The sequence below is a fragment of the Lepidochelys olivacea genome (assembly GCF_965140295.1).
Source record: "Lepidochelys olivacea isolate rLepOli2 genome assembly, chromosome: 6".
NCBI classification, from domain to species: Eukaryota; Metazoa; Chordata; order Testudines; family Cheloniidae; genus Lepidochelys; species Lepidochelys olivacea.
The window spans coordinates 116,792,432-116,862,565 of NC_140416.1; the positions used below are offsets into that span (position 1 = coordinate 116,792,432).

At 44.3% G+C, this 70,134-nt stretch overlaps 2 protein-coding genes across 5 annotated transcripts; one reads left to right on the forward strand and one right to left on the reverse strand.

The window, feature by feature from the left end:
- Positions 1 to 3,183: 3,183 nt before the first annotated feature.
- Positions 3,184 to 38,437, forward strand: DHRS7 (dehydrogenase/reductase 7). 2 transcript variants are annotated; one of them, XM_084630191.1, is made up of 7 exons: positions 3,184 to 3,438; positions 19,711 to 19,863; positions 25,646 to 25,752; positions 26,907 to 27,146; positions 34,442 to 34,564; positions 37,327 to 37,542; positions 38,202 to 38,437. In XM_084630191.1, the coding sequence occupies exons 1-7, from the start codon at positions 3,300 to 3,302 to the stop codon at positions 38,238 to 38,240; spliced, it is 1,017 nt and encodes a 338-aa protein (XP_084486317.1). In that variant the 5' UTR covers positions 3,184 to 3,299; the 3' UTR covers positions 38,241 to 38,437. The 2 variants fall into 2 exon arrangements, with proteins under 2 accessions (XP_084486317.1, XP_084486318.1); XM_084630192.1 differs by lacking the exon at positions 3,184 to 3,438 and adding an exon at positions 17,661 to 17,706.
- A 1,029-nt stretch (positions 38,438 to 39,466) lies between these two features.
- Positions 39,467 to 56,698, reverse strand: PCNX4 (pecanex 4). 3 transcript variants are annotated; one of them, XM_084630189.1, is made up of 12 exons: positions 56,578 to 56,698; positions 55,448 to 55,567; positions 49,606 to 50,332; positions 48,723 to 48,902; positions 48,110 to 48,627; positions 47,138 to 47,238; positions 46,869 to 46,991; positions 46,257 to 46,620; positions 42,884 to 42,987; positions 41,226 to 42,277; positions 40,701 to 40,887; positions 39,467 to 40,159 (listed from the first exon to the last, which is right to left on the reverse strand). In XM_084630189.1, exons 3-12 carry the CDS (start codon positions 50,292 to 50,294, stop codon positions 39,908 to 39,910), a joined length of 3,570 nt encoding a protein of 1,189 aa, XP_084486315.1. In that variant the 5' UTR covers positions 50,295 to 50,332; positions 55,448 to 55,567; positions 56,578 to 56,698; the 3' UTR covers positions 39,467 to 39,907. The 3 variants fall into 3 exon arrangements, with proteins under 3 accessions (XP_084486315.1, XP_084486314.1, XP_084486316.1); XM_084630188.1 differs by lacking the exon at positions 56,578 to 56,698 and adding an exon at positions 56,214 to 56,470; XM_084630190.1 differs by lacking the exons at positions 55,448 to 55,567; positions 56,578 to 56,698 and adding an exon at positions 56,214 to 56,471.
- Positions 56,699 to 70,134: the final 13,436 nt, after the last annotated feature.

The following is a 70,134-nucleotide window of genomic DNA, read 5'->3' on the forward strand; positions in this document are numbered from 1 at the left end:
TGCTCACCTGAGACAACTGCTGAGACTGGCTAGACACCTCTGGAGTGGAGAACAGCTCCTGGCTGCCTGCCGCACCGGGTGACCCCACAGGGAGCTGCACATTGTCATCTAATGCCACCTCTTCCTCAATAACTTTGTCCTCCGGATTAGGTCCTCTTTCCACTACCTCCTGGTCCGCTGAAGTATCCACTGGGCTCTTGGCAGTGGAGGTGGGGTCGCCACTGAGGATAGTGTCCAACTCCTTATAGAACTGGCAGGTTTTAGGTGAAGCATCAGATTTACGGTTTGCTTCCCTCGCCTTATGGTACGCCTACCTCAGCTCCTTTATCTTCGCTCTGCACTGCAGCATGTCCCGATCATAGCCCTTTTCACACAAGCTTTGAGAAATGTGCCCATAGGTATCCCTATTCTTTTGGCTCAAATGCAGCTGTGACTACACAGCCTCTTCTCCCCATATACTGATCAGATCCAACAGCTCAACAATGGTCCAAGCGGGAGAGCACTTGGTGTGATAACCCGCCATGGTTACCTGGGAAGATGCGATAAGACCTCTCCATGCAGAGCCAGAAGGAAATGGAATTTCAAAAATTTCCAGGACTTCTAAGGGGGAGGGGTGGATGGTTGTTTACCTGGCTGCAGAACAGTGGAGTTCAAACTGCTGACTAGAGCGGTCAGCATGGGCCTTGTGGAACACGTACTGGAGGCCAATTAAAGTGATGAACTCAAGCATGGTGTCTACACTGGCACATTGTTGAGAAAAATTTAGAGGAAAAAGACGTATGTCTCTCGTTGGGGTGGTTGTATTTTGTCACCAAAACCGGACATTTTCCCCAACAAAAGTCACATTGCAGTGTGCACGCATTCACTGTTTGGTTGACGAAAGGCAGTTTTTGTTGACAAAGTTTGGTAGTGTAGACAAGGCATAAATATAAGATGAGAGAGAACAGGTGGCTACAACAAAAGTTGTGGGAAGGTAAGAATGAGATGATTATGATATGAAAAGTGTGGTAATCTTCCTTCAAATCCATTCCAAGACCCACTTATACTGTGATGTCCACAAGAAATTAGCCCACTAATAATGATTAGCTCAATGGCCAAGTGAGGATAGTGGCTATTTACACAAAGAGTAAAAAATATTGACGTATATTCCTCTGTTTTCCCCTTTTGACCCAAGTGGTTAGCCAATTTTTGGAGCCCAGTGGGTTGTTTTGATTAGGAGTAGAAATTGATGTTGGAATCAGATATTTCTTTGGCCAGGTGCAATCCTATTTATTTATGAAGAGTGTACAAAGTCCTGTTTCCCTGAGCACCACAGGAATCAAACAGGAAATAATTTATTTGCTCACAATTCTAAACTTCTTTCAACCAGTACTCAGTGCAAAAAGCTCTCTAACCTTATTCTCAGGGCCATGATCCCAGTGGATGTTCTGATTCCTTGGCTTTCTGCTCCTGGTCTTTCTACTTCTTTGGTGTTTTTCCTGATTCTTTCTTTCCCACAGACACAGGTACCTCCACCAAACAATATCCAGTGACACCCCTCCTCCCCTATGTGCCTTGCATGTACTTCTGTTTTGGGTGATGACCTGCATCTGTGTTTTGACAGGAGGCTGCTATTGTTTCAGCTTTCTGGTTCCACCCTGCAGTTTAATTTTGTCCTACATTTACTCCAAACGAAGGGTGGCTGTTACACTCACCAGATCTGGAAATGGAGGCACAGAAAGATTAAAGCTAGAATTTTCAAATTTGTGCATATAAGATAAGGCATCTAAATCCATATTCAGGCATCTATATAAAAGTGATTTGATTTCTAGAAGTTCTGGAGTCAATTGAATCTGTGGTGCTCAGCACTCCTGGACTTGGGAGCTTAACATTAGGCATCTGAGTCTGAAAATTTTGATCTATGTGACTTGTTGAAGGTAGGGACTCAGTGTCATTGATGAAATTAGTCCCTTGCTTAGTCCACACTGTCTCTCATTCTGTTGAGGTGCCCCTCATCATCATATGTCACAATGGCTGCTCAGCAGAAAAGCTGGCCCAGGGAGCTTGTGATGGCAGTGCTGTTATCAGTGGTAGTCCAGAAGGAACTGCTCCTTATCGCTGCCAACCAAGCTGGGTTCTTCCCCAGCATCAAGGGACACATGGTTGTGTTTTTCCTAGATCCTTTAAAGGCCAGCCTCAGGTGTCTGTAATAGGACTGTGAATAACCTGTGATCTTCAGGAAAACATATTGCCAACTTGCTAACCCTAGTGATCAGTGTGCAGTTGCAAGGCTATTTTACTTTTTAAAAGACAAAAAAATGGAAGCTGGTATGCTCCTTTACACTTCCAGGTGTAAAACAGAAGCAGGGGCAAGGAGGAGAGGGAAGGCAGCCCCATGCTTTGTGGGCTTACAAAGGCTGTTTCTGTTTATGGAACAAGTAAACAATATCAATCAATTCCCCCTTCTCCCACAATAGAAATGACCCATTCCACTTACCACTATGGCAAGCCTTCAAGGCAGAGGAAAGTTAACACCAGGGACAGGGCTAGCGTTTACTGATCCTAGTTCTAATCCTGTAGCATGCGACTGACCTCTCACCCACTATTTATCAGCCGGCTCAGCCTCCAGGTGGTTGGCAGGACAACTTGCTGGCCAGAAGCTGAGCCCGGCAGCAGCGTGTGAGAATTCCGAGGCTGGGGTTACTGTGGAAAGGCCTCAGAGGAGAGTTACGGGGGGGGGGGGGGTGCAGATACTGAAATTAAAATAAGGTGAGGGACTAGGTCGTGAGCAAGGGAAGGGAGGAGGGGAGAGGAGGAGTCAAGGGGGAGGTGGGGAAGCTTCGGAGTGGGGGAGGGGAGTCAGTGGGGAGCAGGGGTCGGGGGGGGCAGAGGGGAGCTGCCCCCCTCCCTACAGACTCCCCCCACGGCAGCTCCCGCGGGGCGGGGAGAGGGGGTCAGTGGGGAGCTCCCGCGGGGGGAAGGAGGGGAGTGGGGGCAGCTCCCGCGGGGAGAGTGGAGGACACAACCAGGGCTCCGGGTCTCTGGGACCCTTCAGAGGCGCTGCCCCAGCTCCCCGCCTCTTGAGGCTGGGGTGGGGCCTACCCCGCCGCGACGTGCGCGGACAGCGGGCCCCGTCCCAGCGCCTGTCCCCGGCTGCCCCCGCAGGCCAGCAGCGGCCACTCCCCGGCGGGGGGCGGGCTCTGCGCCGCGGCGGGCCTGGAGCAGGGCGGGGAGAATGGGGGCGCTCGCCCAGGCTGCGGCTGCCCTTGGCCCTTCATAAATCCCCAGGGCTGAGCGGGCCCCGCCAGTGCGCTCCGGCCATGGAGTGGGCCGCGCTCCTCCTCCTCCTGCTGCCGCCAGTGGCGCTCTGCGCGCTGCTCTGCTTGCTGGGCCGCTGGCTGCTGGGCCTGGACGGCGACCTCACCCTGCTGTGGGCGGAGTGGCGGGGCAAGAGGCCAGGTAACCCCCCGGTAGCGCCGTGCCCCGGGCCGCGCCAGGGGGCCGAGCCCTGGCCCATCCAGAGCTGGGTGCAAGAGCCTGGCGGGGGTAGCGCCAGCCTGTGCCTCAGTGGGGCTTTTGTGCCCCGGGGACGCTCATTTAATCCGATTTAGCTAAAAAGGGGTGGATTCATTAAACGACGTTAAACCCCCTTGGTGGACCCCAGTATTCACCATTCACGTGGCTGGATTCAACGAAACGGAGTCGCTGCCTCTTTGATGGTGAAGAGAGTGTTCACACCGGAGTTTAATGCAGTTTAACTAATCCACTTTGGATACACACGTTATAGTTAATTTGGCTTGTTTTCCTAAGTGCCCCAGTGTAGACAAGCTCTGGGGTAGACTCAAGGGAGTGTGGGGGGATGGGGGGTAAGGCTATGGGAAGAATGCTGGGATCGTTGCAGGGCTGTGGTCATGGTGTAGAAGCCAGAGGAGGAGGAGGGGGTCCTGGTGTAATGGTGGTGAGGAAAAGCTGTGGAGTAAGAGTGGGATAGTCACAGGAAAGTGTAGGTAGGGGTGGGATATTTAGGAGTCTCTCCCACATCCCTATTTATACTACCTTTTGAAAGAAACTGAAGGCTGGCGATAACCTGCCTCTGACCAGATAATGCTGATGTTTGTGCCCTGCACAGCTGTGGAAAAAACGGGGAAGAGGTCTTTTGAAAACATTTCTATATTCCTTATTAGTGCCGACCAACTGCTAGATGCTTCACAAATGTGCAGGGAATTAAAAAAGTCACACTCCTACCTTTTGAAAAAGGCCAGCTATTTAAACATTTTGACATTAGGGCAGAAAAGTTAATCAGCAAGACTTGTCCATCTCCCTAGTGTCTGAGTTCTCATCGGTGGACACGTGAAGATCTAATGGAGATAGTTATGGAAACTTCTGTAAGAGGTTTCAGTCTAGTTTTCAGTCTGTTTTAAATACATGCCCACCAATACAGGGCTAATAATTCTCTTTCTAGATTTATTCTAGTATGATGTCTAATTTGTTCATGTTGTTACTTTTATAGCATCACAAGCTTGCTAGGTATTCTACAGAACAAATAAGAGACTGCACTATTTAGAAAGAACAGAATGAATAAGGGTAACAAATAAAATGAGGGGATGGGGGTGAGATAGGACAAGGATTGCAACAGTTTACAAGAAAGTGTTACTGTTCCTCTGTCTCCTCCTGCTCCTGAATTTGCAAGCTGCTTAGGCCTTCTGTAAGTTTTCTTCTCTGTGTATCAGGCTAGCTTCCCCTCTTCAAATCCCTCTTCAGAGCTGACTGTCTTACTTTATCAATTAAATTCAGCCCAGGCGCTCAGTTTCCACTCTCATAAAAACTGTTAATTAAAAAGCCAATAAGGAAATTAAGCACACAACATGAACAGATTGTGTGTTTTCAAGCTCTCTGTATAATGTCCTCCCAAGAGTTTTCCCTTTCCCTTTCTTTATTGCCTTTCAGCACATCCTGATATCAGAAGGATTTCACAACCTGTGCCTTTTGATTTTAAGTTCAATAGGGTAGATAACAAGTATCTTACACTGTACAGATGCCATGTGCATCAATGTTAAAAAGTTCAATGTTAAATAACAGTTATAACTATTTGATGGATCTTTCTAACATAGTTCTCTTGGTTTTACATTTTGTTTTAGTGCTGTCAGGTTGTTTTATAGCTGTTCATCAGTCCCTCTCCCACTTATATATATTTTGGTCCTGTTTTGGTTCCCATATTTTATAGTAGCTACATGTAACCTGTTTTCAGGTGCAGATGCAGCCAACATATTCTCAGGTCTTTGATTGGACATAGGCCAGCAAAACTGGCCTTGTAGAAAGCAATGTTGAGTCTACAAAAATGGATGCCTTGTGGCTTGTTTATTATTGGTAAGGCTCACAAGATATTGGGCATTGTATAAACATAAAGGAGGCATGGTCCCTGACTCAAAGAGCTGACAACCTATGGCTTGATACTGCAGGCTGCTTTGTGTGGTCAAACCCTATGCCTATGGGCAGTGATGAGCTGCCAAAATCTTAACAACAGGTTCCCTCCTCACCCTATGAGGGGGTTGTTGCCCACCCCCACCCCCCGGGACTCATGCCCCATGCAATCCCCCTGCATTCCTTGATGCCCCCCCCAGGACCCCTGCGCCATCCACCCCCCTCCCCAGTCCCCTGACTGCCCCCAGAACCGGGCAGGAGGGTCTCGTGGGCCACTGTAGTGGGTGCCCACCCCACCCCTAAGAGCTAGAGGCACCTGCCGGGGGGTGAGGTGGGGAGTCCCGGTGGTGCTTACCTGGGGCAGCTCCCAGGAAGCATCTGGCAGGTCTCTCTGGCTCCTAGGGGCGGCGGAGCAGCCGCTCCCCTACTGATCACATCAAAAGTGGCGCCTCAGGCACCGACTCCCTGGGTGCTCGGGGGCTGGAGCACCCACGGGGAAAATTTGGTGGGTGCAGAGCACCCACCGGCAGCTCCCCGTCCCGCCCCAGCTCACCTCCGCTCCGCCCCCTCCCCTGAACCCACCACCCCGCTCTGCTTCTCCGTGCTGCCCCCCTGCCCACCCTCCCGGCTTCCCGCGAATCAGCTGTTAGGCGGGAAGTCTGGGAGGACTGAGAAGCAGGCCACAGCTTCCCACTCAGGCCGAGGGTGGCAGAGGTGAGCTGGGGCGGGGAGTGGTTCCCCTGCGCGCCCCTCCCCCCCCCCGGGTTACCTGCTGCGGCGTGGGCAGCCCTCCTCATGCACCCCCCCACCCCAGCTCACCTCCACCTCCCTGGGCCTGAGCGGGAAGCCGCTGCCTGCTTCTCAGCCTGCCCTGGCTTCCCACGCGAACAGCTGATTCGGGGTGGCGCATTCAGGGGAGGAGGCGGAGGTGAGCTGGGGGTGGGGCGGGGAGCTGCTGGTGGGTGCTCTGCACAGGGCTGGAGCACCCGTGGAGTCGGCGCCTAAGGTGCCACTTTTGGCTGGTTAAATTTAGGAGCCCTCTTAGAACCGGTTGTCCCTCGTGGAACAATCGGTTCTAAAAGGGCTTCTAAATTTAACAACTGGTTCTAGTGAACCGGTGAGAACCGGCTCCAGCTCACCACTGCCTATGGGGCTCCACATGGACAGAGGGTCCAGCTGCTCCAAGTGGTTTGTAGGATTGGGGCCAAAGAATAAGGGTACAAGATGCAAATAGAAAGGTCAAAATGATGATCTGGCCATAGACATACAGGCAGCTTTGTGGAATCTGCTCATGACTTCAGTTTCACTGAGACTACTATTAAAATCCTGCTTTGAGGCTAAAGGGAGGCTCTATTTAAGCACTGCCAAGAAATCTATTTATGACTTCTTGAGGTCCCTTCCTCCTATTCTACTCAGTGCAGCATTCTGAAAGTTGATTATAACATCTTAACTAGAACACTGGCCAAAAGATTAGCACCTGTAATATAAAGAGGAAGGTGGTCTTATGGTTAAGACCCTGGACTGGAAATTATAAGACCAGGGCATTTCTTCCCAGTTCTGCAACAGACTGAGTGATTACTTTGGGTGTTCTAGTAAGAATGAGTTCTTAACTGTGAGCCTTTGAAAATCAGGTTTTGCTCAAGTGCAGTATATTATGTGTAACTCTTTCACTAAGGCGATAATGGTTTTCAGCCTGGGGTCTGCAGACCCCTAGTGGTCCACAGACTATGCCTAAGATTGCCAAAGGGATCTGCATATCCATTTGAATTTTTTTTTTTTTCATTTGCAAACCCCTAAAAAGGTTGAAAACCACTGGTGTATAGCTAAGGAAGGCTGTGCTTAAGCTGTAGACTGAAACATTAAGGGTATGTTTACGCTGCATTTAAACATGCTGCAATAGTTTAAAAGAAAACAAAAACAGTGACATTGAATGTCAGAGCCAGGGTCAGCTGACTTAGGCTTGGGCTCTGGAGCTAAAAATAGCGGTGTAGACACTGGGGTGGAAGCCCAGATCCCACATTTGGGGAAGATCTCAGAGCCTGGGCTTCAGCCTAAGTGTCTACCCTTCAATTTTGTAGCCCTGCAGCTTCATTCCCTTGAGCCCAAGTCTTCTGCGGGCTAACTGTGGTTATGCTGCAGGTCTCTTGTTGCAGTTTAGACATACCTAGTATGTGCAGTTCGGCAGAGGCAAGATCTCCATAGGATTCCTTGGCTTGATTCCTTCGCTCAAACCTCTTGTGGTGCCAGAGGATTAAAGGAGGACTCCAGCATGCCTTTTAAGATGTGTGTGGGAGCCGTTCTCTGAAGCATGTTAGGAAGTGCATCGCTCCTTAAAAGTTTGAAAGGAGGCCTGCCTCCTGTGGAATTCCCTACTGTGTATAGGACAGGCTGTTCCAAAGGTGTTGAGCCAAATAGCTGCAAGTTGTGAAATGTAAACATGCTTTTGCTCAGCAATCAGAGCTTCAGATTGTCTCTCCCTGCATAGGTTTTTATGGTGATGGTTGGCTGATAGTCTCTGGATGCCTTGCAAAAAGGACCAAGGCAAGCCCGGGTCCAACCAGCTGACGTTCTTCCGCCTCCCTAAGTGGTTGCTAGGTAGTGTGTATGTGTGTGTACATATGCACACATGTGCCTCTCTTTACCCACTTCAGTCTCTTTAGTGGTTGGTTGCAGATATTGGGGGAAGGCTAGGCTAAAGAGATAAGTCTTGCACACCTTTTAGAAGACAGTGAGGTTTGTGGTCATTCATACCTCTTCCAGAAGTGTGTTCCATAGACTTGTGCCAGGTGATGGGAAAGTGTTATCCCTGCTTTCAGGAGTTTGACCCTTGAGAGTGACTGTTTCACTCCTGGGAAGTGTAACTCGGAGGATTGAGACACCTCCCTCAGTGAGAGATGGTCATTTGAGGTCCTTCAAGTTACCTACAATGATAATCTCTATTTTCAGAGTAGCAGCTGTGTTAGTCTGTATCCGTAACAAGAAAAGGAGGACTTGTGGCACCTTAGAGACTAACAAATTTATTAGAGCATAAGCTTTCGTGAGGCATGCATCCGATGAAGTGAGCTGTAGCTCACGAAAGCTTATGTTCTAATAAATTTGTTAGTCTTTACGGTGCCACAAGTACTCGTTTTCTTTTTGCGAATACAGACTAACACAGCTGCTACTCTGAAAGCTATTGACAGATCTTTTTCAAACATGAGAATAACAATGGTGTCTTTAGACCATAAATAAGATCAACGTTCCATGCTAAAGGTTTTCTGAACTGCTAAACTCTCACATTTCGGACAAATTATTTCCATTCCACTTGCATATTGCGGGTCAAATTGTCAGCTGTTGTTAATGAAGTAAACACTAGTTGAGTATTTGTCTCGGTGTTAGAAAAACAAAAGGAAAACTTTAGCATATGCTAGATTGATAGAGCCCAAAAATCTGTCAGTGAATGAAAGCAGAGTGATATAAAGTTGCACATTCTTATCTTTTTAATATTCACTATATGAAGCTACAAATAGGTAGGACCCTACCAGATTCACAGTTGGTTATGGTCAATTTCACAGCTAGGGGATTTGAAAATTGGTAAATTTCATGTTTTCAGATGTTTAAATCTGAAACTTCAGGGTGTTGTAACTGTGGGGGTCCCACCGAATCCAAAAGGGGATTGTGTGTGGGGGGAAGAGGGGTTGAAAACTTGTTGGGGTTGGGGGGTGTGCGTTTATTGGAATTGCCACCCTCACTTCTGTGCTGTCTTCAGAGGTGGACTCCAAAGGCAGCAACTGTGGAGCTTCCTGCAGCCTCAGAAGGTTCATTGGGGGGGTCTGATCTCCCCTGTGCTGCTGGGAGTTCCCCAGCCCGGGTCCCCTAGCTGCTAGCCCTTGCCAGTTGGGGAGGGACAAGACTTGCTCCTCCTCTGCATGGCTGCTCTTGGGTACCTCTCCCAGCTGCGGATAGCTCCGCATGCCCCCCACCTCACTTCTTGAACTCATCGCTCTGCAGCCGCAGGGGAAGGGGTCACTGTACAGCGTGTGTCCCCCCCCCCCTTCCAGATGCAATCATTAACTTGTATCAATAAAATAAAGGTCATGTGAACTTGACAGGATTTATTGATTGACACTTTACAGCAGCATGTCACACCAAGACCTCAACTCATTGATTGTTAGATATGGTCATTGGGGAGGTTTTGTAGTGTAGTGATCTCAATTGATTGCCTACCCGAAGTCACCTGGATTACTGTAAAATGAGTGTCCAAAGTAAATCAAAAATAATTACTATAGCAGATCGTGTGAAAGAATTTGGAAGCCAAATTCTACATGCCGATGGTGACAAACTATTTTGTACAAGCTGCAATGTTTCATTGGATCACACGTTGGGCAACAGTTCAGCACCTCTTAAACTCGGAAACCCATAAAAGACTGCTGCAGATAGTGCACTGCTGGTAAACGAAAAGTTTAAAAAAAAAATCAAACAATTTCTTCTTTTTTAGAAGATGGCAGAGTGCTCTGATACCCGTCAAAAAGGCTCAAAAGTTTCAACAACCTGAAGCAGGGTTCCTAAAAGCAGTGCGTATTTCTGACCCTGCAAAAATGCACCTGTAGAAGGTGGATTTAACTTTGCTTACTGTAATTCTTGACTTTGATAAGAATTGTAGGCTGGAGATGCCTGCTTACAAAAATACTGCAAAAGAAGTGGACTGTAGTTTTCCTGTGCTACAGTTTTGGAACTTAGTGGAAGGCTGAATCCCCCATCTTGGAAGGCTAGTTCAGCGCTGTCTGACAAATCCAACAAACTCTGTGGATGCAGAGACAGCCTTGTCTAACCACGGAAAGGTGTTTTCAGCACAGAGACAGAGAATGAGGGAAAGACAATTGCTGGATGCTCCATGTTGACATTCAATTAATGATGAGCTTTGAAACCAGAACAGCCTGTGGCCCCCCCCCCCACAGTTGTTTTTGTTAACTTAAGACTGTGGTTCTGAAGTTTGAGGTTACCAATTGAGATCACTACCCTACAAAACCATTTCAGATGCCTTATCTACCAATCGGAGAGTTGAGCCCTGAGTGTGATTTGCTGCTGTAAAGTGTCAATCAAAAAATTCTGTGAAGTGACTCATCTATCTGTCTTTTTTTTTAAATAAGCTAATAATTGCATCTGGAATCAGGGGCAGTTCCCTGTACAATGTTCTCTCTCCAGGCAGCTGCAAAGGGAGGGGGACAGGAAGTGAGTGGGGAGGAGGGGTGTGGAGAGATACCTAAGAACAGCCCTGCAGGGAAAGAGCAAGTCCTGTTCTGCCTGGACTACCAGCACTCCCAGCAGCACAGGGAAGATCAGACCCAACTCCACAAGCCGCCTTCAGCTGCAAGAACCTCTGGGGCTGCTGCCCAGTCCCAGAGCATCCTACAGCAGAGGGAGGCACCCAGAGGTGGGACTCAGCAGCTGTGTGGGGTATGGACAAGTCCTGTCCCTCCCCAGTCCAACTGGAACTAGGAGCCCCCTGGCTGGGGCACTCCTAGCACCAGGGGAAGATGGGATTTCACAGGGAAGGGGTTATTTCACGGTCCGTGACACATTTTTCACTGCAGTGAAATTGGTAGGGCCATACAAATACAGGTGGAAGTCAGCTATAACAGGGTTTAAAAGAACTGGATAAATTCATGGAGGCTAACTCCATTAATGGCTATTAGCCAGGATGGGTAAGGAATGGTGTCCCTAGCCTCTGTTTGTCAGAGGGTGGAGATGAATGACAGGAGAGAGATCACTGATCATTACCTGTTAGATTCACTCCCTTTGGGGCACCTGGCATTGGCCACTGTCAGTAGACAGGATACTGGGCTGGATGGACCTTTGGTCTGAACCAGTATGGCCGTTCTTATGTTCAGTTCCAAAGTGTCTTTCCATGTGTGTGTTCCATCTATGTGATGGAAGCATGCCTATCATCACCATCATAAACATCTGTTAGTTATCTGCTGCCTGTGTTACCCAGGATTTTCAGAACCCAAAGCAGTGGTAATTTAACTGTTTTACTTCAGGCGGTGTCAGGAATAAATCAGTGGAAACACAGTGCTTCTGGCTGATTGAAATATTGATACAAGTAAGTGTGCTCTTTACTCCTGAGGGTATTCTATGCCTAAAAATTCTGTGCACAATATATTAAAATTCTGCAAGTTTTATTTGTCAATAAATAAATGCAGAGGCTCCAGCATGACGGTGGGGAGCACAGGCCACTGGCTGCACAAAGGTGGGAGATCACTCTGCAGCCCTCCCAGCCCCGGGACACAGACTTAGCGGTGAGGCTGCATCTGATCCTGATGCAGCACAAGGCCTGGGCCTGCCCCAGAAACACCATGGAGCCCTGCCTCTCTGCGTCAGGCACACCAGGTTTGGGGCAGGCAGGCTCAACCAGGTAGGATCCAAGTGTGGAGGGGCTCAGTGTGGAGGGATTCAGGTGTGGGGTGAGAGGATTCTGTGTGGGACAATCTGGGTGCAGGCAGCTCAGTGGGGAGGTCTAGGTGAGGGGATCTGGATGCACAGAGGCTTGTTTTGTGGGGGGGGGTATTCAAAGTGCAGGGGAAATTGGACTGTGCAGGGGAAATTGGACTATGCAGGGGCTTCCAGGTGAAGGTGGTTGGGGCTCTGCAGAGGGGTCTTGGTGGTGGGGAAGTGGGGTTTGGTGAGGTAGGGGTCTGGGTATAGCTGGTTGGGGGTGTGGATGTGGGGGCTCAGGGTGGTGGTCTGGGTGCAGGGGTGGGGGTCGGGAGGCAGGGGTTCTGGGTGCAGGGGGGCTCCAGATGCAGGGGTTGAGGTTCAGTGGAGTGGGGTTTGGGTATGGAGGGGTAGGGGGGTTCTGGATGTACTGGGTGAGGCTTGGCAGGGGTGTCTGGGTATGGGTGGTCCAGATGTACAGGGGTTGGGATGGGTGAGCAGATCCCTGTACAGTGACCCCTCCCCCCACAGCTGAGGAGCAATGTGGGGAGGAAGCAGGGGAGGATGTAGTGCTTCCTGCAGCTGGGGGAGGTTTCTGGGCGTGGGTCTGAGTCTGACACAGCCCCAGTCACTTCTTGCAGGGGAAGAGGAAGTCCCATCCTCTCCTGCCTCCAGCCCAGCTGGGACTAGCAGCTGATCCTGGCTCAGGGTAGGAGCCACAGGCTGGGGTGTCCCCAGCCCCACGGTGACACCCCAGCTGGCTGCTCCGGGTACCTGAAACAATGTACCTGCACAGCTAGGGAGTGGTGCATGACTGCTCTTGCAGCTTCCCTTTGCTTCCCTGTCAGTAATCTTTTTCTGTGGGAAAGCGAAGAAGTCTGCAGGGGACATGAATTTTGTACATGCACAGTGGTGCAAAATTCTCCCAGGAGTAGCCCTTATCTGAAACTACTATGTATTCGATTTAAGCACACACAGACAGAAACAATAGGTTTAGAACACCCCAAATTACATAGAATCTGTGAGATGTTATCGAATAATTAGCAGCAGGTCAGCGATAGCCGGTCACTTTCCTGCCACGGAGTATGGTGTCAAAAAGTCTCTCAGGATAGCTTCAGAGAACTACTCCAAAGCACACTCTATTATCTAGTCTTTTTATAACTAGCTTTTACAAAATACAGAGCTCATACTGGGTCATCACCACTCCAAACTCCACTAAACTACTTACCAACAAAACAGCCTAAGATTGTTAGGAGTATGTCTACACTGCACTTACATCCGTAAAACTTTCGTTGGTCAAGTGCATAAAAAACCCTCCTCCCTGACTGACAAAAGTTTTACTGATGAAGAGTGCTGGTGTGGATGGTGCTTTGTCAGTGGGAGACGCTCTCTTGCCGACAAAGCTACCGCCCCCTTGTTGGGGGTGGTTTTATTTTGTTGGCACAAAGAGCAGCTAAACTGTGGTCCTTACAACAGCTCTGCTGTAAGGGCACAGCTCTGCCACTGTAAGGAGTGCAGTGTAGACATAGCCTTAGTCATAAGCTGCTATATCAAAGGTGCCCAAACTCAAGATCTTCAACCACTTACTTTTTTTTGTCTCAATTTGTTGACTCTCTTCTCCGCTCCTCTCTTTCTGATTAGAAGAAACTGCAAGCCTGCAGCCAACATTTGACCTTGCCTCCAGAAGCCCTGCTTATTCAAATGAACCCTTACCTATATGGTGTTCTGTTTTATTAATTCATGGTGGCTGAATGCACACAGTATGATTGCAATTAGCTTGATCAAATTCTGGGGTAACTTTACCCCCAATTACAGGGCAACACCTGTGTCATGCTGCCCTATCAGTTATGTTCTTACGGCAAGAAAATGAAATTGTTTAGATGTATTTGCTATTTGTAGAATGACCTTTTTCGGACACGTGTCTAAAAATACTGAACATCACGACTTTATCAATTAAGCAAACATTTATCAAGTTATGTTTAAAAACAAACAAACGCAACCAAAACCAAACCTGGACCAAAGATCAGAGGATACAAGTGATAGAAAAACACAAGATAAGCCTGCCAACTCAAACATGGTTAAAACTGTGCTCATAGATTTCCACCTCCTGTCCCAGGACAAAATGTATTGAACTTTGTCCATAACATGTGTGTGCTATACAACACAAATATAATGGAGATCATCTATGTAAGGGAGGAATAAGAAGAGGTCTCAGACTTTCTTAATATCTCTTTGAGTGTAGTCCTCAGTTTCACTAAAGCTTACTTAAAAGGATCTCCAATTTCTCAGAATTAGACCATACTTTAGCGGATATAGCAATATTCTGAGGATGCAATCGAAGCCAAGCAGTTAGGGTCAAACAACTTTCTGTGCTATAAATGTGACAAGGAGAGCAAGAGCAGTATATCCTTTGGGTGCGTCTCGTCTATTGAAACAAACTAGGAGAGTTTTCCCCAAACCTGAGGAAAAGATAATTATAACTGAGTAGAACTTCTTATAATGCATCAAAGGTATCCTCTTTGACTTAAGCAGAATGCAAATGTGGGAAAGGAGCATTGATGACTACTGCCTTAGCTAAGGATCTCTCAAAGTAAAGTGGAATCACTGAGCCTTGTTGTAAGTCTTCATGGGAATATTATCCCAGTGGATTAGAAACTGACAGCCTTCTAAGTGGAAGCTATGGTCAATTGTCTTAGCACAGCAGTTCGGTGCTTTTGTAGCAATAAGTGCTTTCTAAACTAAATTTTGATCACATTTGAAATCTATAACTGAAACTTATTTAAAATCACCTTCTGGTGGTCACTGTGCTTCTAAAAAGATATGACCGTGGCGTGTAGGGACTCTCAGAGGAATCACAAGTCCGTGTCAATTCTGCTTTATTACCAACTAAACAGACACTTTTTAAACAGCTCATGCTCTGTGGTGTTTTTGGGAGGAGGGATGTGTACTGTACGAAGGGGCTAACATCTGGGCTTAATGTAAAAAGGTCTCTAGATTCTGCCACCCATTCTCATGCTGAGTAATCGCTTCTCTCACTTAATAGCATGGATTGCAATAGTTGCAGATGAAGGTACTACTCAGTCTGGGTACATCTACATAGCCACTGGGAAGTATGATTTCCATCTTAAATAGATAGACGCATGCTAATTCTGCTTGAGCTAGTGCCTAAAAACGGCAGTTTGCCCACCGTTTCTCAGGCTAGCTGCCGAAGCAAAGTCCTGCCCGATCCCCTAGGTCTGCACTTGCTCAGTCTCAGCTGCAGCAGCATAGGCAACGGGTACAGTGCTATTTTTAGGCACTAGCTCCATCAGAACTAGGGCATATACTTCTACTTGAGCTGGGAATCCTGCTTCCCCACGGCTATGTAGATATACCCTCTGAGTAAGGGTTGCAGAATCTGGCCCAAGTGGTGCTGCTGCTTGTAATAAACACAGATTGCAATCTGAGGGGTATACACAATGCATGTAAGATTTAACTGGGAATTGGTTCTGCTTCGAGCAGGGGGTTGGACTAGATGACCTTCTGGGGTCCCTTCCAACCCTGATATTCTATGATTCTATGGGGAAGGCAGGTTAATAGCTGTAAAACAGTTAATATAAAGTTCCAGGGTATACATTACATCTGGAGTCAGGCTGTAAGTTCTATCATTGGCAGATGAGGGGAGTTTGTCTCAGACTGTAGACCGGGGATCGGCAACCTTTGGTACGCGGCCCATCAGAGAAATCCACTGATGGGCCGAGACGGTTTGTTTACCTGCAGCGTCTGCAGGTTTGGCTGATTGTGGCTCCCACTGGCTGCGGTTTGCTGTTCTCGGCCAATGGGAGCTGTGGGAAGCAGCGTGGGCCAAGGGATGTGCTGGCCACCACTTCCCACATCCCCCATTGGCCTGGAACAGCAAACCGCGCGGCCAGTGGGAGCTGCAATCAGCTGAACCTGTGGACGCTGCAGGTAAACAAACTGTCCCAGCCCACCAGCGGATTTCCCTGACAGTCCGTGTGCCAAAGGTTGCCAGTCCCTGTTGTAGGCATTTGTTTGTCACCCACGTATGTAGCTGAATGCTTGATAGCTCTGGTTCTAGAGCAGGGGTGGGCAAACTTTTTGGCCCGAGGGCCAAATCAGGGTGCGAAACTGTATGGAGGGCTGGGTAGGGAAGGCTTTGCCCCCCAAACAGCCTGGCCCCTGCCCCCATCCGACCCCTCCACTTCCTGCCCCCTCCCGGGACCCCTGCCCCTAACTGCCTCCCTCCCCCCCTCGCCCCAAACCTCTGCCCTATCCAACCGCCCCCTTACCATGCTGCTCAGAGCAGCATGTCTGGCAGCTGGGCCACCCGGCTGGAGCCAGACACACTGCTGCACTGCCCTGCATGAGCGCATAGCCCCGCCGCTCAGAGCACTGCCCGTGCGGCGTGGCTGCGGGGGAGGGGGAACAGCAGGGGAGGGGCCGGGGGCTAGCCTCCCAGGCCAGGAGCTCAGGGGCCAGGTAGGACAGTCCCGCGGGCCACCTCTGTTCTAGAGAATGAAAATGGATTGGGAAATGTGCTCTCCTCAGAGTGGATAGGTATAGCCAGTTTAAGGTGACTGTTGCACTTGGTCTAAATATGAAGAACAATTCCATCCGACTAACCTACCCTGGGAAGTGTGAACACTCTCTTAAACTATGGTGGTTCAGATCTCTAAATTTCTCCCATCTCCTCCTCTTCTACTGGTGAAATGAAATCGAGGCCTTGTGTTTATACAGGAGCTATGAAACTCCAGGAAAAAATCCAAACTGCACCAGAGGGATTTCTTAGCTGGCTGACACATACTGCTATGCTGCACAACCTCTCATGCATGTTGTGTATCAGAGCACAATAGTTAACCATTAACACAATTCTATTGTAATTCTTTATTGTAAAACACTCATTTAAAAATGAACCATTAAAAGTTCTTCTCAACAAAAACACTTACTGGAACAAATCAGTTCTATGACTGGTCTCCAACAGTATTCTATTCCAAGCTCTTCACAGAAGAGCAACACCCAAATTGATCCAAATGTACTTGCCAAGATGCAATACCATTGTGACGCTGAGCCAGTGAGGGATAAGCAGCCAGCAGGCTAAGTGATCCAAAATCAACCTTTAAGACATTAGAAAAGTATTGAAATGGTAACCAGGGCCATTCCTTGTAGATGGTTATCAAAGCCATGTTAAATAGATGGGAGTTCTGTATTGTTGGAGAACTAGAAGAGAATACTAATTGTATTTGTGTTTACCTAGATCTGTTAGAAGTATAACAATGTGATCTAATAAACTTTTAGATGCTAAACTTCTGTTTCTGTCTGTAATGTTTCATTATTATATTCTATTGATTCAGAGATCAAAAGGGAATATTGACAATTAGATGAAACTGGTGGTGCAATAATATCATTGTCTTTATTTCTCTTTGAAGTTTGTAGTAAGCTACCTATGAACCTTTCAAAAGTTAATTGCCTTATGCTAATCAATGCAACTGGTTATCAGTGTATGCCTAGGAAAGAGATTTACTTCAGAGCAACAATGTAATTACCTATTAATCATCCAAGGAATGCCTGCTGTGGTCACTTTCTGCCAAGAGGTTTGTCAGCTGAGCTTCAGCTATAAAAACTTTAGAGCCTCATCCTTTATCTCAGATCTGCTTAAACTTTGTCAGGGGAAACTCAAGCCACAAGACTGAGGTCTCCTTGTATGTCCTGGATTATCCCTGCAACTTTTCATGGAAGAATTTGAACAAACTGTGCACGTGGACTGCCTATTAGACTATAACCTATTGAACTGATTTTGGAAGGACTCTTACAGATCAGCAGTTCACCATCTCTGCTATGAAACTGACCTAAGAACTTTATTCATGTCTGTATATATAATAATTTTTAACCACGGTAACTTTTTCTTTTTAATAAATCTTGTTTTAGTTAATAAGAATTGGCCGTAAGCATGTATTTAGGTGAGATCTGAAATATTAGTTGACCTGGAGGATATGGTGTCTGATTTCTTGGGACTGGTAGAACTTGATGAATAAGGCTTTAAATAACCCTCATTATGTAGGCTTGACTGGGTGGGAGCCGAAGGCTGGATTGCTTAAAGGGAACTGTATTTTAGCTCCATAGTGACCAGTTAGGTATTACAGAAGCTGTTTTGTTACTGGCTTGGTGAATCTAATTATTAAAACAAACCACCAGTTTGGGTGATCATCTTCCCTGTTCTTCACAATTTGCCCCGATTGAGCATTCTCAGTGTGGCCCCTCCAAAGACCATGATCACTTTGGTGTAGTCTGGTTAGGATATACATTACCACAGGTCAGTTGGGTTTTGGGTCAGAAACACATACTTGTCAAAAGTTAATTGATATTGAGAGGTTAAAGATTAATTACGAGTGAACCATATTCATATGATGATCTTTCAAGAAAAACCCTTGAAGAGTTGTGCTCACAAAAGGGGCTGTCTTTTAAGGAAAATGTTCTCAGATCAAGACCTGAAAAATCTGTTTAAAAGACCGTGACCAGAAAGCAGGGTCTCCATCTGCATCTGTCCCAGATGCAGTGGCTGCAATAGAAGCAGTTAGAACACTAGCAGTGAAAAACAAATAGCAGTTAGAGCATGAAGCAAAACTGGCAGATCTTCGATTGCAGGAAAAGCAAAAGATTACAGAAGAAGCTGACAGGAGAGCCAAAAAAGCTTACTACCGACATCTAGCAGAGGCTGAAATTGAAAAAGCTGCTCAAAGGAGGCTGGAACAGGCACGTAGAAAGCAGGTAGAAGCTGCTACACTCCAGCTCTAAGTCCTGAGAGAGCAAAAGAATCTGCCACAGCCTGGAAATCGATGTCATCTCAATAGCAAAAATTTGGAGAGGATTTGTCCTATTCACAAAGTTACTGAGGATATAGAGGAATTTCTGTTTATCTGTGTGAAGTTCATCCTATTCCAGATGGGCAGAAGATGCCTGTCCTGGTGATTGAGATAATCTTCTGGCCAGTGTTCTGATTGGCAATGACATTATAACTAGGTTGCATCCAGTTTAATGTCATAACTAGGGACTGGGTGATTATGACACTTCCATCTTGTCTGTTGTTGGGTAAGGATATGACAACTTTGTTTCATCAGGCTGATATGACCAGAGCGCACAAGGAAAGCATGAAGGTGATTGGACTGTTACCCGCTACCCATGTAGAAAATTGTGACAAGGAGGGAATTGGAGCTAATTATTAGAATAAACCACCAGTTTGGGGGATCCTTTGCCCTATTCTTTGCTGTTTGCCCTGATTGAGCATTCTCAGTATGGCCTATTCAGTGACCATGGTCACAACCATAATATAGGTTATATTATATATTTTTAACCTCAGCTGAACAGTGGCAGTGAATCAGTCCTAAATAGCTGGGGGATGGGAAATCTGACCAGTAGGAGAGAGGAGATTAATTTTCAACAGCAAAGGAAAGAGGGGACAAAAGTGTGTCTATGCTGAGAGGACACATGCAATATCTTTGGTGGTTCAACAAATATTATTTAATTATGTAGGTTTCTTTTTTTGGGATGGGTGGAGGAAGGGTGCGTGTGTGTGTGTCCTCAAGATGGCTAACAAAATCAGAGTTTGCGGTGTGTTGGGATAAGCTATAGGGAAAAATATGTATAAAAATAGTATGATTGTATAACTTAAAGACTGCACTGTAATGTGCAAAAGGGTGAAATTAAGGTTGCATGTGCCCTTAATTGTGGAACTTCTTGATCTTCTGAGCACTTATCCATGTAACCTTAATAGCTGGTTATACACTGACAAGTGACTTTATAATAATGCTATTGTGAGGTTCCATGTTTCTGTATAAACTGTGCAAATTTGAATCGCTGCCAACAGTGATTCATAAACTGCTTTCTTGGTCATTTCAACAGAAAATGAACTGCCTGACAAGGTCGTCTGGGTGACAGGGGCCTCAAGTGGAATTGGAGAAGAGTTAGCTTACCAGCTAGCAAAGATAGGGGCTCTAGTTGTGCTCTCTGCAAGAAGAGAGAATGAATTGGAAAGGGTGAAACAGAAGTGTCTTGGTAAGTAAAAAAGTAACTTCCATATTATTGATCTGACTTTTGCCATTATAGAAGTGTTGTAAAAAAAATTTAATCCATACAACAGGAATACATTCATAATTAAAGGCAGTTATGAACTTACATTTATTATAACCTAGATGCTTTGCTTTGAGTTTTGTGTATTTTTAGAAAGCTCCAGCTGAAGGATGCAATGTTACAGGAGCAGTAAATGAAAAATGTTTAGGTGCTAAAGTTGCAGATGCATGCGTAGGCACCTAGTGGGATTGTCAAAAGCACTTATCTGCAGTTTTAGGCAATTTAACAGTCTGGGCCTTTTTCTCTTGAAAATAAGAGGGTATTTTCAAAAGGAACACAAGGCACTGTGCCAACAGGGTGGGGTCATGTGGAAATTCTGGAAGGCTCTTAGTGTAAAAGTTAAGCAATAATTGAGCTGTCCAAGATATGCAGCTAAAATTGTCTTTGTGGCAGTTTGTAATCTTCAGTACCATCTTATAGCACAGAGGTGGGCAAACTACAGCCTGCGGGCCACATCCAGCCCACGGGACCATCCTGCCCAGCCCCTGAGCTCCTGGCCTGGGAGGCTGTCCCTCCCTTCTCCGGAGCCATGCCGCTGCGCGGCACAATGCTCTGGGTGGCAGGGCTGCAGAGCTCGGCCTGACCCGGTGCTCTGTGCTGCGCGGCACAGCTACCTGTCCTGGTGCAGCCGCGCTGCCAGCCACCGGCGTTCTAGGCAGCGCGGTAAGGGGGTAGGGAGCGGGTTGGGCAGGGGAGTTTCGGGGGTGGTTGGGGGCTTGGATAGGGGTCGGGGCAATCAGAGGGTGGGGAATGGGGGCAGGTATCCTGGGTGGGGGCAGTCAGGAAGGAGAAGAGGGGTTGGATGGGGAGGGCTGGTGGGGCAGTTAGGGGTGAGGGGTCTGGGGGTGGTCAGGGGACCGAGAGCAGGTCCCCAGCGGGCCATCAGGAAACAGGAGGGCAGGAGTCCTGGAGGGGCCATCAGGGGCTGAGAAGCAGGAGGGTCAGACGGGGCAGGGGCAGGGCAATGCCTGGCTGTTTGGGGAGACACAGCCTCCCCTAACCGCCCCTCCATACAATTTCAGGAACCCGATGCGGCCCTCAGGCCAGAAAGTTTGCCTGCCCCTGTTTATAGCACCTAAACTTCTTGGTGGGTGTAAGTAGCTCAGACTCCCTGTTACAGATGGGTGTGAGACTATGCTGCTATAGTCCCTATTTGTGTAGACATGGCCTCACTAAACAACAGAAACATTCAGGGGTCCAGTCTGCCTTCAACATGTTTGAACAGGGTAACTACAAGGTTGCACAGGTGTCACTGAGGAAATCGTTTACCCTGCGGAATATTTTACTGGTATTGATGAATGACATGCCAACAGCAGTGACTTCAATCTCAACAAAATGAGGTTACTGCATCCTGGTGCACAAGCAGGGACTCCGTATTTGTGGCAAAGGTTAGGTCTAATGAAAAAACACTTGCTGGAGGCAGGAACAAGGTCCAACATAGTATTTGCCCAGCATTGTGGAAACGAGGTCAGTCTAGCCTGCATATGTTGGATTGCTATAAATGTAATCATTAACAAATCCTGCTGCAGCCCTCTACTTGCTCTCTAGTGTGCAGATGATGGAAGGAGAAAGAGATTAATGTAGTTATGGCCCAGAAACAATCGAAGATGAAAGAGAATTAGTTACCAGGTGGACTCTAATTAAAAACACGTAAAACACACAAAAATAGACATTAAGATGTGGGGGAAGGGAATAATTTTGTTGCCTTTGCTGTGTGAAGAAGACTCTCAAGCCACTATTTGGGAAGCAAGCTCAGTGCAACTGTGAGAAAGGTCAGTTGTTCAAAACAATAGAAAAGCTGATGCATTCAGCATGAAGACTTGGAATTGATGGCACTTGGCTTTGCTAACATATTCATCAGCCTGAAAGCATCCTAAAGAGCACGCAGTGTAATAAACAGACATAGATGATGCAATAGTGAAATATCTTATGAGATGCATTTAAGCCTCCTCAAATCCTTCTTCATAACAAGAAGAAATTAACAAACGCAGGCGTTCTGCTTTACCATAAAAAAGTACTGTTAACAAAAGAAACGGCAGCTTGACAGTGTGGGACTGGGGATTGGTCCAGGAGGAGAGGTGGTGTCTATAGGGTCCATCCCCTGCCCTCTCCCGAAGAGTGTGGATTCTCTGGCTCAAGCTGATGAAACTGCTCAGAATGGCAGGGCGGGCTTAGAAGTTTTGGGATCTGTGACTGGCATGGAACAAACTCTGGTTAGCTTTACACTACAATTTTCTGCTGCTGAAATAAAAGCAGAAAGTTGCCAGCACAGATTTTAAGCTATATAATCTGAGTGCACTTGCTGTGGAAACTGAGACAAACAAAACCACTTTTGAGGATGGAACCATGTCTTAATGTATAAGAGGGAAGCCAGTTTGTTACTGAACGTCTATGCCATTTGCTTAGTACTTGGTTTGCCAAATAAAACTCTTACAGAAATAGTTGAGGCTTTTGTGTTTACATGCTTCCTTTCTCTCCTTTTGAAAGGAAAAGAACCTGTCTTCCGAAAATATACTGTCTGAATGGCCTTCCCAGTAAGGCCTATGTGGTTCATTAGTGATAAAATTGTGATAGGATGTCTTGGAGCACTGCATGGCCTTCTGATGCTTTTCTTATTCTTGTGGGAAGTACTTAAGATCATTCACATGTTTCCCAGCCAGGGGGCATTAAAAATAGCCACTGAAGTCACACTAACCTTCCCTGACTCTCTGGTTCTTGTCAATTAACCTTACAAGTTTACTGGGATTTGATCTCAAGTGGCCTTAATGTTCGTTTTTGTGTATCTCTCTCTTTGTAAAACTTCGAAGTAACGCTTAATATCTGAGGGCTTGCCCACATGTCAAATTAATGTGTGGCAAGCCCAGGTGTGAATCTACTGTGTATCAGCTTGCAGTACACTAGCTTGCCATGTGAATGAGGCCTTACTCCCTATGAAACTCATGAGCACGCTCTAGTGGTTACGCTTGTGAATTTTCCACTGTGCCTTAATTTTTCATGACTATAAAACATTTTAAAAAAAAATTAATGTTCGGCTTAAAAAGACAGAACACTAAGGGTATGTCTACACTATGAAATTAGGTCGATTTTTATAGAAGTTGATTTTTTGGAAGCAGTTTTATACAGTCGATTGCGTGTGTCCCCAGTAAGCGCAGTAAGTTGGCGGAGTGCGTCCACTTTACTGTGGCTAATGTCGATTTTTGGAGCGGTACACTGAGGGTAGCTATCCCACAGTCTCCACCGCCCATTGGCATTCTGGGTTGAGCTCCCAATGCCTGATAGGGCAAAAACATTGTCGCGTGTGGTTTTGGGTACATGTCGTCAGTTGCCCCTCCCTCCCTCTGCCTGCCGTTGCTTTCACAGAGGATCGTTTCGCAGCTTTTTTCCTGGGTTAACCATGCAGCCGCCATAGCACTGCAAGCGGGAGCCCGCTCAGCTCACTGTCACCACTGCTGTTGCGGGCAAGATTACTGTGGGGGCTGCTGTGATCCAAGTAGCCAATGCAATCACTGACGTTCTGTTATCAAGGGTAGTGACTCTGGAAAATGTGCGAGCCTTTTTTGATTTTTAGGTGCATCGTATTCCTGTCCTTTGTCGCTGGTGAAGAAATCTTTCAGCCGTACATTCCACGTGTAACAGCTCCAGGGCTCCTGCTCTTTTGCCTTGGCCACATAGCAGCAGCTCCTGGGTGCCTTCGCATCAATGGTGAACGGCTCCACCACTTCCGCTGCAACTCTGCTATCCTGATCTGTTGCAACTCTGCAGCAGACAGTGCAGTAGGACTGCTAGCCGTCCTCATCAATGGTGTCTTGCTCGCGCCACCGCTTCCGCTCAACTCTGCTATCCTGATCTCCTGCGAGCAGGAGGCTTCTGCCTCAGGCTGCTCTCCCAGCCAGCAGCACTGCGCAGTCGCGCCTACCCCTTGCTCCCATGGCTCAGAAGCCTGGACAGTAGTAAGGAGCAGTTCAACTATAGGCTGAGCAAGTGCCGAATGGTGGTAGAATGTGCCTTTGGATGTTTAAAAGCTCGCTGGCACTGTTGGTCAGACCTCAGTGTAACCAACATTCCCATTGTTATTGCTGCTTGCTGTGTGCTCCATAATACCTGTGAGAGTAAGGGGCAGACGTTTATGGCAGGGTGGGAGGTTGAGGCAAATCGCCTGGCGTCCGATTTTGAGCAGCCAGACACTGATTAGAAGAGCACAGCAAGGCGCGCTGCGCATCACAGAGACTTTGAAAACCAGTTTCATGACTGGCCAGGCTACAGCGTGACAGTTGTGTATTTCTCCTTGATGCAAACCTGCCCCCTTTGTTGATTTTAATTCCCTATCAGCCAACCACCCTCCCCGCTTTGAAATAAAGTAACTATTGTTTTGAAACCACGCATTCTTTCTTAATTAAAAAAAAAATTGAGATAACGGACAAGGTAGCCATGGGTGGTTTTGGGTATGTCGTCAGTGACCATTCCCTCCCTCCCTCCGTGAAAGCAACAACAGACAATCATTTCTCACCCTTTTTCCTGGATTACCTATGCATACGCCAGAGCACTGGAAGCGGGAGCCAGCTCCGATCACTGCTGCAGTTTTGAGCATTGTAAACACCTCGCTTTTGGCATCTATATTGGCATTACATCTTTTGGAACGGAGTTCTGGTAGCACGGATTCGTGTCCCCATACAGCGATCAGATCCAGTTCCTCCTGTTCGGTCCATGCTGGAGCTCTTTTGCGATTCTGGGACTGCATGATTACCTGTGCTGATGAGCTCGCCATGCTGGCCAAACAGAAAATGAAATTCAAAAGCTCTCGGGGCTTTTCCTGTGTACCTGACTAGTGCATCTGAGTTGAAAGCGCTGTCCAGAGCGGTCACAATGGAGCACTCCGGGATAGCTCCCGGAGGCCAATACTGTAGAATTGCGTCCACACTACCCCAAATTCGACCCAGCAATGTCGATTTTTAGTGCTAATCCCCCTCGGAAGGAGTACAAAAAAGATTTTAAGAGCCCATTAAGTTGACAAAACTGGCTTTGTCATGTGGACGGGTTCAGGGTTAAATCGACTTAACGCTGCTAAATTTGACCTAAACTCATAGTGTCTTTCATTTGTTTTAACACCCAAATAATGTACCTACACATACAAATTTTATTTTAATCCTTTTTCTGCCTTTAGGAGCTGTTTCTGTAGTCCAATAGCATTAACCATATTCAAGGTTCTCCAGCTTCTGGCTCAGGTATTGTGTATGTAGGTTGGCCATTACCGCCCCCTGCCTGTCATGGAAAGGACAATACCCTGCATGTTCTCAGGAATGCACACAGCTGAACAGTTTAACCTACAGGCAAAATGTGAAGGATCCTGATACTCTGTGCTTCTGAAGGCCTTGGTTAAAATCCTAATTTAAAAAGCCATATTGCAGTGGTTATAAGGAATGTGTAAATGCCTTGTAGACTAGAGTGTGTTGGTATGTTCAAGATACACAAACCCATTTCATTTAATAAGAGTACTTTGTGTTGGTACTGTTATGATAGCATTCCACTAGCTGATTCTGTGTTTGAGAAAACAAAATCTGTTCTTTTCCCACTTAATGGAATTTCCTTTTTGGAAGCTGTGTTGGTGGTGAGGCTGTTGGATTTACTTATTTTAAAATATCAGGAATTAAATGTGCCTTATTGGTGTTTTGGCTGGAATGCTCCTTTTAAATAGTTTCTTTTACTTTAGAGATCTCCAACTTGAGCAGTAAAGATATCCTTGTTTTGCCCCTTGATTTGACTGATAGAAGCTTCCATGAAACTGCAACTAAAACCGTTCTTCAGCATTTTGGCAGAGTGAGTTGAATTTTTGGGCTGTCCTTCTCTCTTCCCCCCCCCCCCCAGGTTACAACCACCCCCATCCCTCCACCTTTATTCTTTTCTGAATTATTGAAAATAAAAACCAAACCAAAGAGTTACCTACCCATTTTCTATGTTTATATGTGTATGCACACGTTTGTGTGGATATCAAGTCCTTGATCCTACAATTGTTTGCTTGTGGGCATGCCATTGACATCAGTGGGGGTTCTGCACAGGTGCAACAATGAGCAAATAACTTGAGTAAGGAGCTAAGAATCTAATTTGATTGATCCTGATCTGTGGTTGTATAACCTCATTTCTAGATCAATACTGAAAATGGAATAACCATAACTGTGTGTGTATTGGTCTGAAAGTTGAACACAAGAAAGCAAATTCAGAGAGCTTCATGTCACAGTGTTAGTAATATCTGTTTGAGTTATGCACAACAGAAATGTACATAACTCAAAAGCTGACTGTTCATATCAAGAATATGGGGTGGGGGGGGAAATAAATAAAATATTTTCCTGTGCGTAGGTGTTCTGCTCCAGAGGCCTGGCTCTGTGGTTGTCCCTTTAACTTCAAACATAGTCTGAAATCCAGGCAGTGTAATAAAGTGGGAAGTTTTAGATAGTGCCCATAGTCCCCTTGTCATTTTATGCTTTTACAGTCCTGTTTTTGTAGTTGTCTTTCTCTTCCCCCTCCCTCCCGCCCCCATTGCTATCTCCTCCAGTGGAACTCTGGGCAGACCTAAGAGTCAGCCCACATGGACCATCTTGCAGGACCAGGGCCTTAGATGTTACTAGCTACAAGATTATAGGCTTCTTTCATATTAAACTATCCTGCTATGTGGTTTCCATCTACCAGTGTTCCTCTAATGGACCTGGTCTACTGCTCAGCATAGTTACATTGAGCTATTTTTGTCAGGTTTTTTGCTAACCCAGCACCAAAATTAGCCAAACCTCAACTTAGACTTAATTGTTGTGGGTTTCTGCCACTAGAGTGACTAAAACCTCTTCTGCAGCAGCTAATAGTGACCCAATGCTACAAAAGCTAGATGATATTAGGGAGAGAAAAGCTGGGCAAGACTCGTGCTCCCTCAGAGAAAAAATGTTAGTGGTTAAGATTTGTATTAATTTGTTTCTTTTCTGAAGATTGACGTTTTGGTGAACAATGGTGGACGTTCCCAGCGCTCCCTGTTTGTGGATACGAAGGTGGATGTCTATGCTGCCATAATGGAACTTAATTACCTGGGTACAGTCTCCTTAACTAAACATGTCCTGAATCACATGGTCCAAAGGGAGAAAGGGAAGATTGTAACTGTGAGCAGTGTAATGGGCATCATGGGAGCCCCCCTCGCCACGGGATATTGTGCCAGCAAGCATGCCCTCCAGGTAAGCTAAATTCCATCTGGCTCGCTAAACTAGCAGTCTTGGAACATAGTGACCTTGTATCTCCAGGAAGCTTTATTGCTGGAGCAGCTAGTCCTTGCTGAAGCTTTTATTCCAACCAACATCCAGCAAGGAGAGAGACTTGGCTGAAGAAGTGTATGCTTATTGTGGGGCCCCTGCCTAAATATTTTAAAGCTCCTAAGAATTAACAGAAGGGGCTGGCTGTAGACAACACTCCCCTCCCAAACCTGGGCACAACTGGTGACCAGGAAAAGTGTCTCCTTTCCATCCGTCCTTTCCTCTTTGGATAGCCAACAACTCGCTGGTGGGGACTGCAGGGACCTCAGGTAGGGCTAATAGATTTACAACTGAAATAAGATCACAATTTTTTCCCTGTCTGTCTTCCCAGGGTTTTTAGGTAAAATAGTATGGTAGTATTGGGATCCAAAACCCATGAGTTAGGCCCCCAAAATCATAGGCACCGACTCTGTAGGTGCCCTGGGGTTCAAGCACTCATGGAGGATGGGGGTGGGGAGAGAATAAGGGGTGCTCAGCACCCATGAGCCAGAGCTTAAGTGTGGAATGTGATGAGTTCCATGCTGCTAACAACTTCTGCTCTTGGGACAGGGAGCTTTTTTGTAAACAGAGGCAGGGTGATTAAGATAATTTAATGACAAGCCTTTTGTTAAGGATCATAAGATGATCCTGAAAGCAGTGCCAGGCACTCTAGTTAAGGAAATAAAGGGTAGGAATAAATAGTCTATTTTCAGAATGAAGAGAAGTAAATAGTGGTGATCCCCAAGGGCATGGACTGGGACCAGTGCTGTTCAACCCATTCATAAATGATCTCTAAAAGGGTGTGACAGGGCAAGGCCAGATGGCTATAGAAAAGTAGTGGGAGATAAAGATATTAGCTCCAGGCTAAACAAATCCCTGGTACCAGGATAAGTGAAATGGCAGGTGCTCCAGGTCAATTAAGAAACCTAGGGCCAATTAAGAATTCTCCAGAAGGCAGGGAGAAGACTCGGTTGATTGGGACACCTGGAGCCAATCAGGGGATGGCTGAAACTAGTTGAAAGCCTCCCAGTCAGTCAGGTGGGTGTGCATGTCAGGAGCTGTGGGAGGAAGTTGTGCTGTTGGAGAGACTGAGTAGTACACACCATATCAGGTAAAAGGAAGGAGGCCCTGAGGGAAGAGTGAAGTGGGCTTGAGGAAGTGGAGCTTGAGGAAGTGGGGGAAGTAGCCCAGGGAATTGTACATGTCATGTTTCTAAAAGGTCAGCTACCATAGCTGATACTATTAGGGTCCCTGGGCTGGAGCCCGGAGTAGAAGGTGGGCCCGGGCTCTCCCACCCCCCCCCTTGCTCCCTGATTAGTCACTGAGACTGGGAGACAACAGAGACTGCAAGGCAGGATAACTTCTCCTCACCTCCCTCACTGGCTTATGATGAAAATGGCTCAGTAGACTGTGACCCTTGTCTCTAGAGAGAGAAGGGTTACATGGAGGGCACAGTGAGCCTCTGAGGCTAGCGAAATCTGCCAGGAAATGCAGGACCCACGGAGGCAAGGACAGAGCTTTGTCACAAGGGGTAAACAGTGAGGTGGCAAAATTTGCAGATAGTTAAGTCCAAAGCAGACTGAAGAGTTACAAAGTGATCGCACAAAACTGGGTGCCTTGGCAACAAAATGGCAGATGAAATTACATGTTAAATGCAAAGTAATGCACAGGGCAAAATATAATTCCACTATACATATAAAATGATGGGGGGCCTAAATTAGCTGTTGCCCTTCAAGAAAGAGATCTTGGAGTCATAAATCTGCAGTACTCTGGAAACCTGTGCCTCTATGATCCTGAACTGTGGAACACTCATTCTCCAGCTTCAAATGACTTAAAAATTATCTCCAGTCATCAATGGGACAGACACAACTGAATAATGTAGCTGTCCTTAACGTGCATCAAGACCATATCAGGGAACTAGATATCAAATAAGATTGCTGACCGTTTCATCCAGAAAGCTACAGTGAGACATAATGTCTTTAAACTGCAACGTTAGTGAAGACCGCTTGTAGGTGATTGCAATTATTTTAATATACTGTAATTCATGATGTAATTATGTAGTTCATAACTTAATTATTAAAATAGTAAAGATACCAACAATACACATTCAATAACTAGAATATAAAAGAAGTGTTTAAAATAGGCTGAAAATAGCCTCTCTCCTGCCCGCAAACTGGCAGAGCACTTCCTCCCTCCCCCAACACACACACCCCTTCAGAAACCATCACTAGCAAAAACAAAAGTCCACACCTATGCCTAAAAACATAAGTGGTCAAAACATCACAAGAACTTGCGGGGAGGGGTGTATGTGTGTGTGTTTGTTTGTTTTTTTAAATTCTTTGCCTTCTGGCTTTGGAGCCTTTAGGGTGCCCCCTTTCAAGCTGTTTCTGGCCCTTATGGTTTTAGAGAACTATTTATTTCTAATAATTGCTTGACTCCAGCAGCTGGGGCTTTAAGGAAGACTCCAAAAACCCCAAGACTTAATAAAATCCTAGGATTTGGCAATGCTGTATGTCAAGGGGCACAGTGAAATCCTCAAAAAAAAAAAAATACCCCAGAAACGGTTGCTATAGGACATACTATATTACAGCCCTGTTTCCTTGCAAGGCTTTTTTTTATATTGGTGTGAATATAAAAGGGTTATGAACAACCTCAATTCCGAAGGTGTTTGTAATTCTGAGGGTCTACTGTACACTCTGTTCACTTTGATATGGGGGTTTCCTTATTTATATTTTGAAATAGAAATAATCGCCATCTGAGACCTACAGCCTTACTGGCTGAATTACATATATCCAAAGGAGAAAGCCATGAGTGGCAATGGGAACTCCTTGTGAAGAAGGGAATTGACATTCATGTTTATGGGCTAGAATAACTGAGGGAATTGTGAGCCCAGTCCTTTGAATTTTGAGCACTTTCATGACTTTCAAAGAGAATCTGTGGCTCATGGCACCTCATGAAGTACCTGGTATCTTTCAGCATCCTGCCCTTTATTCTCACCATTTCTTGCAACAAATTGGGGATGTGTATGTTTATCTTCACCAGTGTAGAAGGCTCTCAGAGCAATAGACCAAGAAACAATGTCTGTAAGGGTTGCATCTGAATTTGTATAACTTTATGGGGGTTAGATATGATCTGCCTTCCACACTATTCTATGAACTGCTGCTAAAGTGTGATTTGTTTTCAACTTAAACTGCAGTGACTGTTCTAGTCAGTGACTTTGTAAAATGGCACCACCTTACTCAACACCTGACTTGAAGGTGCACATAGCAGATATTTGTTTAGTGTATGAAATACTGTAAAACAAAGGGCTGGCATAATAAGCCCGTCAATAAGCTATGAAAGAATGAGGCCAATTCTGTTGAGGAGGCACAAGACAGTTGTCAGGTGTTACTGAAAACTCTTACCACTGAAATCCTAGGTGGAGGTTCGAGCTCTCGATTAAAAAGTCAGCTTTTGACTTCTACACTGCGGAGAGCTGATCTGGAAGTCCATTGAGAGAAAAAGCATATAAACGTGAACACCCTCCCCCAGGATCATTTCTGTAGTCGTTTCTGACTGTAAACTCAATTCTGAATGCTTTTTTGTCTAAACACAATTTACCCATTGTATATCACTGTGCACACAAGGCTTCTAAATTCCTAGAATCATAAAATATTAGGGTTGGAAGAGACCTCAGGAGGTCATCTAGTCCCTAGATGTAGAGCACTTTGCAAGTGGTGGTAAGGTTGGGCTATTTATTTAAAAAAAAAAAAAAAAAAAAAAAAAGCGCCCCAGGACACTGAAAGTTAACCTTAGCTTAATCTAACATTTGAAAGTATGGAAATGACCAATTAAAGCACTCCAACAGCCTTAATCTATAGCAAAACAAGCCTCAAGTCGCCTTTCCTGTTTCTTTCACAGCTAGAGCCTGGTTCTACAAACTGCTATTCATATAGCTTCCCACAGGGTTGCAAACCAGAGGGCTTTATCCTACAAGATGTAGTATTTATTTATTTTAATTTTTACCAAAGACTTTTAAGAAATTCAGGATAGGTTAGTGGATATCTTCTTGTAAGAGTCAATGTATTGATTCATTGACCACCCTACTACCATCCTCCTTTTGTCACATCACAGACATTTTAAGACGTTTGTATTCTTTAAAAGCACAAACCTTCAACTTGAAGACACTGTATTTGTAAAGACTTGTATGTATAATGCTAGTTAACGTGATGGCAGAGGAGCACCCTTACCTTAGGTTTTTGAAGTGGCTTTAATGCCATGATCTGGGTCTAGGAAGTTTGTCTACATGTAATTGTTTTGTATTTGTTGATTCTTAATTGGTGGCACATGGAGTCTTAATAAAGAATGCAGAATGATGGACTTCAGTATGCTCTTCATACAAATTCCTAATTTGATAATTGGTAGCACATGGTGCCTCAATGGCACAATGACAGCCTTCGCTATTCACCCTAATTAGGCATTTGTATAATTGGTGGCACATGGAGTTGCACTAAAGAATGATTTGTGATGTCTTCGCATGCTGCCTAATCAAAAACTTCTAAAATAGGTGCCTTTGCTAGACATAAAGGCTGCTAGTTCTTGCACAATAGCACTGCAATTAGGAGCAGAACAACTTAATGTTTGTGGTCATTGAGTTGAAAGTGCGTATGGATGGATAACACTTTCTGTTCTAACACCATCCTTCCACTCCGCAAATGCACTCCAGTGAGGGTGTCACCAGGGGCCAGTGTTAGGGTTGCTGGGTGCTTAACTGTGTATTTCTATACTTTCAAATGTTGGGCTTTCTTTGAAACCTATCTTAATATCTAGGTTTCTTTTTGACAGTGCTTGTCTTTTAATAGCAATAATATTATAAAATCACTAATCTGTACTCTCAGCCACTGCAAACCCCCAGTAAAAACCACAGCAGCGAGTCTCAGAGCCCAGGTCAGTGGACTCAGGATCTGAGATTCTGTCTACACTGCGCTTCGGAGGTGTGATTGCAGCAAGCATAGACATACCCAAGCTAGTTTTGATCAAAGCTAGATCAGGTAGCCATAGCAGTGAAGTCTTGACAGCACAGGCTACCCTCATCCACTCAGGACCTTGGGTAGGTGCTTTGAATGGCTACCACCCATGCTGCCACGTTTCACTGCTGCTGTTCAAAGCTAGCTTGAGTAACCAGCTAGATCTTGCTACACATGCTGCCATCACACCACCTGATTACAATGTAGACCTACATCTCGTGTTTGTAATTAAAGCGCAGCTTCGCTCTTGCATTTGTCTGCAGTGTGTTCAAGTCGGAGCCCAGTCCAGCTCCAAGTGAAGCCAAGGGCAAAATTCTCTATTGAATTCAGTGGTGCAGAATTGGACACTTAGAGCACTTGGTCTAAGGTCTTGTTGAACAATGTTTCCCTCTGTGACGTTACACCCCATATTCTTCATAGAAATATCTTAATTGTGCCATATTCATATTATATGTCTTATGCAAGATGGGGCATGTGAGGTGTCCTAGAAAAGGTCCATTTACTGAATGTATTTATCCAATTTGTATGCATGTGTCTTTTCTGTATCTAAAGTTAGTTGTAATTGTTACCCACACAGAAATATTGTCTATGTATGTGCTTGGGAAACTCCCACCAGCATCAGCCTTAATGGGCTATTAGGAAAAGCCAATGAGTGTTCAAAGATGTGGACCCCCCCATCTTCCCAAGAATTCCTTCCTATGGACCTTGCAATTAAACATTGTCTCATGGTTGCCCTGACACTGCAAGGTCATGTGATAATGTCACCTGGTACAAAATACCACCTTGGGCACTCCTGGTACTTTTCCACTAGAAACAAAGGCTTCCCACCTTATGTAAATTCTATTTAAGGCTGGGAAGCAAGGCAATCTGGACTGTCCTCTGTTGCCTTCCCAGGAAGGAAGACTGATAAAAACACCTGAAAGGAAAGGCAGAGTTAAGTCCATGCTGAGACAGGGTCTAGTCTGTAAAGGGAAATAACCGGAACTCAAAGTTCCGGAAACTCTGCAACTCTCCTAAAATAACATTTAAGGTGAGAAATTACACTTTGTAACCTGTTTCTTGAGTGTATTAAGCTTAGTTTGTGTGTTTTGTTTTATTTTCTCAGTAATCTGCTTTGTTCTGTTTGGTATCCCTTATAATGACTTAAAATTTACCTTTTGTAGTTAATAAACTTATTTCTTGTTCATAACATAACCCAGTTTGTGCAATTCATAGCTGGGGAGAGGGGCAAGAAGCTGTGCATCTCTCTTTCCACATTGAGGGAGAGGGTGATTTTTATGAGCTTGCGCTGTGCAGATTTTTCTGTACAGCACAAGACAATATTATTTTGGGTTTACTCCCCAAAGGGCATGTGCACATGAGTACTGGGTGAATCCCAAAGCTGATTCCTCCCACACAGAGTTGATCTCCATGTCTGTGCCCATTTGCAGATGGGTGTCCCTACCTGTGTGTGCTGGAGAAAGCTTGAGGGCCAGGCACAGCTAGGACAGGGTGGGGAAACCCAGGCCGGTGGAATGGATGGAACCAGTAGGACCCTAGCACATTAGGTGGCATCCTGGATGGGGGGGTCCAACCTGTCACACCCTCCTCCCTGTGACACAAAATCCTTGTCCTTTACTTAAAACATGATAGAAACTATTCTTTACTCTCTGCATAGGCGTTGGGAGAAGCAATAGGCATTTGTTTGCAGTAGTCTACTCCTTTCTGTGATTCTGCAGTTCTTAGTCCTGCACAGCTCCCTTTGACAAAACATCAGGAGCCTTGATTCTCTGAGGCGCTGAGCACTATGTGCTGCCATTAACTTCGCTTGGTGCTAGAGATGCTCAGTACCTCTAAAATTCAGGCCCCATAATACTTTGTTGGTGGGCATTGTGCAGACCTGAGAGCTGCAAGAGTGGGGAAAGCTTCTGGTATAGAGACCCTTGTGCTTCTGAGAGCTGACGGAAAGAGGCATCAGTGACTGCAGACAACCTCTGACTATCCAAGCCCTTTAGCTGTAGACTGAACTAGGAGTAAATATTCAAAGTGGTCACTGAACATGAAAGATTGAAGACTGGTGGTGGTGATTGCATTTAGTACAATACCTGGAACTTCTACAGCAGAGTTAGAGCTTAATGCTCATTAAAATAAGTGAAACCTCACAATACCACAGTGAACTACATAAACGTTATCCTCATTCTATTAATGGGGAAACTGAGGCATGGGGCAATAACAACATAACTTCCTTTCTTCTAGGGTTTCTTTAATTCGCTTCGGCCTGAACTTGGTGAATACCCAGAGATAATTATTACCACCATCTGTCCAGGACCTGTCCAATCCAAAATTATACACAACGTCTTTACTGAAGACCTCTCAAAGGTAAGGAGCAGATATTTCCCTGCTGAAACTCTGCTACAGTAGAAGCTGATTCTGTTAGCGCCCAGTAAAACTATCATTTTTCAATGTAGAACTGACCTTCCTGCTGGCAAACACTAAGCTTCCAGTAGTAAAGAGATGAATAACCTACAGTGTAATAAAGGAACATTATATAGGCCCAGATTTTTAAAGGTATTTAGGCACTGTGGTGCTCAGCGTTGCAATGCCTAACAGATTTAGGAGTCTAAAATATTTTTATAAGTGATTTAGGCACTTAGGAGCCTAAAATCCCATTGTCAATGGGATTTTAGGCTTCTAAATCAGTTAGTCATTGCAACGCTGAACACCACCATGTCTAAATACCTTTAAAAATCTGGGCCTTCATCCCTAACTTCATATAGAATCACATCCTTACTCACCTTTGCAAATGGTGAACCTTCCCTTTCCTACATGCGCAGGTGTGTTAATTCCTTTGTAGGTGATTGATTTGGTGTACACTCTCCCATTCTGGGCAACCTGGTACCTGCCACTATGCAGCCATCCAGTGGTTGCAAACTCCCTGTACAGTCACCTTTTACTCACAGAATCACCCTGTTCTCTTGCATACAAACCCTTTTGCAGCTGCTAGGGAAGGGTCTGGATTAGTCCCACAGAACTTTGAAATGCAGAATACATTAGCTGCCATCTAGGCAACTTCTGTCTGCTCAACACACAAAGTTCCCTATTCTGTTGACTCTATGATGCAATCATTGGCAAAGCTCCTTCTGTCATCAACTTCAAGGCATTCATTCTTATTTCCTATGGAAAGCTAAGGAAAATCTCTCAAGTTTCAAAACTGTTTCAGCTAAACAATCCAGCAAAAAAAACCCTAGTAACTGAAATTGGTAAACATTTTTTTGTTGTTGTCTACAAACTACCCAGCAAACATAATACCTAGGGTAATTCCATGCCATGTGGGGAACAGTCCACCTCTCCTGTACATTCGAGCCAGGTTCTGGCAGGTGTTTGTGTAACTGTATTTTCACAAAAAATAAAACATTGTGTCTAAAGCTATTTATTCTATTAAAACTCCACTGAGAGCAAAACCTTCATTTGAGTCTTAAAAATAAAAAATTTCTCAGATGCCTGGGGAAAAGAAGTCTGGTCCTGCCTCCCTCCACAACCAATCAATCAGGGAGTGTTTTCCTTAGCAGCCTGCCCTAGGGTCCTTTTCACTCCTGGAATCGGAAAGCAGACTATTACCAACAGCTTCTGCTGCAGCGAAGCCTGGTGCCGTGGACCACCTAATGGCGCAGTGTACTTAATTTCTCAGTTGCAGTATAGTAAACTTAAATATCCACTCTAAAATGCAGTGTGTGCTTTTATATTATACCAAATTATAAACCATGTTTAAGTATGTCAGATTTTGGACCTAATTGGGTTTTAAAGAATGGTTCAAAGGCTGGTAAAATTTAAATACTTATCATAGCATTAGCATGTAAGATTGCAAAGCATTCTGGTTGGGCTTTTTGACAGGGAAGTGTCCTTGATGTGAACATGGGGCTCAGTGGTGTGGGGTTCCTTTTTGGGAAGGTAGGCCTAGGGCTAAGAGGGTCTCATAAAGGACACTCAAAACAAGTGTGCATATAACACACATCTTTCACCTTCATCACAGCCAGATTCTACACATCTTAAATGAACTAGAACAGCTATAATATCCTGGTCAAGAGCATCTCCTGCTTTCTATTTGCTGAAACTATGTAAGGCAAGGCTCCTGCCAGCAGTGGAAGCCTCCACTGGCATATCAACACAATTCACAGTAGCTTCTTTAGAATTCTAGTCCTCAAGCCTGCAGTGTGGTGGGACTGCTGACCTCTGACTTCAATACCAGTAAATCCAATTTTATTCAGCCCTGCAATATCAAGTTGTCTAACACCTGAACTGACTTCTTCTCAGTGATTGGAGGCTTAATTTATGAGCACAATGTCTCAGCTTAAAAGCCACCATAAAGGGAGATGGCATAAAAAAAGATTAGTGTGCTTTACTTATTCATGACTCTTAAATGAAGCTGTTCCCACTCAGAAATCAATACAAGATTAATATTCTAGAACGAGGGGGCTGGAGCAGACCCCCCCCGAAGAATCCATGTGGTTCTGCTGTGTGGAAGAGAGGCTGAAATGTCTGAATGTGTAGCAAATGCATACACTCTGCATGGAGCCCAGTTCAATCGTTCCCTTTTCAGACAGTAGCAGGTATAGGCCCAAGGTTGCTATGCACATCTTTCAGCCCACTGCCATGCATTAGGATGACACAGGGCCAGGTAGCTGTTGGGATAAAGTAGCCTGGTAGAGCAGCTGTAGCCTTTGGAGGAAAATTACTTCTCCTTAGCACACACATCTAGCTGCTTGGGTGGGGCTTTGGGCCGAGGGGCATTATATAGGCTTCATTTACCCAAAGTCCTACACTATTCATCTAAAATAAATAGAGACTGGTCCTCTGGCCAGCCTACTTTGCCAGAAGCCACAAGAGACTTTATTATCCTTAGGGATACATATGCAGTGAGCTGTGATCCATTTAAAACCAAAGTATAACTCCCCTTTAAGGATGCAGCATAAATGAGGGAAGAAGGGAGAACAGCACTGAGGTAGAAATTTAGTTTTAAATTATGTATATAGTGCCTAAATGCTCTGATGATGGGTACACAGGAAATCCAAAGATGGGGGAACGAAGTAATTTTCTTGATGCAAAAGTTCTGTAGCATTTCATCCTTCCTCTTTTCTTCCCAGTCACTAGAAAACACCGGTGATCAGTCCCACAAAATGCCAACTGATCGCTGCGTTCGGCTTACATTGGTCAGCATGGTAAATGATCTGAAAGAAGCCTGGATCAGCGATCACCCATATCTAGCAGTCTGCTACCTTTGGCAATATGCACCCACCTGGGCATGGTGGCTTATGAACAAGATGGGCAAAATAAGAATACAAAACTTCAAGCGTGGAGTGGTAAGCCATTCCTAAGGGGGTGTTTTTGTATATCGTTTCCGCTCTCTGTAGAGAGACTTTAGCCATCAATGTAGGCTGCAATCTGAGTCTGCTGTTCATCTTCCTCCCTGCTTGGTACCACATTTGGACACTACATGAGAATATACAGCCCCATGGGTTATTGCTGTTCAAGCAGCAGAACAGTGAAGTTAGTATGCTTATGACAAAACATTTCACCTCAAATGTATCTAGTCTGCACTGCAGAAATGTAGGTTCAGAGCTGTATCCTGAGCAGCTGCTATAGACCTGGCCTGCACTATTCTCTGTCACTACTATAATATTTAAAGTGACTTGAGCAATATATTTGAAATTCAGACAGGCTGACAATCTCTCACTTCCTTGCAAGTAGGACTTGTGTCACATACTTTAAGCTGTGTCTGAGACAAAAGCCTCATTTTAGGCAGAAAAACCTGTATTAAGCACTCTAAAGCCAAGCAGCAAAAGTTTCATGTGCACACTTAAAGCTGTCCTCCTGCACAACTGTATTGTCAGTATCTGATCACATACTAATACAAGTAGAATGAGATTTTTTTAACTCTGTCTTGTGTGAAGGATTTCCAAATGAAATAGAAAATGGAGGAAAACATTGGTTAAAAGGTGTTGTGTTCTCATTATTACAGGATGCTGATGTCTCCTACTCTCAAAAGAAGAAAGCTTGAGGAGAAACCTGCACAAAACCCCACTAAACCAAACTAGTAACTGTAGCTGGGGGAGTGTTCTGTCCTCTATTCATCTTTGCAAGTTAAGGCCTTTTTTAATTATTCCTTATTTTTTTTTTGCTATCATGTAACCTGACAACTGCAACCTAATGTGATTGTAAGAACATTTATTGAATAAAAGCAAATCTCTAAACATATCTGCTTTACTTTTGCAGGGCCTTCTATAAAGTCATTCTTTAGGTTTATAAAAACTATGGTAGGAGGACAGGAACCCTATTGTGATATTTCTGCTGCCATGAATTTACCCAGTAAGCTACTTGATCTTGTTTCCACCATTCTCACACCTTACAGACCCCACCCACCAGCCCAGATTCTTCCCTTCCCGGAGCCTAAAGGTCCCTAGCCATTCAGGACCAATATCAACCAATGCATGAAGGGGAAGAGTGTCTATTGCTTGTAGGGGCTGCTCTGGAAGGGCAGCTCTGGGGCTGGATAACTTGTGCACACATCTGATCAGTCTGGATAGGAGGGGATGCAGCAGGCTTGTAGCTTTCCCCATAGCCCTGCATTGTTTAGGGGAAGGCACTTCCCCTCTCTACATCAGGGAGAAGTAATTGTCAGCTGAGCCCTCTCTCCTTTTAGTAGTCTACACAAGTAGTTAAGGTGAATAGTTCTAAATGTCTCAGCTGTATTGGACACCAAGTCAGCATCTCCTGCTAGGAGATCTCCTTCCTGTTAGTACATAGGAAAGTGGAGGAGTCTGACTGCCCTGCTGAAGGGCTTGAGCAGTCAAAGAGATTCAAGTGAAATAGCTTTACACATCTATTGTCCAGCAAAGTAGCAGTTCTCAACCAGGAATCTAGAGGCCACAGGGCCTTGGGGCTGAAGTCCAGTGCCCTATTGCCCTCTATGGGGCTAAAGTTGGGGGCGGAGTTGGGAGGGAGCTGCAGGGGGAGAGACACAGGGACTGCAAGGGGGAGCCTTCCTGGCACACAGCCCCTAGTTACCCTTCTTCCTGCATTCTGAACTACTTCCCTGCCTGCATACAGCCCCTATAATGGTTTGTTTACACTGGGGGAGAGGAAAGCCTGGAGTAGCTAGTGTGCCTTTCTATGGAAACACTCCAAGGCTTCCTTTGTGAAAGGGCAGCAGGTAATACACATTAAAAAAATGATATGAAATTATACATTATAACAAGTTCTAAAATATCAAAATACATCAATATATAAAATGAGAATAAAAATTTCATATAAATATTCATACGTACACTTTGGTTACCAACTCTACAGTTCACTATACTACAATGAGCTGTATGTAACCTGCCTACAAATGCAAGTCACCTGTTAAGCTATTTAAAAAAAAAAAATGCACCAACAACAGTTAGTGGCCAGAGCTAAGCGTCTGTTCTCTGAAGTGGAGATCAAGACATGTGGCAGCCACGCAGGGAATGGGGTTTAGGTAGTTCCAGCACTGCAAAAACAGATTCTAAAGTTCTTGCCTCCAGCTAGCACCTTTTCCGTGCAAATTAGGGTTCTCTGGTTTGGCAACTGCCATCCAATGCCTCTCAATGAGATCTTCATATTTCTAGTTGTACAAATGCAGCATTAGTGTTTGGTTTCCTCCTTACAGATAGGAAATACAAAAAACACACCTTACAAATCAACAGCCTACAACAAAGGCACATGGAGAGATGCAGATGAATAAACAGGGTAGCCAAGCGGTGGGTCTGCTGCTTGCACAGTAAGGTTTCTCAGAAGGATTGGGTGAGCTTGTATACTGTAGCGTTCTTCATCATCATTGGTAGCATACAGCAGCTCCCATGAAAGATTTGCCCATTGACCTCGGACAGCTTCGTCGTTGAGCTTCCCAACCTGCACTAACAATTCCTGAAGGGTGAGCACTCTCCCAGTGTAAACTCCCTTTGAAAGAAAAAACATTTAATTTTCAGTACACTAATAGAATTCAGACAAATAAAAATGTTTCAGTTACAGAGCATAAAGGGAATAGTTAGCATCATTCTGGGTACTGTCTTTTTAAAACTGCCTCTTCCATAATTTCAACAACAGGTTGAGACTGCAATTTAATAAGTGAGACTTTCAACACTGCAGTGCCTTGAACCAAATAATGTCACATGCCCTGGTCCCCTCACAATATTTAGTGTAAGATGAAAGGCGTATAGGCCTCTAGATTATGCTGTTGCATATAATTAACTAGAACTGTTGAATCTTTAATGGCCGAATGCTTGAATATCCCCATGTCATAGTTAACAAATGCTGCTGCGTTTGCAGAACAGCTGTCTAGCAATTTCCAGCAGTACTAATGCCAAATTTTGTCAAGCATTCATTTGTTCTTTGGATGTAAAGTTCTCTGTAAAGTCTTGGAAGTAAGACACACATTAAAATAATAAGCAGTGGAAAAAACACATTAATGTTGCTTGCTAGCATTCTCCCCCCCCCTTACCATGTTAGGATCATGTCCTAAAGAAAAAAGGTATGGCTTTTCCTGCAAAACTGCTTGTTGCCACTCAATATCTGATACTAAACCAATGTACCAGTCACTTTCATATTCTTCCAGATAGTTAATCAGCTCTTCGAAGTTCTCTACTGGACCCAGGCTTGCTTTGTCAACCATGAGCTTAAACGTATATCTGAAAGATGTATAACAGAATGCCTAGAGTAAGTATACACTTCAGAGAGAGGGACAAAGCAGTTATCAAAAGCAATGTAGCTATGATAACCCACTTACAGGTTGTTATAGTTGTTTCAATTAGCTCAAACATTGGCACTATTGATTGATCATGGAAAATGCAAAATACTTAATTTCAGAACTAATTTGCTATACTATTTGGCAATGAATATGGTGACTTACTGTCACTTAGCTAGCATCTCTCTCTTCACTACATATAGTTTAAAGCCAACTCTGAAAGCATAAATGCTCTCTTCCGACAGAGTTATGCTATGTTTTATAATGCGCATGGCTTTTTACCTGAATGCTTTCAGTGCTAGTTGGAACAGCTCTGGTTTTCCAGTTAGCCAATCCAAACCAACACACCAGGGGATGCCACCAGTGTATGCTCTAAATACATGACTAGGAGCAGGAACTGTATTGTCTAGTCCAAACAAACCAAAACAACAAGACAATACACCATGGACGTACAACTCTTTCAAAGCTTTGTCTTTAGTTATGTCATCAAGTAAATTGGAAGGTTTTTCTTTCAAATGAAAAAAATCCAGTTGACTCAAAACAAAATGGTACCAGTCTTCTGGAAACCTCTGCCTCATCTCATTGAGTTTGGAAGTAGGTATGGGAGCAGTTGTCCACTCTTCAGGTATGCTTAGCAACTCAGAGTAGGAGCAGCTAAATGCAACTAAAGGCAAGTTTACAACTTCCTGCTTCTTTCCTTTGTCTACAGCAGGGAGGCCAAGCACAACAGCTTTGTAGAGTTTATCTTCAGGGGCTGTCTCCTGCAGAGCACCAACTGCGCTCTCCATTTCTACTGACCCTGGAACAGACAAAAGTGTTCTTGGTGCAGCTTCCAATGGCTCGGTTTCTTTTCTCTCTCTTGTTCTGCTGGGCTCAAGATCAAAAAGATCACTATCATCGGTCCAATCCGCAATTGTATCTACACTAAAGCTATCTTCATCTCTTATGGGCCTGGGCTTTTCTACTGCACTGTCAAATGCATTGGGCTGGGTTAATGGAAATGACCCTTCTTTGTTCTTGGTTGTTTTGTCCAGCTTCTCGCACATTTTTGATTTTTTATAGCAGTACCGGACAAGTATCCATACAAGCACTTTAAGGAAATCATCTTTCAGTTGCTTTAAGTTCTCATGTGAATCAATGATCCCAGACAAGACATTCCTGGCATCAGAATACAGTCTCACAGGTAGAGTGGTACAAGGGGTTAAAATGTTTCCAAAATGATGATTGAGAGAGAAAGTCTCTGCATGCTCCTGGTGTTCAAAGGCCATTTCAAAAACTTCATCCACTCTGTGTGCTTCAGCAGTGTGGCAGGAAGTTTCCTGCAATTCTAGCCCCTATAGCACAAATGGGAACAAGTCATCTTTGCTCTTTGGCTGTACAAGCAATGCTAATGAATACTATTTTCTTATTATTAAAAATTATTCCCAGCAATTGAAGAGACACTTCCATTTCTAATATTTCTGGCACCACTGAAGCGAAGATTTTTTTATAGCACCCATCATTGTATCTAAGATTGACTACAGATGTTAAATACAGACATGATAAATCTGAACTTTCTTTAGAACCTTGCATTTTATTTGCCATGTTACCTTTGCCCCTTACAGATCAACTGTATATGGTTGTTTTTTTAAAAAAAGTCTGTAGCCACAGGACGAGTGATATGGTACTTCCATACTTGCTAATATAGTAGGTTCTCCCCCCACCCCCAACTTCTTCTATGTCATAACTTATGTGCTTCAGATTGTTTCAAATGTATTATTACAGACTTAATGGTGCAACACAAAAGACCCTATCAGTTGTAAAACTAAATTAGTTACGCACCCAAAATATGTTAACCTTATGTAACGTAAGTTGTGTTACTTGTGCTATTACAGGAAGTTATACAGAAACAAATGTGTGTTTCCAAAACATGACTAGGTAAGTTTTCAGTAAATATTCACCTTAATATTAACACAGCAGTATGTGAAGCCTCTTTCTAGTACTAATATCCACATCAGTCTGTCCTGAAAACGGCACAAGAAGTGTGATCCAGGTAAAGAGAGACCTAAAAAAGATGCACAAAAAGTTAACTTTTACTGTTGGATTCTGTTGATTAAGGTTTCTTCTGTACATTGAGGAAACCATTGCAAAGACACTCTTGTATGAAAGTTTGTGGCGTGTGATGCGCTAGGCTGTTGCAAGGACATTTACACAGCAACACTGATCCTGCCAGAACCAGTTTGGGTTGGCTAAGCACAGCACAGGTGTTGCTTCAGTGGCTTCCTGATGTACATATCCCAGAGTGCCCGCAACCGTTACTAGCTGGAGCTTTGGGGCAACTTGCCAATATGAGGCATTGCCTTGTGGAATGGGGTTAGAACTAGGGCAGTTGCAATGCTTGTGGTTTCCTCTTGCAATATGAAGAAACTACTGTAGACTACACTGGTTGAGCTGGAGACCTATTCCTGGATATTACAATCAGCTGGAACAACCAGAACTTGTAAAACATCTTGAAATACTTAGTGAATTTGTGTACACAGAGAGCTTTCCAAGCACTGCTTTTTGCCATACTTTCTTCAGTATAGATTGAGCCTTTGTGCATTAGTGTCTACAACTTTAGTTAGATTATGGACTGCTGCTTATATTACACTACTTTGTGTCAGGTCAAGAGTAGAAACCAAAGCAAGTAAGGTGCAAAGCTGGATCCAAATACTGTGTCCAGAACAACGACTATAGTACATTCTGAAACATTTAGGTAGTGTAAATAGAAATGATGAGGCAAGCTGGGAAAAGTTAGTGGAAACCAAGTTAATTTTATTGCCTACACGATTACGTATATACATAAGCTGTAGAATACTACTACAATGCATGTCTATAGAATCTTTCAGCAGAGCATCTCAAAGTGCTTTCCAAACATTAATTCAGCTTCATGACAACCTTGAGATGTTAACCTTTTTACAACAGGAAAATGAAGTAAGTGGCTTGGTCCAACATCACACAGTTGTGTCTGGGGCAGAGCAAGGAACAGAACTGTGGGGCATGAAGACAGAGGGAGCCACAGATAAAATAAGTGAGAAACGTCAAAGGAGTGCAAGGTACTTAAAATACTCCAAAAGGAAGGTGGGAATGAGATGAGAGAGAAATATAGGAAAGGGGGCAGACTTCTTAAAATGTAGGATCATGTTTCTTCTGTTACTCCCCATATCAGCAAGGGCTGATGATCCTGAAGATTAGACAGAGGAAGGCATGCCTTGCAACTTTTTTCATTAATTCACAATGTTTTTTTGCAGCAGCAATGAGCTCTTGAAGGAGTCATATCCAGCATTCCTCAGCCAGTAGAAAGGTCCTATGTTTTCTTGCTTTTGTGAAAAATCAATGTGTATACAAAAGGGAATTCTGAGACTCCCCCAGCAGCACAAGATCGGCCTGGGGGAAGGTGGAGGAATGCTTCTATGGCATTTTTATTTAAGGATCTCAAAATGCTTTATAAATATCAATTAAACCTCAATCCACCTGTGAGGTATTATCATGCCTTCTTTACAGACACTTAAGCAGATGTTAAGGCCTAAATTTTGCAAGTGTATCCATTTTTGGATGTCCCACATGAAAATCTAATGGACTAATTTTCAGAGGTACTAAGCACCCACAGATCCAATGGAATTTGCTGTTCCTCAGCACCGCTAGGTAGAAAAATCAGGCCCTAGATATCAAAAAAACCCGAGGCAACCAAAATTAGTAGGCATTTGAAAATTAAGGCATAAATGACTTGCACATGTCAAGTTAATGGCAATGCTAGCACTTAGAGTCCTGAAATCAAGCTCATTGCTTTAGTCAGTAGATTGCCCTCCCTCCCACAGAAACATCACATTTCTTTCCTCTATTCTCTTTCTGTTTAGATGTAAGAGGGTGATGGTAAACTTGCCGTCTAACTGATTTTCTTAATTCAGACCTTAGATTACAGTCAGCTGTCACTTCTCCAGCACATCTGTGATATTCCAAAACAGGACAGTGCATGTTTGCTGCCAGCACATTGCATCCTCACTCATGTTCAAATCATCTTTGACTTGTACAGTGAATTTTAGTTTCAGAATGTTGTAAAATACAATCAGTAAAACCAGCCAGGTTTTAATATAGTTAAAATTAAAAATAACCTTATATTCCACTGTGCTAATGAAGTGCACTTTCTTGCTACCATTTTTGCAAAGTTTTTTTTAAATTTGGGCTGTCAAAGCTACTACAAATCCTCTCTGTAGATTATTTTTTTTATTTTTAAATTAAAATAGTGGCACATTAAGAGCATTATCGTTTCATCTTTAAATGATCTAAGATCCTAACAGGATCTCTTGCTTGGAGATGTCCATTCAAAGATTATCCCTTTAAAAAGCAAGTAATTTTTTCTATTTTTAAAAAAAATATTGAATCTGAGGCATGAGTGCCACAACACCTGACTTTCATATTAGCAATAAGAAAGATGTTCTCTTATTTACTGGTAGAGTGAACTGTGAGTGGGGTTTCTCCTTTTGTGGGGAAGCTTCCTACAATTACTTCAAGTCTCTTCAGCCCTTGTACCAAATCCATTGCATAGGTCTGCTGACAAAAGTTTCTGCATTTCTCTCTTCCTCCGAAAAAGAGTGACTGAAGTTAGATTCAATTACCATTGAATACTAAGATGCCTCCCTTACTAGCCATCAGTGTAAGACAGCAAAAGTAAATACTCATAACTTATCAGTGGGGCAACCTGCTCTTGATTATTCTGCTTGTGTGCCCCAAGTGTTTCTCAAAAGAATTTCTTGCAATTTCAGCAATTATGTTTTCTTTGGCGAAGAAAAAAAAATCTTGGTTTTTGTTTTCTTTTAGTATCATTAAAAAAAATAAATACATGTCACAATCTTCTGTAAAATTGTAAGGCCAGAAGGGACCATTATGATCCTCTAGCCTCATCTCCTACATAACACAGGCCACAGAATTTGACCAAGTGGTTCATGTATTAAGCCCATAGATTTTAGTTAAGCCTAGGTAGATCTTTTAGAAAGACATCTTCTCTTGTTCAGTATAAGGAATGCCAAGTGCAACACAGTTTTGCCACCGCTGTCTAATTGTATTAAATCACAGCAGTCTCTATTAAGAGAATGCAGCAAGGTCTGAAACCACCCATTTTTTACTTAGCTGAATAAACCCTGGAACACTGCACTGTTTAAGTTTTAATCTAGGTAGTGAGCACATCTATTTAACATAGAGGTTGCAAATCACAATGTTCTCCAGTAGAGGCTACACAGATTAAAGCATTTAACTATATTATCTGCAAATTATTTTATACAGCTACAGTTTACCTACCTAGACTACCTGATGCCAGTGCAGACTGCAGTGCAGTGGCCAGACTTGGAACCACCTGCTGATAGTACATGGTATCTGAACAAACACATGCTGTTGCACCCACAGGTCCAGGCCAGCTTCGGATAGGTCTAGGAAACCCAATCAAAAATATTGGTAGAGTGAAGAGCGGCAGCATGGGGGAAGAAAGTAGTGCAGAGACAGCTATGAAGGCCAATACAATTGGGAAGAAAACAATGTTGAGTGTTATTAAGGTTGCAGTAGATTTCCGACGTTGCTTTTTCTCTGTCCATGATGTCAAGAGAACAGCTACAGCAAACTGCAATTTTGAGATCAACTGAAGTAATCGATCCCGAATGACACCAGCCTGTTGAGATACATACAATAATCAAATATTTTTCTTAGGTATCTGGTCACATTCAGCATTGCTAGAGCTCTTTCAGGTTTATATACTGTTAAGTGCACTAAATAAAACTAATTATTAAACCAAGAGAAAATCCATGCCTACAGAGTTTCAGTCTCCATACCCATAAGCCCTGAGCCCTAATTTTGGAAGAAGTGGGGAAGAAAAGATGCAATAGCTAGCTGCTTAATCAAAATTAAAATTAGGTTTACCAGTAAGAGTCTGATTCCTGTATCAAGGCTTCTGTTCCACCACACATCAGTATTAAATAGCAACATCTGCACTATCGATACAATCACCATCTCCAACAGGGCATTCTCTGAATTTTGCCAAACCTAAAACAGAGACTGATTATTTGTTGTACCAAGCATCTGCCCTTTCTCCCTCTTCTTGACCTGGAGTATTTCTTCCAAGTCACTTCTTATTTCTTTTGGAAAAAGTTTCTTCTACAAGGTAACAAATTAGAAAAATTTAAAATTACCATTCTAAAGGTTCTGGTGAATCCAATGCAAACAGATACAGAATGAAGACCTTGTAGGGAACTGTCTAATGAAAGAAATGCTATCATAGCAAATGGAGACACTGCAATTAAAAAAAAAAAAAAAAACCATGAGAGAAACATCAATGTTTTTTCTTTGCAATGTCTACCAAAGTCCATAAATTGGCTCCAGATCCTGCAATGAGCTCACTGCAGAATGGAAATCTTAGTTTGTGAATGGGAATTGCCACCACTAAGCCAGTAATTTTTTTTGTGAACTTCCCTCTCCCCCTCAAAAAAAAGTTAAAATTAGGTGGCATTTTCACACAAAGGGCCCATTCCTGCAAGTGCTTATGCCCATGCTTAACTTGTGATTAGTCTCTCTGAAGTTAATGGGAATACTCAAATGAGTGAAACATGTGAATAAGCACTCCAAGATTATGTCCCAAAACTAGTAGATCTACACAAACTCAATTTGGGCCAAATTTTGGTTCAATTGAAGAGAGTGGAAAATATGCCATTGACTTCAATGGAAGTAGGATTAGGCCTTTTATTAGGAAGTTGCAAGGAACAAATATTTTGATGGACTTCCAGAGTCAATTCAGTTTTCTTTTAGAACTATTTTATTAAAGTTACAGCAAAGATTTTCAAAAGTGGCCAGTTCCAATTTTTGGATTCCAAACCTACACTCCTTAAAGGGCGGTGGTTTTCAGAAAGCACTAAGCACCCACACTCTGAAAGTCAGTCCCTCAAATTGAGCACCCTAAAATTCATGCACCCCAGATCACTAGTCACTTCTGAAAATCTGAACCCATTAATTGTGCATACAAGGCTAAAAGTAAAACTTGAATGAAAACTAAGCCATTTAAATCTTCTTAGCACATACATTTTAACTCACATAGAGAAATGTTATTGCCATGTTTTAATCTTCCTTTAATCTTCATCTTACATATAGTACATAGAAGATATTCCTACCTAGTGTTAGTAAAATCCTTCTGACAACACCAACTTTCATAAGCCTTCTTTGCATCTCCATGAACACAGTCACAGTCCTGACATCCTTTGGATAAAAAGGGTTTCGGAAGATTCCAAACAAGTACACTCCCTGAATCTCTCTAAGAATCCACATAACTATAAGTAATATGATCAGAATGTAACTCACTATAGCCTGGGGACTGGCTTTGGAAAATGCTGAAAAACCAGCAAAGTGATGCAGCAAACTGGCTTCTATAAGAGCCAATGTCAAGACAGTCAAATAGAAAAAGAATTCCCTCCATCCAAAGTGTATCCTAGGACCACTGGACTTAGAGCACTTAGACTTGTTGGACGCTAAATGGCTGATCATGGTGTGCTTGAAGGCTAGACCAATCTCACTTAGGTTAAGACTGAGTATGAATCCAAATCCAGTCATGAAGAGGACCACACCAACAGTGCTGGGAATGAAATATGATGCTATAGCTGTTCCAGCAGAAATGAGAAACATTACTAACAACCTGCGAAGGAGAGAAAAAACAAAAAGATTTGATTGAAAAGAAAAAAGGTTACAAACTACAATGTTATATTTGATCATTATGTCAATAAAATTTACCTTGTATTACTTGACATGGGTGAACCTCCTAGGCCAAACTCCAACACTTGTTCCATTCCCCATAGAAAAAGTGCATCAAGTGGGGGCAGAATCCCCAATGCCCATAAAAATGGCAAAAATAGAAATATGATGTGCAAAATCTGGTTTGTCTGTTCTAAAACTGGCATGTTAACAGTAAACCTGGATGAAAAAGGAAATGTACTTGACTCCTATGAAAGGAAGATACCGTATGTATAGATTTACTTCAAGTTTAACACACACGATAAATCCAGAAGTATAAAAGTTATGTATCCCATATTCAAATGTCAGAATAGTCCGACTTTTTTAAAAAAAAACAACACACACACAAAAATAAATATACTTAAATTAATGCCTGAACATTATCAGACTGACAACAACTAGCAGCTCAAATTTCGAATTGGTATCTAAATTTTTCTGAAGTTCACAGTGTTTGGATCTATAATTCCAAATCAGGCCTATCTCAAATTTAAAAGTACTATATTTGGTACAAACTATTTTAAGACATTTAAAAGCAGTAAAAATATATTTCTTGATAACTAATCCTTAAAAGGACAGTGAGGCAAACAGCTACTTCCAATAGTACTGAATTTAAGACTGAGGGTGACCATTTTAACTATGCTAACCTTATAACTTCTTAGTCTCCCGCCTAACTTTTCTTGAAAGCTATCAAGTTCTTAATTTTCTATAAAAGCAAAAGAAAAGCATTAAGTTCTATTGTATAATTTTCTAGGCTTCTTCTGGATTTTTCAAATTGACTGACATCTCTAATACAAATCTTTCAGGAGAGTTATTTCATAGCATCTACCAACAAACTGCATACATAAGCCAACATTAAAGTTATATAAACATTATAGACGTTTACCTGTGTGCAAGATCCACTGCAATAAAGACAAAAATATAGAAAGGTCTCATGAGAGCAGTAATTTCATAAGTATCCAGTGCTTGAAAAGTAGCTGTCTCTGTAGCTGTGTTTATGATTAAAGAATATTCTCCTATACAAATAGTTACCCATCCAAACACAAAGATCACAACAGTTCCTCCAATGTTACTATACAGCAAGGTTATTCTGTTTGGCAGCAAATACCAAGTTCCCAACCCACACATTACCCCAGCAAGAAACGAATGAAATACAGTGTTGACTATATATTTCTTGCCTGAAATAATAAATTTAACTGTCTCTGAACCCACACAGCTGGAAAATTCATACTCATCTTCATCCCTTAGGGTATTCTGAATTTGCATTCTTTCTACTGTCACTGTTTTCTGTCTTGCATTCAGATTTGTCATCTGGAGAATAAGTGCTGTAACAAGCATTAGTCCTCCTGAAAGTGCTGCAGTGTAATAGTCTTTCATAATGTCTAACTGGTACAAAAGTGTTCCTATTCCTCCCAAAACCCATGGCGTCAGGAAAAGAATGATCTGATTCACATATATGTAAGGAGGCGCACAATAGCCTAATTTAAACCGGGGACCTCCCAAAACAGTCTGTGGAAAGCGCTTCAAGAAGAACTCCTGTTTGTAATCATTCAGGAGAGGTACATCCGGACCCATTCTTATTACTCAGGAATCTTGGATGAGTCCCATCTTTCCTGTAGCACAACAGCAGCAGATAAAGAAAAATAAGATAGCGTTACTAAATGCCACATTCAAAACTTCACAAGTAGGCAATAAAGATAATTGTTTTGTCCTGTTTTCATTTGTAAAATCATAGTGAATTTGCAAGTTAATAATTTCAGTAGACATCTTCTATCCTATTTGCAGGATACGCTGAACTTTAAGGACTATAAGTAAACTATTAAAATGGGAAAAAACTTTACAACATATTTTTAAAGACAGAATATACTGACCATTGCAGAACTTATGTGAAGAATTATGGGACTAATTTAACATGGCCTCTACTCTTTGGAGTTAATAAAATGAATTGTTTACTCTCACAACAGAGTACTTGTCGAGAATTGAAATTTACATCTAGCCCTATTCCAACTTATGATTTAAGCCTCTGTCCTCCAAGGACTTCCAAATGGGAAGCCACCCATGTCCAGGAGGAACCCCTTCAATCTCAATAAGGACCCATGGGGGTGCAGGGGTTCCACATTGAGTTCCTTGTAAAATTAGGGCTGTCTAGATCAAACATATAACATCTTAACTGTAAAAATAAATAAATAAATAGTGGCATCAAAGCCCTTTTCAGTTACCCTGATGCTTAGGAGACCTACTCACTGATCAGGACCCAGTTGTGCTTGGCACTTCATAAACACAGAACAAAAAGATGGCCCTTGCCCAAAGAGCTTACGATCAAAGTATAAGATAAGAGATAGATGGGGAAGTACAAGTAAACAATGCGACAACACTGGTCAGCATGATGGGCAGTAGCCTCAGCACACCACTAGCCTAATTGTTGTCAATGTTTTAGTAGGCATGGCAAACAATAGTTTTAAAGAGTACAATGAGGTCGCTTTGTGGATGTTTATGGGGAGCTCCATGCAACAGCAAGGGACAGCATGGGAGAAAGCACAAGGTGCTTGTTTGAAAATTTAATAAGTAGACAATGAATGCCGTTGGCTGACATACCCTCTTTCCCATCTGCAATGTGAAAGAAAAAAAACTGAAGACATAATTGTAACAGGCACAACATGTATTCAGCATATGCTTGTTAATTATACGAATGAGCAAGGCCAGCAAACCATTTACAGGGTTCAGAGTAGCAGCCGTGTTAGTCTGTATTCGCAAAAAGAAAAGGAGTACTTGTGGCACCTCAGTCTCTAAGGTGCCACAAGTACTCCTTTTCTATTTACAGGGTTGTTGCTTCCATTTGGATTTTTTCTGGGCCAACTGTGAATTTAGGTAGACATCCAAAAGGAATTATTACTCAAAGGGTAGGGAAACTTTCAAAAGGAGAGTATCTTTGTACTCTGCAAACGTAATGAGAGAGCAAAACACATATTTATCTTACTAAAAGAAAAGGAGTACTTGTGGCACCTTCGAGACTAACAAATTTATTTGAGCATAAGCTTTCGTGAGTTACAGCTCACTTCATCAGATGCATTCCGTGGAAAATACAGTGGGAAGATTTATATACACAGAGAACATGAAACAATGGGTGTTACCATACACCCTGTAATGAGAGTGATCAGGTAAGGTGAGCTATTACCAGCAGGAGAGCGGGGGGTAGTGTGGCTGATGTGATTAGGTCCTATGATGGTGTCCCCTGAATAGATATGTGGACACAGCTGGGAACGGGTTTTGTTCACATCAGCCACACTATCAGAGGCTCGTTCACCTACACATCTACCAATGTGATATATGCCATCATGTGCCAGCAATGCCTCTCTGCCCTGTACATTGGTCAAACTGGACAGTCTCTACGTAAAAGAATAAATGGACACAAATCAGATGTCAAGAATTATAATGTTCAAAAACCAGTCGGAGACCACTTCAAATCTCTTTGGTCACTCGATTACAGACCTAAATGTGGCAATTCTTCAACAAAAAAACCTTCAAAAACAGACTCCAACGAGAGACTGCTGAATAGGAATTAATTTGCAAACTGGATACAATTAACTTAAGCTTGAATAAAGACTGGGAGTGGATGGGTCATTACACAAAGTAAAACTATTTCCCCATGTTTATTCCCCCAACCCTCCCACTGTTCCTCAGACGTTCTTATCAACTGCTGCAAATGGCCCACTTTGATTCACTACAAAAGGTGTCGTCCCCCCCGCACCCCCCGCCCGCTGGTAATAGCTCACCTTACCTGATCACTCTCCTTACAGTGTGTATGGTAACACTCACTGTTTCATGTTCTCTGTGTATATAAATCTCCCCACTGTATTTTCCACTGAATGCATCTGATGACGTGAGCTGTAGCTCAAGAAAGCTTATGCTGAAATAAATTTTTTAGTCTCGAAGGTGCCACAAGTCCTCCTTTTCTTAATGTGGATACAGACTAACACGGCTGCTACTCTGAAACCATTTATCTTACTGATCACAGAAGCAAGGATCTTGAGGCAACAGACAGGAGTACTCAGTCTGAGGGCCTGGATAGAAAACAGGACTCAGAAAAAACTACTGTGTAGCGACTCACTATTTTTGTTTTAAAAAGATACCTGTGAGTGTAGCTAGAAGATTTAATGCAGGAAGTGTTTTATACTAGCTGCCTTCTATCTGACAAGTAAACTGCACCCCATTTTTAACAGCACTACAGGTGTAGTAAAAACAAATGTGCTAATGCCACTGACATGTATCCTCTCACTACCGTATTTAATACTTGTAAGTGCTTTCGTGCACAATGTATAGTTTACATTCACCAAGGAAACAGTCACATGGTCTGCAAGCATACACTGGGCATCACAACATTCCGTCAGAAATAATGGAAATGAGAGGCACCCAGATACTCTAAATTAGTGTTACTGGCCAATAATTTGCATTTTCTCTAAAAGATGTTAGGTTAAATCAACACATAATACTCAGTAATAAAATGTAGAGCCATGAGGTACTGTTGATCTGCTGCCCTTATAACACAGAGCACTCTCTACATTGTACTGTACGTTTCTTTCTTCTATTGTAACTTTGCATGTTATTGTGTTACTTGCATTCTCATACAACTGAGGTGAAAACAGGAATCATATCTGACAGCAACTAAAATGTAATGTGGAAATACTGCCAATCATATAGATATTGGATAGGGCATTCATTACAATCAGTTCTACAGTTTGTAAATGCAATACGGACACACCATAGTAAAAATGTTCTAAAAGTACACTAAAAAAAAGTACATTCTAAGCTTGCTCACAAGTCACTGAAACTTTATAAATAGAATGTTTTAAAGTGCTGTGTCTGCAATGGTGCCAGGTTAAAGAGAGTTTGATAGGTAAAAAATTGTGGGGGCATGTAAAGGAGAGAAATTCAGTTTTAAAAGGAAACATAAACCAAGGTAAAGTTTTACTTTTTTTATTTTTTAAATAAAATTTCCCTGGCAGCTGTGATTTTACTGTTTCCCCACAGTGTTATTTGTTTCAAGTTTAGTCTGTGTTGTTTCTAAGTATATATTTGCTAAATCATAAACAAAGTATTAACCAATAAAACATATTTAACAATGTTTTATTTGTTAAATAAACATATTTAAACTGCAAGTTTTGCATAAATAATAGACAGGTTTCAGAGTAACAGCCGTGTTAGTCTGTATTCGCAAAAAGAAAAGGAGTACTTGTGGCACCTTAGAGACTAACCAATTTATTTGAGCATGAGCTCACGAAAGCTCATGCTCAAATAAATTGATAAATAATAGACATACTTGCATAAAATTTAAAATCTATGTGTATAAATGAGACAGTTCTCCTACCTGAGTGCAATGCAAAACAGAAGCATTGTAAGGCACAATAAAAAAAAGCAACAAACATATTTATAAGAGAAATCAGAGACTAAGCCCAACAAATATGGGAAACCATGTAATCTTAAATACCTCTATCTGACCTGAGTTGATAAATATGTTGGTGCCAGATTTTCAAACAGGAACTTACATATGTATAGTTACCTCTGCACGAGTCCCAGCAAAATTAATTGTTTGCAGGATCTGCCCTTAGTTTGCATTTCTGAAGTAAGTGGACAGTTCTAGATTGACCACATTGCCTGGTTACCCCGCTGGCCTGGGTGACAACAGTCACATCAAACATAAGCTACCTTTCTCCACTTTCAAATCCCTTCATGGCCTAACTCCAGCCTACCTATTTTCTCTCTTTCATTACTGAAGCATCAACTCCCACCTCTGATCAGCCCATGATGTCATTTGTTTAACTGTCATGTTTTCTCCCAGGCTGTCCCTCATCTGGGAGAAGTATCCCACAAAATATCTGCAAGCTACCTCATTAGCCTCTTCTGCTATAATGCCTACCAAAAAAAAAAAAAAAAAGACAATAGGTAGGCCACTGGGGTGCTAACACCACTGCCTATCATACTGATCAATATTGTCTCATTGTTTCCTTGTACTCCCCCAATCTGTATCCATCAATTGTCCCTTGTCTTATACTTTGATTGCAAGATCTTTGAGGGGTTGCAGCTTTTTGTTCCGTTTGTACTAGCACAGTGGGCTCCTAGGTACTACTAGGATACAAACAACAACAATCGGGCATAACCGGGGTAGTTCTACACCTATATTTCTCAGTTGCTTAGATCATCCCCATTATCTGAACACCATTAAATCTTTTAAGGTGTTTATCCTCACAATATCCCTCTGAGGTAGAGGTGTGTTATCCTTATTTTACAGATGGAGAACAGAGGCACAGAGACTTGACCAAGGTCACATAGGAAGTTATTGGTGGAGTCAGGACATGAACCCTAATCTCCCAAGTCCCAAGCTAGTGCCCTATGTATGAGGTCATCCTTCCTTTACAGGGCTTAGACCGTTAAGTGCAGCTTTAAATTTCTTTGAGAGGCTGAAAGGGTGAGGTGAATGAATGCCTACTTCTAATATTTCACAGCAAAACATGAAAATTATACAAATATAACCCTATTTTTTAAATTACGTCATATAAGGCTTGGGGTTATTTTAAAAAGTTATCTTCACAGTTAGTTACAATTTTAATTTATTATCTGCTTAGTACAAGCCAGGCCACAATAGTCAACACCTCTCATCACAAGAAACTATCAGTCAATAAGATCAACCAACCATAAACAAACAAAGAAAGAAAAAATAAACACACCCTTACCCCCAAGCAGAGTTTTAAGCCTGAGAGACTTCAAGAAGTCCACTAATGACTTAATTACTGCTATGAAATTTTCATAGAAGGTGCTCAGATACCATGAGGAGGAGGTGGCAATATAAAACCCTAAAAACAGAAGTAGATTTTGTGCTTTGATTAGCAACTGATCCTGACAATTTTGGAAGATTGTCAGCTAACACTACAGCTCCATAGCTGCATACACACAAACCTCTTGTCACATCAAGGGTCACCTACAAGGGTTGACCAGCCTTTGTACTAAAAACTAGAAAAGATAAGGTCAAGTTTGTTTAAGTTGAAGTGCCAGGCCCTGGGGTACAGCAAAGCCTTAGTCCTGTGGCCAGCATTCACACCCCACTCTCAGCTCCGGCAGCAGCATCCCAAATGTCCTTGGGGGAAGGCACTGTCTCTTTGTTGGGTGTTTGTACAGCGCCTAGCGCAACAGGTTCCTCATCCAGGCCTGGGTGCCCTACCACTGTCTGCAGCGGCCACCCAGCGCGGGGACACAGCCCCTACAAACCCACACAAACCCTGGCACTTTCAGGCTCTCGAACCAGCCCCCGGGCTCGGCCCCAGTGGAGACTGAGGCCGGCCATCCCAGCTCGGGGGGCTGGCGAGCCTGACTCCCCACGGCGCTCAGAGTCTCCCCCCACAGCTCATTTGAGGGTGCCCGGGCGCGGGCAGCGCTGAGCCCCGAGGGCAGCAGGCTTGGGGGCAGCACAGGCCGGCCAGCGCCTCTGGGGAAGCCGCGTACCTGGGGCCAGCGCGGGCTGCCGGGCGGGGCTAGCCCCCGGCTGAGCGGCGGCGGAGCCCCAGCAGCGGCTCGCGGGCCGGAACCCCCCGTTGGTTTCCACAGGGAGCCGAACCGAGGCGGGCGCCGCCGGGCGCGAGATCCCCCCCACTCCGCCGAGGCCGCTGCAGCGAAGAGAGGTCTCGGGGCGCAGACGCGGCGGCAGGGGCCGCTCTCGCTCTGTCGGCGCCCGGCCCTGCGCGCTGACGGGGGGGGGGAGCTGCGTCCCCTTCCCGCCACTCACAGCCGCCGCCGCCGCCATTTTCCCGCCGGAGGCAGCCCCCTGTCCGCGGAAACGGCCCCGAGCCGCCTGCTGCACGTGCCGCACCTTCGTGGCCGGGGGGGTCTGTACATACAGCAGCTCCCGCGCGCGGGCGGTTTTCGTGGGGCCTCCGCACCCTGGGTGGGTTGTAGCCCTCGTGCTGTTTTTGCGGGGCCGACCCCTTTGCTGCTCCGCCTGCCGAGGTTGGTCACCAGCGGGCACAGGGGGCAGTGGCCTGAGGCTGGGTTCGCCCCATGCAGGGGGATGGTTCTCCCCACAGACACCTGTGCGCTGAGGGCGGGAGGGGGGTTAATGGGGGGGGGGGGTGGGCGCTGCCTGCTGCCCTGCCAGTCCCGCTCCTCACCTTATTTATGTCATAATGTCCCCTGAGGCTCACTGCAGATGAAGAGCACTCCTCCTAACCAAGCCCTGGTGACTCTTAACACTTAGTTGAACTATACCTTTGTTCCCACTCCACCCTCACAGGTAAGGCCCTGTATAGACCCACTGGTAGCATCTTGGGGCTCTGCTCATGAGTGAGAATCACATTGTGCTAGGCGCTAGAGCAGGGGTTCTCAAACTTCATTGCACTGCGTCCCCCTTCTGACAACAGAAATGACCACATGATCCCAGGAAAAGGGACCAAAGCCTGAGCTCCCCCGAGCCCTGCTACTCTGGGGGTGGGAGGACGCCTGAGTCCCACCGCCTCTGGTCAGGGGGGAGCAAAGCTGAAGCCCAAGGGCTGTAACCTGAGCCCCGAAGCCCTTGGGCTTTGGCCCCAGTGGTGGGGCTTGGGCTTCGGCCCTAGACTCCAGCAGGTCTAAGCCAGCCCTGGTAACCCCATTAAAATGGGGTCGCAACCCACTTCAGGGTCCTGACCCACAGTTTGAGAGCCACTGCACCAGAGCATTGCAACCTGACTATAGAGATTGGGTCAGCGCTGAAAACAACCCGACCATCTCAGGCTTAGGTTGGCTTTGATCTCTTCCTGCCCAGGAGGTTAGTGTGGTGGCAATTGCATGCCCTGCTCTTGCTGGCCACCGCCATCTCACTGCACTGTGTGCGTTGTGGAGTTACCTTGCCAGTGAGTCACAACGTCTCTCATTCCACAGTGAGGTGACAGCAATGGCCAGTGGGGGGAGGGAAGGGCCATGCAGGCGCTGTCATGCCAGCCTTATGGGCAGGCGGTGGCCAGAGACGTATCATGAGCATGGGGAGCAGGTTTGGGGGGAAGTGTCAGGGTCAGGTCAGATCTGAAAATAACTTGCTACTCTTGGGTGGAATTTGGGTTAGCTGTGCTCGGGTTTGTTCTGGGTCTGGGTCAGGCTTTAAAATTAGGCCTGAGCAGACCTGTACTAAGGACTGTACAAACTACATAACAAAAGATGGTCACTGCCACAATGTGCATACAATAAGACAAGACAACAGTTGGATACAAACAGATTGGAAGGCCAGTGAGACACCTTGCTGATCTACATACTTCTGCTTTCTCCTTACCCCATCCACTTATTTATATTTTTAAAAAATCACTGTTGCTATTTTCAGATACATTAGTTACTACTACAAACACCAGAGGCATTCCCAAAGAAAACATTAGTTAGCTAACAGTTAAGTTGTGACTTATAAGTTCAAATATTATTCATCGCTGCAAATATTAAACTCTGGAATTCATTAGCTAAGGTTAATTATATAGCTCTTGCCCAACTGTAACACACTGTTGATTAATACACATCTATACACTGGGCATTTTTGACTATGCAACACCAGAACAACCGTAACTCTGCTGCAGCAGTAATTAAGTGGGAGATGGAAAGGAGAGGGGTCTTTGAAACAACTTTATCCATCCATAATGAACAAGTTCTTTTGACCTGTCAGTGCTTTTCTTTCAGCTCCAAAGTGGATGTGCCGACTCTACTGTTCTTTATGCCTATCCACCATCTGCATGATAGATATTATATAAAATCCTTAGTAGACAAGCAGCATACTACGGACCATCATTCTCCATTCGTCATTAAGACTCCATGTGTTCATCTCTTCATAGGTTTTTGTAAGGCTCTTATCAGTGTAGTATCTAACCACAAATCTAATTGATGTGACATCCACAATTCAAGTATCTCTACATACAGAGCTAATGTATCTATGTATGCAAACCTCCTAGGCCCACATCAGGAAATTATAACATTGACATAAAAAGAATCAGTTTTAGCCATTTGACAAATCATATACTTGTAACTGGCTTCATACATCAGTATCTACTGGTACAGTTTTTTCTTAAAATTTAAGAATTCTGCAAATGTATGCTGCAGACTTCTTAAGCCAGTTATGAAATTAAATGATGAAGAGAAGATGGCTAGTGGCTACTCTAAATTTACCCTGTTATTGGCCTCTCTAAATGTAAGATGTCGACAGCCATAGTCTGCACTTCTGAAGCTATTGATTCCTGCCTGTCTTTCATCTCATGAATAAGGTTAGGTGGATCAGGCCTTAGGTATGAAAGAAACGAAGATGAGAGGTTGATGTCACTGCAAGGGGAGTGTTGATTGTTTTGCTGTTGATGAGACAAAAATGTTCAATATATGGGTGTGTTAAAGGGTGTTCAGACATATACAGGAATATAATTATTGTCAGCCTTACATACTATACTACACATTTAAAGTTGTCCTTAGTAGGTGATTTTCATTTGTAAATGTTAGTCCATCTTTTTATTAAAATATTTTAAAAATGTATTTTTAAACAAAGTAAATTAACCAATTAAACAAGAAAAACAAAAACTACTTTAATGTTACTAATTAATTCCAGACAGACCTAAGCATAATAATATCAAATATATTGTTAATTATTATATGAGGAACATTTTAACATTATAATTCTACAGCATCATCAGGTAAAATGGGTTATCAGCAACATCTATCTACAAGTAGTCCTAGAAGAGAGATCTACATTCAAAGGGTCCTTTTTGTGAAAGGGGAGAATGTCTGAGTTGCCAGTTATTGTAGTATTATGTAATGGGAAGGAGTTTGTATCTAAGTGCCTCTATTCTGTTGTCTAGGTTCTTGTACTGTGCTCATGACCCTAGGACGAGTGCTTCCCAGTAGAGCATTAAGCAATGTGACTAATAGCTGTCATGTGTTTGTTCTCTCATCCTGTTTCCCAGGAGGAGAAATGTGTGCAGTGTGGATTTAAAAAAAATAATATGTACACCTGCTGCTATATGTTTATGTTAGTGTTTATGCTGCTCACAAACCGGGAAGAATTAGTAGGGGAAGCAAAAGTGGATGGGAACCTGGGAGGCAGTGACCATGAAATGGTCGAGTTCAGGATCCTTACACAAGGAAGAAAGGAGAGCAGCAGAATACAGACCCTGGATTTCAGAAAAGCAGACATTGACTCCCTGAGGGAACTGATGGGCAAGATCCCCTGGGAGAATAACATGAGGGGGAAAGGAGTCCAGGAAAGCTGGCTGTATTTTAAAGAATCCTTATGGAGGTTACAGGGACAAACCATCCCGATGTGTAGAAAGAATAGTAAATATGGCAGGCAACCAGCTTGGCTTAACAGTGAAATCCTTGCTGCTCTTAAATACAAAAAAGAAGCTTACAAGAAGTGGAAGATTGGACAAATAACCAGGGATGAGTATAAAAATATTGCTCGGGCTTGCAGGAGTGAAATCAGGAAGGCCAAATCACACCTGGAGTTGCAGCTAGCAAGAGATGTTAAGAGTAACAAGAAGGGTTTCTTCAGGTATTTTAGCAACAAGAAGAAAGTCAAGGAAAGTGTGGGCCCCTTACTGAATGAGGGAGGCAACCTAGTGACAGAGGATGTGGAAAAAGCTAATGTACTCAATGCTTTTTTTGCCTCTGTCTTCACGAACAAGGTCAGCTCCCAGACTACTGCACTGGGCAGCACAGCATGGGGAGAAGGTGATCAGCCCTCTGTGGAGAAAGAAGTGGTTCAGAACTATTTAGAAAAGCTGGACGAGCACAAGTCCATGGGGCCGGATGCGTTGCATCCGAGAGTGCTAAAGGAGTTGGCAGATGTAATTGCAGAGCCATTGGCCATTATCTTTGAAAACTCATGGTGATCGGGGGAGGTCCCAGATGACTGGAAAAATGCTAATGTAGTGCCAATCTTTAAAAAAGGGAAGAAGGAGGATCCTGGGAACTATAGGCCAGTCAGCCTCACCTCAGTCCCTGGAAAAATCACGGAGCAGGTCCTCAAGGAATCAATTCTGAAGCACTTAGAGGAGAGGAAAGTGATCAGGAACAGTCAGCATGGATTCACCAAGGGCAAGTCATGCCTGACTAATTGCGTTCTATGACGAGATAACTGGCTCTGTGGATGAAGGGAAAGCAGTGGACGTGTTGTTCCTTGACTTTAGCAAAGCTTTTGGCATGGTCTCCCACAATATTCTTGCCAGCAAGTTAAAGAAGTATGGTATGGATGAATGGACTATAAGGTGGATAGAAAACTGGCTAGATTGTCGGGCTCAACAGGGTAGTGATCAATGGCTCCATGTCTAGTTGGCAGCCAGTATCAAGTGGAGTGCCCCAGCGGTCAGTCCTGGGGCCGGTTTTGTTCAATATCTTCATAAATGATCTGGAGGATGTTGTGGATTGTACCCTCAGACACTAAACTGGGAGGAGTGGTAGATACACTGGAGGGTAGGGATAGGATACAGAGGGACCTAGACAAATTGGAGGATTGGGCCAAAAGAAATCTGGTGAGGTTCAACAAGGACAAGTGCAGAGTCCTGCACTTAGGACGGAAGAATCCAATGCACTGCTACAGACTAGGGATCGAATGGCTCGGCAGCAGTTCTGCAGAAAAGGACCTAGGGGTGACAGTGGATGAGAAGTTGGATATGAGTCAACAGTGTGCCCTTGTTGCCAAGAAGGCCAATGGCATTTTGGGATGTATAAGTAGGGGCATTGCTAGCAGATCGAGGGACGTGATCGTTCCCCTCTATTCGACATTGGTGAGGCCTCATCTGGAGTACTGTGTCCAGTTTTGGGCCCCACACTACAAGAAGGATGTGGATAAATTGGAGAGAGTCCAGCGAAGGGCAACAAAAATGATTAGGGGACTGGAACACATGACTTATGAGGAGAGGCTGAGTGAACTGGGGCTGTTTAGTCTGCAGAAGAGAAGAATGAGGGGGGATTTGATAGCTGCTTTCAACTACCTGAAAGGGGGTTCCAAAGGGATGGCTCTAGACTGGTCTCAGTGGTAGCAGATGACAGAACAAGGAGTAATGGTCTCAAGTTGCAGTGGGGGAGGTTTAGATTGGATATTAGGAAAAACTTTTTCACTAAGAGGGTGGTGAAACACTGGAATGCGTTACCTGGGGAGGTGGTGGAATCTCCTTCCCTAGAAGTTTTTAAGGTCAGGCTTGACAAAGCCCTGGCTGGGATGATTTAGTCAGGGATCGGTCCTGCTTTGAGCAGGGTTTGGACTAGATGACCTCCTGAGGTCCCTTCCAATCCTGATATTCTATGATTCTATGAAGGCAAGGTCAAAGAAATACACTTTGCACTTGGAACAAAAGGTGGGGAGGTTTGTGATGCTCCTTATTTCCTGTGGGAGTTTATTCCACAGTCTTGGGCCAGCCCCCGAGAAAGCTCTGTCTCCTCTCCTAGCCTGCTCTCAGACACCCTTCACGCAGAAAGTGGAGTCCAAACCCATCCCCTTCCTGGAGTCTGGTTTTATTTACCCAGAAATTACAATAATGTAACATAATCAGCTCTTTCTAGGCCCCCATAACGTAATAGCTGGTCACCTTATAAAGAAATGATAAATACATAAATAATAATTTATTATTTGTATTATCATGATGCATAGGAGCCCTAGTCAAGGACCACACAGAACCTGATTGTGGTAGGCACTGTACAAACACAGAATAAAAAGATGGTTTCTGCCTCAGAGAGCTTACAGTTTATCCTCACAACTTTGCTGTGAAGCAAGGAAGCATGCATTTTCTATTTTACAGGTGAGGAGCTGAGGCATGGGGACATTCAGCACTTGATCCAAAGCTCAATTAAGTCAATGGAAAAACTCCTATTAATTTTTCTGCGCTTTAGATCAGGCCCAAAGTGACTTGCCCAAGGCTTCACAGAGAGTCTGTGGTAAAACTGGAAACTGAATGCAGATATCCTGAGTTTCAGTTTAGTGCCTTAACCACAGAACAGAACAGAACAGGACAGAGCGAGTCCCAAGTTGGGCCACTCTCCCTCCCTGGCACCACGGCAAACACCGGTAGTGGTGACAGCACTGCAGACACCACATGTCCAACCAGCTGCCCAGCTCCAGGCAGACCAGGTTGTGGTACCATTGACCTTGGAGGCCTATGCGGCAGCGAAGGACTTACTAACTTTATTAGTACTAAGCCTGGCTGGGAGGCAGGACACAGCACCACTGGTGCTACCCAGTGGCACTGAGGCATCAACCAGCTTCAGACTGGTCTCAAGGCCAGTCTCCGGGGGCAAGCCCCCTTTCATTACCTCACCAGAGATGTCCCCCACGACACTCATCACTGGCACCAGGAGGATCGGCATCGCTGTGGTCACCGTGGTTGTCCTCCTCGTCGTCCTCTTCCAGTTTGGACTTGGGATCTGACTTTTCAAGATGCTGGCACTGGCGGGAGGGTCCATGTCAATCTCCGCACTTAGCAATATCTTTGGGGGCGCCGGGAACAGTGATGCCACCAAATACCTGGCCTATGCGTTCGTGGTGTCCAGCATCGCTACAGTGGCCCTTTTGGAACCCGTGAGTGTTTCCCCAGGGCCAGGGCACCACTTCATGTCGTTCCTACTTGGTACACTCGGAGACCACAGCAGCACCAGGGGCACACAGGGAGACTCCGGTACCAACCTCCAGTGCTGACACCGGCGTAGGTCCCAGTACTGAACCCGGCATCGATCCAGGTCTACTCCCCGGTACCGATATTGATCAACAAGAACAAGCTCCTCGGCAGGAGGTCACATTGGATGCTATGGCAACGCATGGCTACTCCTCATCTTCCCAGAGGATGAGCTGATGTCCAAAGGGTCATTTCCACCTCAGGACAACGGTAGAGCTTACCAGGATTTACTAAAGCGGGTGTCCTCCAATTTAGGGTTGCAGGCGGAGGTTGTTAAGGAACCAGCAAATGGGTTCCTGGATATTTTGTAGGCCGCAGCTCCTGCAAGGGTTGCCCTTCGTGGCACAACACCATTATGGGACCAATCAAGGCCCCTCTTACAGAGTCCTACTTCTTTTCCTCCCATGGCCAACAGAACAGAAAGAAAATACTTTGTGTCTGCTAAAGGTTGCGAGTTTCTGTTCTCGCATCCTCCACCAGACTCCCTCGTAGTGGCTGCCAACGAGAAGGACCGCCAAGGTCAGATGGGGTCTAAGGAGCCCAGGAAAATGGACCTTCAGGGGAGGAAGGCATACTCAATGGGAGGGCTTCAGCTAAGGATAGCGAACCAGCAGGTGTTGCTGGGTCGTTATGACTTGTAGGAGTCTATGAGAAAATTTAAGGATATGATAGTCAACGCACATTCTTGATCCTTGCAGACAAGGGCAAGACAGTGGCTAGAGCCTCCTTGCAGGCGGCCCTTGACGCTGCAGACTCAGCAGCCAGATCTATGGCCACAGGTGTGACTATGTGTAGGAGCTTGTGGCTGCAGGCAGCAGGGTTCCCTCGGGAAGTACAACAATTGGTGCAAGACCTGCCTTTTGAGGGACCCTCGCTTTTTTCGGAGCAAACAGATGCCAGGCTCCATGGGTTCAAAAATACCAAGGCAATACTGAAGTCCCTGGGTCTGCAATCACAGTCACAGCTTAGGAGGCAATATAGGATGCAGCAATATGAAAATTTCTACTCCCACCAGAACCGCTACGACCACAAGAGTCGGAGGAACAAGAGCACAGGATGTAGACCTCCCCCACCTTCCTCCTCGTCTGCAGACCCGTCTCAATTGGCCCCACGTCACTCGACAGCTCGAAACACCCATTTTGATGGGGTTGTCATACCGATTTCTCACAATCTGGATTCAGTTACCCCTATTTTTTCTGACTGTCTTTCCCGCTTCCTAGAGGCCTGGAAACAGGTCACCTCCGACCACTGGGTTCTAAACATGGTGGAATTTGGTTATACCCTCCAATTTATTTCAACCCCACCTTCCCACCCGCCTTCCCCGTCCCTCTTCAGGGACTCCTCTCACAAGCTTCTGGTAGAGCAAGAAGTTCAATCCCTTCTTAGCATGGAAGCAGTGGAGGAGGTTCCACTACATCTAAGGGGAAAAGGCTTTTACTCCCATTACGTTTTGATACCCAAGGCCAAGGGAGGTCTCAGACCCATTTTAGACCTGTGTTGACTCAACCGTTATCTCAAGAGGTTGAAGTTTTGCATGGTCTCCTTGGAGTCGATCATTCCATCACTGGATCCAGGGGATTGGTATGCTGCCCTCAACTTAAAAGATGCAAACTTTCACATATTGATCTTCCAAGGATACAGAAGATTCCTGAGGTTCATGGCAAACTAAAGACATTACCTGTTTGTGGCCTTGCTGTTTGACCTCTCAATGGCCCTGAGAGTCTTCACCAAATGCATGGCAGTGATAGCGGCCTTCCTCAGGAGAAGATGACTGGCTCATCAAGGGCAGATCTCAGGTGCAAGTGCAGTTGGTCATTGCCCTCATCCGGTCAACCTTCCAGGCATTGGGCCTTTCCCTAAACATTCAGAAATCAACCCTGATACCCATTCAGAGAATAGAATTTATCAGGGTGGTTCTTGACTCCGAACTGGCGAGGGCTCTCTGTTATACCAATAAATTAAAAACCAGCAGGATCTTATTAAAGGGGAAAAGGCAAAATACCACATTTATTGTGAATACAGAAAGAATCATAGTAAGCAGTTAGTTATAGCTATAACATTCCATTCAATCTCATATTTATTCACACATTCATTCATACATACACACACACACACAGGTTCTGCAAGGTTGTTATCATAGTTACCAGCCTTAGAGTTGCTCATGCCAAGCCACTGGCCAGGTGGCCTGGGCATGAGGAGGGAGCAGGGCCTCATCAGATGCACATCTGTTGCTCCTGGAAGTTGGTTTGCAGAATCAGACCCGAAAGTTCTCACTTTCCAGAGTCCATTTTTTATAGGAATTTCTTCCTATGTCAGTCTATGGGAATTGCTTCATCATGCTGTTGCTGAATCAATCAGCAGATGGCACATTCCTGACGGCTCCGTGCTGCCAGATGTTATCTTGTTCTTTGGTTCTCCCATTCTTGAGGCTGTTGGGTGGATTCCAGTCTGCCCTCTGGGGGTCCTCTGGTTATTTCCACTTGACGCCTTCTTCAGCTGATGGACACTGGATTCTTAGGCTGGCACCTCCTTGATCATTCAGTTATTATCCACACCAAGCATCCATCCACATACATCCTCTGTCTCTATTTTAATCACCATTAACAAAGCGAGATGAATACAACAAAAGGGCGGGGAGTCTCTGGGTGCTGTTTCTGTTGTTACAGAGTATTGCTTTGAGTCTCTCTCTCTATGTGAGTAGTTATTGTTACAAAGAATTGCTTTGAGAACAGACTCTGTCTTAGAATGTACTAACACAATTAACAGCTTGCAAGTTTCACACATAGAGGGAGAGAAACAGTACCAAAAACCAAGAGACCTCTTAATTAGTAATACCCTGGAATTTAAACTATGGGGAATCAAACTCATTTGTGATTTTAATACAGAACTTCTTTAATATGATCCAACATCTCCTCCCAGTGAGTTGTTTCCAAGCGATCACAGAGTCAATACGTCACATGCAGTCTCAACCAATCACCACGGTTAAGCTTTGTTTGAACCTTCTCGGTCATATGGCTTTGTGCACATAGGTTGTTCATCACATGAGGCTAAGACTCAGACCTCTCCAATCCTGGTTCAGTATGGTCTACTCACCTTGAAGACATCGCCTGGACAAGGCAGACATGGTGTCACCTCATATCCTCTGCTCTCTGTCATGGAGGCTGGATCCTCAAGTGATCTGCGAAGGGATTTCCTTCACAAAACCTCAGCCATTGGCACACCTGGTCTCCGACGCCTCAGGGATGGGCTGGGGAGCTCATCCAGGGATGCTCAAGACCCACGGTCGTTGGTCTGTGGAGGACCTATTGCTTCATATCAATGTTAGGAAGCTCAGGGCAGCCTGATTGGCATGCCAGGCATTCTTACCCCATATTGCGAACACAGCAGTCTCAGCCCTCACAGACCATACATCAGCCATGTACTACATCAACAGACAGGGAGGGGCTCATTCTTTCCTCTGTGTTGGGAAGCTGCATGTCTATGGAATTCTGCATTGAACACTCAATCAAGATCAAGGTCTTGTACCTGCCAGGGGTACAGAACCAGCTTACAGACTGGCTCAGCAGGTCCTTCTTGACACATCACGAGTGGTCCCTATGCCCGGATGTCGCGATGAGCATCTTCCATAGATGGGGCTTTCCTCACGTAGACCTGTTTGCCACACAGTCCAACAGGAAGTGCCAGCATTTCTGCTCCTTGAGTGGTCACAGCCCTGGCTGCATGACATATGACTTCTTGATGAAGTGGTCTCATCACCTGTTCTACGCCTTTCTGCCCATCCTGCTAATCCACAAGGTACATGCAAAGATCAAGCAGGATCAGGTTCGGATCATGCTGATAGCTCCATCATGGCCCAGGCAACACTGGTACACCTTGCTTGTCTGTCTCTCCCGTGAGGCTCCAGTCAAGCTTCCTCTGTGCTCAGACTTTATCTCATAAGATCATGGTTAGTTTCTCCAACAGAACCTCAGCTCCCTGCATTTGATGGCCTGGAATCTGCGTGGCTGAACCCCGAGGAACGGCTCGTTCAGAACAGGTGTGCAAAATCGTCCACGAGGTCACCTTATTGTGCAAAATGGAAGCGGTTCTCCCTCTGGTCTTCAGCTCATGGGGTCCCATCAATGCAAGTGTCAGTCCATCTTATCTTGAACTACCTTTTATCATTGAAAGAGCAGGGCATGGCCTTTTCCTCTTTAAAGGTCTACCTGGCAGCCATTTCAGCATTCCACCCAAAGGTAGACAATAGATCGGTGTTTTCACATGAAATGGTGATCCGTTTCCTCAAAGGCCTAGAAAAGACTTTTCTGCAGATAAGAGAACCTCTCCCTCCATGGGACTTAAACCTTATCCTCTCGAAACTAATGGGGCTACCCTTTGAGCTGATGGCAGCGAGCTCTCTGCTGCATCTTTGATGTAAGACAGTCTTCCTGGTGGCAATTACTTCAGCCAGGAGGGTTTCAGAGATTCGAGCCCTCATGTCGGAGCCCCCCCTACATGGTTTTCTTTAAGGACAAGGCACAGCTTTGGCCAAACCCTAAGTTTCTTCCGAAGGTTGTGTCCCAATTCCATTACAACCACCTATCTTTCTGCCAGTCTTTTACCCCAACCCTCATGCAAATAGGGAAGAACAATGCCTGCATTCCCTGGACGTCACACGTGCTCTAGCCTTTTACATTGAAAGGACCAAACGGTTTCGTACGTCACCACAGCTCTTTATGGCAATTGCCGAGAGAATGAAAGGGTTTCCTCTCTCTCTGCCCAGAGGATCTCGTCTTGGATCACAACCTGCATAAGAACATGCTACGACCTCGCAGGGTTTCCCCTCCATCGAACTTAATGGTCCACTCTACAAGATCCCAAGCCTCCTCAAGCTCAGGTCCCGAGGTCAGGTCCCGATCCAGGACATATACAGGGCAGCAACCTGATCCTCGGGACACATGTTCTCGGCGCACTATACTATCACACAACAGGCTAGAGACAGCGCCTGCTTTGGCAGAGTGGTTCTACAGTTGCCTTGTCCTTAATCTCCAAGCCCACCTCCGAGACTACTGCTTGTTAGTCACCTAAATCTGAATGGACATGTGCAAGCACTCGAAGAAGAAAAACTGATTACTAACCTTTCTGTAATTGTTGTTCTTTGAGATGTGTGGCACATGTCCATTCCAAGACCCACCCGACGGCCCCTCTCTCGGAGAGGTTGGTAAGAAGAAACTGAGGCGCACAGGCTTGGCAGGGCCCCCTTATACCAGTGCTATGAGTGCATGACACCAGGGGGCGCCAGAGCCGAGCCGACAGATACCACTAGGGGAAAAATTTCTGCCAGATGTGCTCAGGGCACACACACCTAAATCAGAACGGACATGTGCAACACATCTCGAAGAACAACAGTTATAGAAAAGATTAATAACCATTGTTTTTAAAGATAATAAATGTTGGGTGAACCAACAGTTGCTTGCAGGTTGAATCAGGGAGTCAAAAGTTTTTCTCTCTTTTTTCCTACCCAAACTAAAAGATGTTTTTTAATCTCTAAATTAATGTGTCTGAGTGAAATCAGGGATGTGTTACAACCCTAATTTGTTCCCATTTTACATAGACTTTTGATTCTAGATGTCATGCCCACGCCATACACAGTCCTGGAAAGGTGCACTCACGCCTGCTTCTCTATCACTGCATTGAAAATAAGTCTTGTAGACAACTTGGCTCTGGGACAGCAGGAAGATGTGGTACGTATGTTAATTTATATGGAATAAAGGGTCCAAGAATCAAAGATGTTAACTTGACCCTGAAGCTGTCCAACATGAAATGGTTTTAAACAAGGTTTGGAGTTTGGCATATAGAGACCTTAGCCTGCTTAGAAACGTGGAAAACACACCATTAACAATTCTTTTTAACCATTTATTAAAGATACAGCAAAATAAGGAAAACAGTTAAAGCATCTGAAATATAAAATATGAAATAAAAATAAGGCTTTTATTTTAACATCTTTTGTTCCCTTTCCCTTTGGCTCTAGAGAGTTTTTGGAAAAAAACCCACCTTGTTTTAAGAATATAGGAACGGCAATACTGGGTCAGACAAAAGGGCCTTCTAGCCCAGTATCCTATCTTGGGATCCTAAAGGATCGGATCCTATCCTATCCTATCCTATCCTAGGACAGTGGCTAATGCTGGGTGCTTCAGAGAGAATGAACAGCACAGGTAATCATCAAGTGATCTATCCCCCTGTCACCCATTCCCATTGTTTGACAGTCTTGTAGATATTATTAAAGATGGTAATAACTGTCTTTTTGAGGAAAAGAGAAGAAGATAGTTCTGATGAACTCACATGCCAAGTGATGTTCAGGATTTAGCTGGTGGAGATGGCAATGTCATCTGGGTCCTTCTCTCTGGCCCGGTTTAGTCAGAACATTTTTTGGGATCTGGATGAAGAAGGGCCAGAGTCCCAGGAGAAGGTGAGCGTGGCAGCCAAGACAGTGAAGCTTGTGCCTTTCCTTTTTTTTAAGAAAGGCGGAGCCAGGTGTTTGCTTTTGTGGACCCCAAAAGGAGTGCTGGATGGAATAGCCTGTCCTTTCACTATTTTGTCCACCAATTAAGTGTAATTTTTGACACACCAATTTTGGTTTATTGATATTTGGTTCCACACTTTTCTTGTTTACCTGGCATGATTTTAATACAGTCCTTGAATTATATTAGTAGACTTTTTAGTTTGCACCTTTTTCCATTAACATTTATTTTTATAGGTCATTGTGAGACTGTAAATTTATACTTATT

Excerpts from the sequence above, each read along its gene's own strand:
- PCNX4 (XM_084630189.1), bottom strand. The coding sequence starts at position 50,294 with ATGGGTCCGGATGTACCTCTCCTGAATGATTACAAACAGGAGTTCTTC. Across the intron at positions 48,903-49,605 it reads GCAGTGGATCTTGCACACAG|GTTTACTGTTAACATGCCAG; the intron begins GTAAACGTCTAT and ends TTTTTCATCCAG. Across the intron at positions 40,160-40,700 it reads TAGGACATGATCCTAACATG|GGAGTTTACACTGGGAGAGT; the intron begins GTAAGGGGGGGG and ends TTTCTTTCAAAG.
- DHRS7 (XM_084630191.1), top strand. The coding sequence starts at position 3,300 with ATGGAGTGGGCCGCGCTCCTCCTCCTCCTGCTGCCGCCAGTGGCGCTC. Across the intron at positions 3,439-19,710 it reads GTGGCGGGGCAAGAGGCCAG|AAAATGAACTGCCTGACAAG; the intron begins GTAACCCCCCGG and ends TCATTTCAACAG. Across the intron at positions 19,864-25,645 it reads GGTGAAACAGAAGTGTCTTG|AGATCTCCAACTTGAGCAGT; the intron begins GTAAGTAAAAAA and ends CTTTTACTTTAG.